The following is a 72,089-nucleotide window of genomic DNA, read 5'->3' as shown; positions in this document are numbered from 1 at the left end:
TCGCTCGCTCATTAGTAATAATTTAACATGGGATGTTGGGAATGGAGAGGAAGTCCTCTTCTAAGAAGACTCATTGGACGATCTTCCTTCTCGAGATAATTACAATATATCAGAAAACATCAAAAACACTTTAACCTAATTATGGGGAAAACAAATCTCTAATTATAGGCATATAACCATAAACAACAAAGATCCATTTTGGGAAGGAAGATCACTATAGGGTACTAAACTCTCTCATAATAAAGTAGAGGGCTTCACAATCTTCCTTAATCAATGACCAACTTCATACAAAAATAGACATGATCAATTTATATTGGGACCATCTAAAGATGGGAAATTCAATGTTAGAAAGGGGTATGAAATCTTAAACAAATCTCACAATATAGTTGAAAGATGCATACCTACTCACCTTTGCTGGGATCCAACATGTCTACTTGAGGAAGATATATTTTTATGGGCTTCCAATACTAATTGTAGATAGATTTACTAAACTAGGATTCGAAGGCCCATCATGATGTATTCTATGTAAAGATAACATAGAGAATGCAAAACACTTGTTATACCAATGTCCTTATTCTAGGCAGTGTTGGGAATGGCTTAAGTAGAAATCAAATTGGATTACTCCATTCCTAATAAACCTAGAGAAACTTTTAAAATGATGACCTAATAACAATAAGAAAAAAATATACTCCAAATTGTGAAACATTTCGCCATCCATTTTATTATGAGAAATTTGGAAGGAGAGAAATGGGAGAATTTTCCATAATATTGATATGGACATCCCTTCTCTTCTTAACAAAATAGAAATAAGCATTTTAGAAAATATGATTGATTTCCTCTGAAAAGTTATCCTAGAAGAAGGCACATTCTCATATTGGAACACAAAGATGAGAAAAATGGACTAATCTAATTAATCCATCCTTGTTATACTCCAAAAAGAATTCCCAAGCACAAAAAGAATGCATATGAGAACCTCCACCAATAGGCTGGACAAAGCTTAACTTTGATGGAGCCTCTAAGGGTAATCCAAGAAAAGAAAGAATAAGATGTATCATTTAGGAAGATGATGGTACATGGATGGTAAAACAATTGAAATACCTAGGCATCACAACAAATAACTTGGTATAATTAGAATGTTTAAAAGAAGGTTTGAAACTAAGCTCACAAAAGAGAATTAAAAAAAAATTTATTGAAGGAGACTCCTAGGTTATCTTAAATGTTTTGAGAAAATGGTCTACTCCAAACTAGAGCATCAACTCTAAACTAGAGACCATTCTACCCCTTCTAGACAAATTTAAAGATTATAGAATTCAACATGTATACCAAGAAGGCAACAAAGAAGTAGATCATCTCGTTTTATAAGATCATCTTGAAGGTGCTCACTTTGAGGCTACTTAAGCTTCTCCCCCTGATTATCTCTCAATAACAATATGGTTTTGTCTCGGGTAGACAAATTTTAGATTCGATTATCATGGTGCATGAAGTGATTCACTCTATGAAAGCTAGTAAGAGAGAAGGGATGTTACTCAAACTTGACATGTCTAAAGCTTACAATCAGGTGGATTGGTCCTTTTTGGAGTTGGTGTTGAAGGCTTTTGGCTTTGATGTCAAATCTTGCAAGCTAATTTCCTAGCTAGTCACCACCCCCTCGCTAGTTGTTTTAGTGAATGGACCCCCCTCTGATTTCTTCACACCTACTAGAGGCCTTCGTTAGGGGGATCCTCTATCACTAATTCTCTTCATCATCTTGGCAGAATGTATTGGCAGACTCATGGAGAAGAAAAAGAAAGAAGGGAGGATCAAAGGCTTTAAACCTTCTTCCAAATGTACCCCCTTCACGCATCAGCAATTTGTTGATGATACCATTATGGGAGGAGAGGCTTCGGTCAGGGAGGCCAAGGCTTTGAAAGACACTTTGGACACTTATTCCAGAGGGTCGAGGCAGCTCATCAATTGGGACAAAAGCTCTGTTTTCTTTATCAACACTCTGGAGGGAAGACAACAGAGAATCTCCAGAATCTTGGGATGTTAGGTGGGGAAGCTTCCTTCTACCTACCTTGGTCTCCCCTTGGGCACATTCCCCTCTGATTCCTTCTGGAACGACATCTTGGATAGGTTCAGTAAGAAGCTGGCTGGCTGGAAAGGAGCCTTTCTCAGCCAAGCTGGAAAATGTTAACTAGTTAAATCCATCCTTCAAAACTTGCCAATATATGCCCTGAGCCTTTTCACCATACCTGAAAAATATGCTGAGAGGATGGAGAAAATCCAAAGGGATTTTTTATGGATGGGAACTGAAAGGAATAAAAGGTACCCCCTTCTTGCTTGGGACAAAGTTTGTCTCCCTAAAAAGAATGGAGGTCTAGGAATCAAGAAGCTCACTCATATCAACAAGGCCCTCCTGGCAAAGTAAATCTGGCGCATCTTTAGTAGCACGGGGGAATGGAGAGACACTGTGGTGAACAAGTATTTTAAAAGGCCCTATTTTTAGTTCACTATTTTCAGTGAGGATATCCCTAGAGGCTCAGTTTTTTGGAATGGCTTCTTAAAAGCTAGGGATTTGGCTAACTCTAAGGTCTGCTAGAAGCTGGGAAATGGGGAGAACATTCTATTTTGGTTAGACAACTGGCTTTCTCAGGGCCCCCTCATTAATAACCCTAGCTATGGTGTTTGGGCTAATGATTGCATCAACCTTTTTGGGCACAAAGTCAGCAACTACAGGACTGAATAGGGATGGAAGGACCTTTCTATTATCTTAGAGGACCTTAAACCAATTATGATCATGCTTAATTCCTTATCCCTCAGCACCAACAAGGATGAACTGGTTTGGAGGGATAATGCTAATGGGCTCTATTCGGGTGCCTCTGGGTACTCTGCTTTATGGAGTACAAAAGTGTCCCCCCCTTGGTCGAGGGCCTGGCTCCCGAGCCTAATGCCAAAAGTCAACATGTTTTTTTGGTTGGCACTTCGGGACAAAAATCTCACCCAGGAAAATCTCATTAAAAGAGGTCACATCATGCCCAACAGATGTGTTTTATGCAAAGATGAGTCAGAGATAGGCAATCATTTGTTCATTCTTTGCTCTTACTCCAAGATAGTCTGGGACTTCCTCACCCAAGACCTTGACCATATCTGGTGCATTCCTTCCAACCTCCTGGACTTTTTCTACCAATGGCAAGGTATGTTCAACGGGTCTGCCTTGAAGGAAATCAACTCTTGGCTCATGCCCCATTTTTGTTGGAGCATATGGAAGGAGAGAAACAATCGAATTTTTAGAGACAGGGAGGAGCCGACTTTGGTTGTTGGAAGGAAGATCTTCAGCAACATAAAGGAAAAAAAAATCGTGAGGAAGGGGGGAGCTTTTGAGACAGGAGGCAGGAAAAAGAAGAAGGTAAAAGACAAAATGAGAAAAAAATAGGAAGCCAAGTGGATCCTCCCCCTTGAAGTCTAGCACAAAGCCAACTTCGATGGAGCCTCCAAGGGCAACCCTGGATCCTTGGGTAGTGGAGGTGTGGTTAGAAATGGAAATGGAGATAGTATTGTGACTTTTGCTCTCCTGTTGGGTTTCCAAACAAATCATTTTGCGGAAGCCAATGCCGTGTGCAATGTTGTTAAACTGGCTTTTGAAATTGGGGTCACCAATTTATGGCTGGAAGAGGACTTGAATAACATTATTAAGTGCATCAATGGCAATTCGTATCCATCTTGGACGATTGCAAATCTTATCAATGAGACTAGAGAGACCCTTGCCAAATTCAAAAAATTCCACGTCACCCATACTTTTCGAGAAGCAAACCCGATTGCTGATAGGTTGGCAAATATAGGGGTTGGCATAGACCAAAAAATGACTTGGCTTCTTGGAACTTCTTTGTCGGGGGACGTCAAGTGTCAGATTGACTTGGATAAAATCCAAGGAAGTACGGAGGATATCAAGTTGTAATTATGAATATGAAAGGGTTAAGATATATGGGTACTTTTCATAATAGAAGATTGGGAATTCGTAAATGCAAATATCCTTCATTAATTAATTGCCACACTTTGTGGGTTGTTTATTGCAATTGTTTCAGGGGCAACAACAGAGTTATTTTTCTCTGCTCTTTGCTTAATCTCGGTGGTCCATTCCAGTCTCACAGTGAAGAGCTTATGAGTAAAGTGGGTGTGCAGTGTGTGGAGATGGTGGGCGAGAGATGCAGAAAGGAGCCAGTGGGGGACTTTGAGAAATGGAGAAGCAGGCCGAAAGTTTGGGAAAAGCTGGATGAGGGTGGGGTAACCAAGTATCTCATCAAGCTGCATAGTTTTGATCAGAAGGTGACCAACAGTATGGTGGGGTCCTGGAAAGATGGTAGGGTTAAGGTGAATGGCATCAACTTTCGGATAACAGAGGAGGTGATCACGACTGTCACTGAGATCCCTATCGAGGGTTTCAAATTCTTCAGGGATAAGAAGCTCTCAGCCAATGCGGTTCGAGATTTTGTGGACAGTGAGAAGGAATTGAAGGCATTGAAAAAAATTGACACCTACTATGTCCCCAACTCCATGAAGAAGTGGTGGAGGTATGTTCTGAAAGTTGTTATTGAGTATATCACTTTGGACCCAAGGTTTGATAGAGCCCAAACCCACCACTTTGTTATTTTAAATCATTTTTGGAAGAAAGCTAGAATTTCTTTCCCTTTTTATCTGTTAACCTCTATGAGTAAGGCAATGGACAGCTTCAAAAAGAAGCCCATTGCAAACTCGGCTCTGCATGAGGGGCTGCTGCTACTTATTCATGAGCACTTTAAAGCTTAGACTATTAGCAATGCCCCCCCTTAGACAGAGATTGTGGAGTCTGGAAGCTCTAGTTACTCCTCTGACTCGGATGATATTTAGAGCCTCAGTTCTGAGAAAGGCGAGATCTCCTCTTCAGGGAAAGCAATGACTTACCATGTTAAAAAATCCCCCTCCCCCATAACCCCAAGCAGAAAAAGCCCTAGGGATCTTGGGCAGAAGCAGGCTGAGAAGGCTAAGGAGGGAAGTAGCGATGATGAGGAGGGTCCGGAGTCTGAGGAGGTGGTGAAGGAGATGTAGGAAGAAACAAAGGAGGACAGTGGAAGGAAGAAGCGCAAGAGGGAGAGTCTGGAGGATGTGCACTCTCAATATGAGGCATATGTGCTGCCCCTCTCTCCTATCCATCTCCACCCTGAGGAGCAGAAAGAGGAGAAAGTTGGGTATGCGGAAGGGGAAGTGCAAACCAATGACAGGAGGAAAGCATGGATCAACTTCAATGTCAAGACCGCCAAAATGGGAATCTTTAGGGAGGCCATGAATCCCCAAATCCTCGTGGATAATCAAGAAGAGCAGTGGCTGGAAGAATTAATTGATCCGACGATTGTGGCTATTTCGGACAAAGCCAGGGAGACAGGGATGAACTTTTTAAATAATGCTCGCAATAGCATGATTGATAATTTCAGATCAATCAAATGGCTTTTCCATGAGCTTGAGGAGGTTAAAGACCAAGTGAAACACATTGAGGCAACAAGGAAAGGAATGGATGCCAACAGGAGGACAGATTCGGCTAATAGGCTCACTCTCACAGAACAGAGGATACACAATTTGGAAAACTACAATCACAACCTTGCGAATCAAATGTTTTCCTTGTTAAGCTCCATCAACAACAACATCATCTCTCTCATGGGTTGGATCAAAGACAAAGAAATGCACGATGATGAGGATGGAAATGACAGGGACGAGGCCAGAACGGAGGACAACCCTGCAAAGGACAACTCCACTCCTGCTCAGGACCAGGGGAATCAAAGGGCGCAACAGATGGAAACGAAGGAGAATCAATAGGCCTTTGAGGTTGCTCAGGTGATGCATGATCTGGAGTGAAAGAACGAGGAATACCTCTTGCTTGTTCTTTTGTTTATCGCTGTCTTTAGGCTTTTTGTTATGGCTTTTGGTCGTGGTTTTTTTTTGTTTCCTTTTCTTGGTCTTTTCTCAGTACTCTTTCCTTTGGCTAGGCTTAATGCTTATTATCAGCCTTTGAACTTATACTTTTTTGGTTGGGCTGTCACGCTTATTTTCAGCCTTCTTATGTACTAACTTTCTAGTTTCAGGTTCCCTGTAAAACTTGTTTATCTAATCAAAAACAAAGAAGCAAATCAGTTAACCAATCAAGGATTCATGGGTGAAGACTCCATTATTGAACATTGATTCATTATTAAATATTAACTTAGTTAAACTTAAGACTTTGTAATATCTCATTATAATATAGTTCCTTAATTTGCATTGGTCTTTCCCCTCAAATTCATAACTTTTTCTATATTTACCTCTTTGTTCCTTATTAATGTACCCTCTAGCCATCATGTCCAACATTTATACTTAGTCTTATAGTATGGTATGGCGTAGTTAAATCTAGCCCTCCATTTATGAATCCACATCATTAGTAATATTCACAACATATCAACTACATCTTAATCATTATTATTCTGATAGATCTTATAGCTCATAATCATTACTTCTACAATTCACTTACAAATTTAGGCTCACACACCAATTGATGTAATTAATGCCATCTAGATGGTTTTGAGAAACTTGGATAATATATTCTTATAGCTGAGTCTCATTTCGCTACATTTGGCATATAGACAACAATGACAAGTGCTTCTAGGTGAATTCCTTAGGTTAGATGGAGAAAACTATCAACTTATTTCATGCTTCTGAAATCAAGACTATGGGGTTTAGAGGGAATGTAAAACCCAAACGTTGGAACATGATCCTCAACCTAGTAGATGACATGTCTAGGGTCACCAATGCTAGGGTCTTAGGTGAAAAAGTCTTTAATTATGATTTTAGTTGGCGTACCAACAATTTTGTTCTGGGTTTTTTGATAGGTTTCCTTGCTAAAGCCCACATTAGTCAATGAGAAATCCTTTGCCTATGCCACAATCTATTCAACCCTACTTGGCAGAAGGGCTAGAAAATGTAGTCCTTAGCATTGATTCTCATATGAAGATTCCCTATCCTAAAATCTACTTGGCTCACCCAATTAATAGCTTCACCCTTGCTATTGTTTTTAGGCATCCAATTTTACATATCAAGGATCATACACTTTTCAACAAAGAATGGCAAAAAATGTTAGCAAGCATCCATTTTCTGCTTGGCTGGAGAGGCTTTATGGAAAACTAGAATTGTGATTGACTTCTTAATTATCTCAGAATTTTTGATTCCTACATTGAATTGAGTATCAACTTCTCAGATTTGGATATGCTTGAGATCTCTCTTCCAAATTATAACAACTCCCGTAGGGAGAAAATGATCTTTGTATTGTCTCCTCAAGCTAGGACATTTGACATCGATGGGGTTGACGACCTCATTATGGTATTTTGAAAGCTAGATTGAAGAATAGTGTTAGTAATTTGGGCTAGTGTTAATTCCTAGTATGTCATTAAGTCAGTGTATGTTTTGTTTAGTTTACACAAACTCTATTATGTTATTGTTAATTTCTATATTTTTTTGTCCTGCTTCTATCGGTCTCTATATTCAAGTATTTTACTATTAATATTCGAAAGAATAATTGGTATCAATGGGTTCATATAGCTTATTTGGCAGGATGAATGTAGTTTATAAAACTTAATTTTATGGACTACGATTCCTTTGGCCTTTCCACATAGGATTCTTTAGATTACTAATAGGTTATTGTAGTTTAATTTTATGTATAAACATTGTTTATTGAATTAAATATTTGGGTTTTGCATTTTCTGGCCTTCTAGGTTAGGTTTTTTGTCTATGATTGAGTTGGTTCTTTCCCTTGTTTCTTACTCTCTACAGGTTTTTACCTCTTCACTCCTTCTCCCTATGGGGTCCTTTGCCTTTATTTTTGCTCTTTCGCCTCTTGTTTGGTCCATTACCTTCTTTGCTCGTTGTTCCACTGTCTGGCCATGCATCCATAGTTTTATCTTCTCTCATGTCACTCATCTCCTTGTTATGTCCCATCCTCTTCCCTTCCTTCCCCACTCATGCACTTGTTCATCATTCCTCTATATAATCACTTTGATATCTCTTTGAGCCATGATCCCCCACTATGAATTCTCTCATAAAACTGAAGGGACCAATGACCCATACCAATTTTGATGAACCCATCTTTGATCGACATCTTTTAGTTGTCCTTCTTCATTCCTATTTCTTGATTAAGAGGACAATATTCAGAATTTTAGGGAAAGAATTCATTAACGACACATATTGGTATCATGTCCTTAGCAACATTCTTGATATGTTTTTTACCTTGTCTTGTTTAATAGAAGCAAACAAATCCCATATCGTCACCATCTGTAAATGGATTTTCAAACTGAAATTTATTGGCAATATTAAGAAGGTTGTAGCAAATATCAAAAACCATATTTTAATATGCAGACCTTGTCACTATGACTCTCCCATTGACCAAAGGCAACTCATTCCTGTTTACCCATTAGTGTCTTCCCTAGACTCTAATAGGTTGATCAAATGGCTTCCTATTGTTAAAAGGAATCTTGCCTTTCTTTTTATTTTCTTTCATATCTGATCCGCTCACTACAACTGGATGGGCATTTGCTTGGCAGAAGAGGAAATTGAAGATTGGGATAGTAATTCAGTTTTGGATATCAATTCTCTCAAGTTACCTATCTTGCCAAGAGAGGTAGAAATGGATGAATATGAAACTCCCACTCCATAAGCTTTACTGTCTTTTTGTTTTAGATTTTCTCCCTACCCTTGGGCTTCTTTAGCATGCAACTATTTTCTATTTAATCTCTGAATTCTTTCAGTCAAAATTTGAATGTTGAGCTAAAAGTAATGAGCAATGATTAAGAATTTTGTCTCTATTCCTGCATATTTCTCAATTAAAATAGATTAACCTTATTCTTTTTTATATAGAATTGAAGAAAGATAGAATAGTATCTAATCTATGTTATGTCTTAATAGATCAAAAATACAGTCACAAGTAATTTTCTCCATGACAATTAAGTTGTCCTTTGGAAGTATATTCAAGCTATGAATATGACATAAGTAAATTGATCTAAGGTGCATAAATTACAAGATTTTCATCCTAACATCTTATTGCTAATGCTTTTCCAAAGTCTGTAAGTGATGACTACATTGCAGGTATTCAAGATATGGTCTAAAGCCTTATGACAACCAAAGAGCTATTTGACTTATATAAATATTTATCTACTCCTATAATTTTGTATATATCTATGTTGCATCCATGTAAATGAATGATCAAAGTGATTAAATAAAGAATTTGTATTAAATTAGGGAATTCCCCTTTTAATTATGTATTCATAAAGGACTACAGTCTCGAGCAAGACTAGAGATTTTCTTCTTCGTTCTTTCCTACCAATGCTTGTTTGAATGAAGGTATTTGTACTTTTATCTTTTAGTAATATAAAACAAAGGGTTCGACCATTTACTGATTAAAAAAAAGTAGTAGAATAATTAGTGCATTAAATGCAATTCACTAGTATGTCCATTTTTGGGTATCTACACATGGTCCCTTGGGAACACCATTGTGACTTTGGTTTGTCTTTTTGCTTGACTTTCCAAAATTTTCTTCACTTGGAATGAGTTTCTTCCTTTACCCACACCTTTTGTACAACCTAGTTTTGTTTTCTTTGTAATCTCTAAATTGATATCCAATTTTTCTATCTTCGCCTCCACATTTGTTCGATTCCAAGTCCACTAGGTCTTGAAAAAGCAATGCCTTCTCATCTTCCATTTTTTTTCATCTTTTAATAATGCTAATTGTAATTTTCCCCCCAATAATAGGTTTTGATTAGAATTAGGGAAGTCATCTCAAGAGGGTACCACCAAATCACTTAGATGCTGCAATATCACATTTTACTTCCACTGGTCGATCACTTTTAGTGTTAACAACAACATGGATCTCTACATGCTTCATTTTGTAATGAGGATCTTGATGTGGAATTCAAGTTTTAGTTGGAAGATTCACCACAACTTTAATTGATTCTTCCTTAGGGATGGACACTCTTTCTCCAAAGGGCATAGGGTTATCCACTAGCTTCAACAAACCTAAGAGATTATGCTCTTTTGGAAAACTTGTTGGCTCTTCTTTTATTATCTACGATTCTCTTTCTCATTTCTTTGTTCCACCTTCTCACCCTTTGTCATTTTCTTAGATCCACCTATTTGCTCAAGGTTAATTTGTTCCCTGAAGGTCCCACATCAACCTTCTATGCTTCTAAATTTTTTGTCTCCTAACATGATCTTTTACCTTTAGATCCCTACCTTGAGTAACTAGCTTTAAAGGTTTTTCTAAGGAGGCATTGACCAACTATATAGCCTTTTGCTTCAATCCTTTTCTAGAACCATCTCTTGCTTCCATAAATATTTTTTAATTCCTCTAAAATCACATCTTCTAAATCAATTCTACAAACAAATTCATCATAGATCCCACCTTATCATTAGGAAAACCCTCATCTATCCCCCAAATTGTGCTTAGGGCATTTCTCATTTTAATTAAGACATCAATATTTCATTATTATGTGACAAGTTTAAAAGGTTAATCTAGTTGAGTAATTTAATAATATCGTATAATCCAATCTATGTGGAAAAGCTAGAACTTGCAAAAAACAAGGACGGAGGGATTTAATACTCGCCCTACCTTCAAATATGCTTGTCTACTTATCCATGATTCTTTATTAGGGAATCCATCACCACAACATTCACCTTGATTGGAAAAGGTAGGGATGTCTAAGAAGACATTCTCCTATTTTCCAACATTTGCATAACTCCCTTGATTACTTGTTTGCTATGACTATACCTTTGCACCTCTACCATTTTTTACTAATATCAATTCTGAAATATAAGCATTATCATTAAAATATATATGTTATTATTTATTTGAAACTCTTGAATAAAATTTTATGTTCGATATAACACATTATAATTACACAACAACAAATTCTTATAACAATAAACATGAAACATAAAACATGCACATTCAATAATACATATAGGAATATAAATAATGTAAAAATAAACAAGTCTATTCATTCTTTTAATTTGTAATAAAATACACTATTCTAATATACCCTTTAAAAAAGTATCATTAATCTCTTTTATATTTAACATTTTTTGATATTATTTAAGTAAATAATCATTGATATTAATAATAATAACAAGGGCTCTGCAAGAGCTAGAGTCCTTGCCTTTTGACGAAAAAATAGATTGATTGTTTTAGTGATTGATTTGTCAAATTTTGTATATACATATATATATATATATATATATATATATATATATATATATATATATATATATATATATATATATAGAACATAATGTACAAATATATAGTGTGGATATAGTGTGGATAAGATCCAATGCATTTCTTGCAAACAATTTTATGGCATCAAAATTAATATTAGTTATTGTAAATAAATTTATTTTAAGATAGACAATAATAAAATAATTCTATATACTTATTTCAATATATATTCGTAGTTGATCTTTTAGAGAAAAGATATTTGAATACATCAATTTGTCTCTCAAAATATCACATGTAACAATCAGTCTAAAACTTTGAAGGCAAAAAAAAAAAAGATTAAGAAGATATCAGAAAGAAATTATGAAATTTACTACAAGATGGGTGAAACTTTCAAATATTCACTGTGAAAACAAAGTACTATCTTTAAAAGATATTTCCTTTAAAAAGAGATGTCAAAGAATATGTACCTGGCTAAGGAGGAGAATAGATACGTGGTCAAGGAGGAGCTTCACATTGAATGGTAGCATAAACTAAAAGTTAGTAACTTCAAATATAAAAAATGCCCTAAACATAGAAAATTACTGAAAGAAGAAGAATGAAGATGTTTAGAGTCTTCCATACAATGATAAAAACTATGTACTATTACTTTCATAAAGAGAGTAGACATCCTCTGCTAAAGTATAATGTTGAACACCATTTTTATCGAAAGAGTACATAAAAAACCACTCTGACTTGGGGTTTTCATTACTTGAAGAATATGAACTCTGTATAACTCTATTTTGATGTGTTCTTGAGAATGGAATCCCTGCAATAAATACAAACCCTTTATAAAAATATATAAGGTTGTTGCAATACAATACAAATCCAATGTTGATGTGATATGAACAAAAAAAACCCAAATAATATTTAAAAGACAAGAAAGCCATTAGGCATAATGAGCCATAGAATACAGTGGAGAAAATAAAGAAAGGCAACTACATTGGTTTTACTTATCTCCAACCGAACCCAAAAAAACATAAAAGCTTTGTGAGTGTTCCAGAAAGCAAGTATGAAATATAAAACAAGTGCCATATAATTGCTTTGTATTTGCCTTAGTTTTAATAGTTTTTAGTATAAATCTAATATTAAAATAATAAATTTATCATAGTATATAAAATATTTTAATCAACACAAATCTTATATAGTTAAATTCTATTAATATATATCATATATACTATTATAAACAAATTATAATATGAAAATAAAAATATTTTAATAATAATATATAATAGTGTTTCTTAAAATATTATATAATATAAGTATAGATAATATTTTTAAAAATATTTTAGTTGAATGAAAAAAAACAATTCTTAAAAATAGAATATTGAAAGTATGAACATCTAAACTAACTTACTCATGTATATAAGACTCAAAACGATTCACCAAATCAAATCATCAAAAAATATTTAATACAAATTATGTAGTTAAAAAACTTGCATCTAACTATGCATTTTATAATTAAATTTGAAAATGATAAATTTAAACTTGTAAAAATAATAAGTTTTAATCACCATTTAGGCATGAAATGCAATGCATAATAAAAATGTATATATGGAGAAGTTTAATGAATATAATGCAACCATTAAGGCTAAATTAAATGGCAGTCCTTTATTTGAGCCACTTTTCTTTCACATAACAATAAAATAATTTTAATGAATTTTTAAAAATGTTTAAACCGCTAGCAAAAATAGTAATAATCAATAAAAAAATAGCATTTAAGTGTGAATAGTAATAATCAATAAAAAATAGCATTTAAGTGTGAAAAATATGTACTTTAATAATAATATTGACATACTTTTACCATTTGATAATGTTTTTAGAGTTTTGAAAAATGTAGTAATAGTAGTGAAAAACTATAGTCTCGTGGCAGGGACTAATAATAACAAGGACGCATAGCATCTAGTTTCTGCCGGTGTATAATTTGTTATTGCATTAGTCATACAATTAGTTCGTAAAAAAATTTGAGTTAAAAAATAAATTGTATTATACTTGTATATGCAAATACAACATTGACTAATAAGCTAATACAAAATTTAAAAAATGAAATGTCATTGATACATAATGTATATTAATTTTGTTGTGGTAAAAGAAAAATATAGAAATACATTTAAATCATAAGTGACCAAGAGAATGTCTATTTTGTATTAAGCAATTAATGATGAGCAAGACAAATAATAGTTTTTGAAAAATAATGTAGAGGTAGATTTATTTTGCTTGGATAATTACATTGATCTATCTTGTGGTACAATTTTTGTCATTATGTGCCAATTTTGTTTTAAATTGAAATAAAAATACTTCAACAATATTGTAGAATGTAAAAAATAAAAAATAAAAAAATTTCAAGATTGTTATTGTTCTCAAATGAGTACAAAATATTTATGATACATTTAAAAATTCATTTATTATTGTCTTTAGAATAAGTACAAGATATTTATGATGCTTTTCAACTTTATTTATTACTCTCTTTTTTTTCACATTGGAGTGTATAAAGTTCTTAAGTGAGCCAAAGACACTACTGTAGCAAGTAGCAAAAAGCAGCCAATCATATTGAAAATAAATGTTTTTTCTATAATTCTAAAAACTTCAATATATATTAAAACTTTAGAAATCTAAAAAGTTGTCAAAAAATACTCAAATCTCATTGGACAATTAAATGGAACAGTTGCATTTCAATGGATGCTATAGTATCCTGCCTTGGGCAGGAACTAATAATAATAAAAAATATAAAAACCTTCAAAATTATATTTTGCTTTGTAAAATTCATAAAAACCTGAAAATCCCGTGTCTTAAATAGCTTCCACTACTTGAGAATCCTTTTGTTGTCTTGCGAAGGATTAGGAAAGCGTAGATTTCCGTGTTACAGCAGAGGGAAGAAGATAGGAGATCTTCTCAGATCAATCTGCTTGCAGTGCACACAAGAATTTTCTGCGCAACTTGTTTCCCTCATGGCTTTTTCCTCCTTCACCTTTACCTTCAACTTCAATGGCCTCAACTTTATAATGATATTGCTCTTATGCAGCGCTGGGCAAATTAAGGTGATTTAATTTTAATTTATTTAGGATTCGACGAGATAAATAGGAGAAGAGGCTAAGCAAAGGTGGGTGCGTGTTACAGGGATCGGGATCAGGGGATGGAGCAGGAGCAGGTTCAGGCCGGGTGCTGTTTCTTGACAACCCCGATCAGTCCTACTTCCGAACTCAATCTCTTTCTCAGGTGATTCACATGTTTTGGATCTATACCCCCTACAGCCTTTGTTTTCCAATATTTCCTAATTCACTGCGCAAGCATCCACATTAGAAATGGAATGAACATGCCCATAGGGCGCTCCTTCAAATTCAGTAGCGTGGGGCGCAATTATTTTAGTTTCGTTTCTTGAGATTTGGATTTCTAATACTTGATAATTCATACATAGTATAAAATATTATGTATTTCAAAATGACTGTAAGTACTTAAGTTTCAGGAACAACCAATAATTCTTCTGAGAGCCCTGTACAATGTTGACAACATCTGTAATTTGTAAACCTTTTAAAGCAGAGGCTTTTAACGAAGCATGGACTAACCTCTTCACACATATCTACTTTTGCTGGAGTAAACGGGAATCAAGATCTTTGTCCTTCAATTGCTTTATCTCATTAAGGTATAAACTAAACGAAAACCTTGCACTTAATCGTCAATAACAGTATATAAGATTTTCTCTGTTAAATCTGATTTTCACGAAACATCTTCTTTAGTGAAGGAGTAGGAGTTGGAGAGAAGGAATGGATATACAAGGGAAGGTTGTGATGGCAGTGAAAAGTGAGAATATGTTGGAGATGTAAATTGATAGATGTTGGACAAGTTAGAGGAACATGAGAGTGGACATACAAGGGTTCATATCTTGGGCTCTGATGCTAATTGCAATGCACTTCATATTTGAAAATCCTTGCTCTTCGGCATGCATGTTATTATAGTAGAAATATGTGTTCCCTTCAACAAATAATTGTAGAGATGAATTGTATGGTTACGTAACACAAAAAACCTTCTAAGATCTTCCCTTTCTGTTCAACCCTTATCTACATTGTCTCTACCTCAATTTACTGACTCTTCTTTAGCTGTAAATATGGCGTGCAATTTTCTTAGGCACAACTGACTTGATTTTTTCCTTCTTTGCTTTCTCTCAAATCCTTACCTGTTTTCCAAAATCATGTTGATTAATGAAGTTTTAAAAATACCTGTTTGTATCCATCTGATGCAAATGGTGCCACCTTTCAATATTCACCATTTCAAATCTAGTTCACGCATCATTGTTTATCAATGAAATGGAACCCAAGTTATCAAGTATTCATTATTGTCACCCATAGTACTCAATAAATGTCAGAACTTGTTATGACTTGCCTCATGGTCATTATTACAAGGTAATTGGTAAATACTTGCTTATTAATAACAGAGACCGAAAGGTCAATTTATACAAAAGGAAGAGACGATGTTTCCTTAGGAAACGATCGTAAAGAATAGAAACATTCTATTCCAGAGAAAGCAAAAAACTAAAGCAAACTAAAGCTAAAGATATTTACAAGATAACCATTAACTAATAATAGACGTCTTATCTATTATTGTAATACCCTCCCTTAATGGTTAATCTATCTAACACACCAAGCTGTCCTCTGAATTTGACAAACTTATCAGGACCAAGAGGCTTGGTGAGAATGTCTGCAGTCTGATCTGAGGTAGGAACATACTGCAGATCTATAGTCCCGTCTTCAACCAGCTGTCGTATGTAATGACAATGAACATCCACATGCTTGGTTCGTTCATGGAAGACTGGATTCCGTGCTAACTTGATAACGCCTTCGTTATCAACAAACAGAGTAGTCAGTCCTGCTGGTGACATCTGCATATCCCCAAGCATCCGACGAAGCCAGACAGCTTCACATCCTGCCTTAACAGTCCCTCTATATTCAGCCTCTGTAGAAGAGAGAGAAACTGCCTGCTGCTTCTTGCTGGTCCATGTGACTGCACCGGATCCCAAACTAAACACATATCCAGATGTTGACTTTTTATCATCAACAGAGCCTGCCCAATCTGAATCTGTGAACCCACTGAGTTTAGGATTAGAACTCCGAGAATACAGAAGTCCATAATCAGAACTGCCCTTCACATAACGAAGCACACGCTTTGCTGCCATCCAATGATCAGCCTTAGGAGCTGTCATAAAGCGTGAAATATAGCTGACTGCGAAGCTGATATCAGGCCTAGTAGCAGATAGGTAGATGAGGCTGCCTACTAGTTGCCTATACGTAGTATCATCAACGGAAGGAGAATTAGACTTGGCTGATAACTTGGGACCTTTTTCCATAGGTGTAGATGCAGGTTTGCAATCCTGCATTCGGAATTTGTCTAACAAGGCTCTAGCATATTTGGACTGAGAGATGAATATACCAGAAGACTGTTGCCAAACTTCAACACCTAAGCAATAATGAATGAGCCCAAGGTCAGTCATATCAAAAGACTGGCATAAGTGTTGTTTGATTCCCTGAATCAAAGATGCCGAACTGCCAGTGATGATCAGATCATCCACATAGATAACTAGAAGGATGATGTCACTGTCAGTAGTCTTGATGTACAGATTTGAGTCTAAAGAACTCCTCTTGAAGCCTTGATCACTGAGGTACGTATCAATCTTGATGTACCATGCCCGAGGGGCCTGCTTCAAACCATAGAGAGCTTTTACCAATCTGAGAACCTGATGGTCTTTACCAGCAACCTTGAAACCAGGAGGCTGCGTCATGTAGACCTCTTCATGGAGATCACCATTCAGGAAAGCACTCTTTACGTCCATCTGATGGACCTTCCAGCCAAACTGTGCTGCCATGGCTAGGACTAATCTGATGGTGCTCATCTTTGCAGTAGGAGCAAAGGTCTCCTCATAATCAATGCCCTGACGCTGAGAAAAGCCCTTTGCCACTAAACGAGCTTTGTACTTATCCAAAGTACCATCTGATTTGTATTTGATTTTGTAGACCCATTTGCAGCTAATGGGTTTCTTCCTTGGGGGAAGATCAGAAAGGACCCAAGTGTTGTTCTTCAGCAGGCTCTGGTGTTCAGATTGCATGGCCTGTTCCCACTCTGGAATTCCTTTATCCTCGGAATATGTTTGAGGTTCAAACACACTGTGAATGTTGGCCATAAGAGCAAAGTTAACAGAATCTATAGTTTTGCTCTTTTTCCGAGTAGTTCTCCCATCAATGAGCTCATCATCATAAAGATCAGCAAATTTCTTAGCCCACCACTTAGGCCGGAGAGGAGAATGACCAACAGTAGTACTAGGAGATGCTTGATCAGCAGGATCCTGATCAGAAGAATCTGGATCAAACTCAGGTGAAGCATCTTCAAAACGAGGTGATCCTGCAAGAGAAGCCGGAGGTGGCTGTACAGGTATCACTGGCAGGATTGGAGCTGTAGGAGCTACTGGAGCCCTCCCATCAGGTGGACCTAATGGAAGCCGAACTCCCAAATCATGAACCTGCATAGGCTGGTCTGCTGGATCAGGAACAGGAGAAACAGGCATGAATGGTCCTTGCTGCTCATCAAAGACTACATCGCGGCTGTATATGAGACGAGATGTCTCAACATCAATAAGGCGGTAGGCTTTGTGAAGACTGCTATATCCAGCAAGCATCAGTTTCTGACTCTTGGCATCCAACTTGGTGCGTGAAGCATCAGGGATCCAAACAAAAGCAAGAGAGCCAAAAACCTTCAGGTGACTGATTCTGGGCTTGCGACCTGACCAGGCCTCTTCCGAAGTTTTACCTTTGACCGCCACTGTGGGTGACCGGTTCAACAGATAAACTGCAGTGTTAACTGCTTCTGCCCAAAAACGCTTCGGAACATGTTTGTGTTCGAGCATGGAACGAGCCATCTCGGTGATTGTCCTGTTCCGACGTTCAACTACACTGTTCTGTTGTGGCGTGTGGGGTGTGGTGAATTGGCGTTGGATGCCATGTGTATCCAAGAAGCTGGAGAAAACATTAGAACAAAATTCCCCCCCATTGTCTGATCTAAGAGTAATAATAGATTTCCCAGACTCTTTTTCAACTAAGGGTTTAAACTTCTGAAATACAATAAATGCATCGGATTTCTTTTTAAGGAAATACACCCACATTTTTCTACTGAAATCATCTACAAACAACAGAAAATACTTGTACCCAAGAACAGAAGGAGTGGCCATAGGGCCGCAGATATCAGCATGAACAAGCTGAAGTACTTGAGAAGCTCGCCAAGAATCGCCACTGGGGAAAGGTGTGCGATGTTGCTTCCCAGCCTGACATGCATCACAAACTCCAAGGTGTTGGGTTTGAATCTCCGGCAAACCAAGAACAAGCTCATCCCGAGCAAGTTGTGAGAGATAATGCACATTTAAGTGCCCATATCGCTGATGCCAAAGTGCGCTGAGGGAAGATCGCCGAGCAGCCATAGCTAAGTCCTGAGAATCACCAGAATCAGTAAGTCTGAAAAGACCATGATCCTCGAGACCAACTGCAACAGTAGACTGAGTCGCCCGATCAGTGATGGTGCACTGATGTGAACTGAAGGTGACTGCCAAGTGTGGAGAATGTCGCAGCAACTGACTGACCGAGAGTAGATTTAGTTCCATCCCTGGAACGTAGTACACATCAAGGAATATGAGCTTCCTCCCAACAGACTGAATTTGAATGTTGCCTTTACCAACAACCGTGTACTCTTCTCCACCACCAAAGATAACAGAATTTGAATAAGGCTGGTAGTTAGTAAACCAGTCTCTGCGGTGAGTGAAATGTCGAGAGGCACCTGAATCAATGTACCAGGCAGATGACTGTACATGATCTGCAGGTCTTTTAGCCATGAAGGCATAAAAGGCAGATTCCACCTGCTCAGTGTGCTCTGCACTGTTCGCTTTGGGTTGCGAACCTGATTGCTTAGACTGGGCAGCTAAGCGTTTTCGACATGCAACCTTCATGTGACCATACTTGTGGCAATAGTTGCATTGAATGTTCTTCTTTTTGGTACCATCGGATGCTGGAGCAGAAGACTTCTGCTGAGATGGTTGCTGAAACTTGCCCTTATCCTTCTGAAAGGATTTCGCAGCAAAGGCTTGCTCAGTGGAGGTGGAACTGGAGCTGCTACCGAACTATTGTTTCCATCGATCTTGCTGAAGTAGCAGGGTGCAGAGATCAGTGAACTTTAGATCAACACCAGTAGATGTGATGTTGAGAGTCTCGATAAAATGGTCATAGGAATTTGGTAAACTCCGAAGAGTGATTACCACAATATCCTCTTCCTCCATCTTGCGACCGATGGCAAGTAACTGATCACGGATTTCCTGAATTCGATTCAGGTGTGCCTGGAGCGAGGTGCGCTCATCCATGACAATAGAAAACAGAGTATTTTTCAGAAAGAAGGCTCTGCTCTTGTCGGAAGTCTCATGAAGACCTTTTAGATGTGTCCAGATTTCGGCCTCTGTCTTGCCGAATGGAATCTGAGAAAGCTGGTCATCAGCTACGGAGAGTTTGAGAAGCATTATTGCCTCTCGATTGTTTAGATCCCATGTATCTTGATCAGGACCCGGAGAAGTCGGACGCTGCTTAACACCCAGAAAAAGTTGATCGGTGTTTCGATATTCGAAGATTGCGATGATGCGCTGCTTCCAGGTTCCATAATTGCGACCATTGAATTTGGAATTATGCTCAAGCAAAATATTTGTCAGAGATGCCATGGCACGCTTTTCAATGAAAAACTGTGAAAATCTGTGAAGGCATGTTCTTCGAGGCAAAAATACGGAAGACCTAGAAGAATCAGAGAATGACCCAAAAGAGAGCTCGAAAAACCCAGAAGGAATCTGTTGTCGTTTTTTGAATCCGCTGGCTCGAAAATCGAGGCACAAAAATCGAGGCACCCAGAAAAAATGGATGACAACCCAGTTGAGCTCTCGAAAAACCCACCAAAATTCTGCAAATAAAAAATTTTTTCGACCCCAAAAATTAGGGTTTCGAAAAAAAAGTCCCTATTTGAAAAAAGCTTGAAAAAACTTCAGATTTCTTGATGAAAAATGGTCGAATCTGCTTCCCAGAGCACGATGACAGACTGAGACGGCTAAGAGCATGAAGATTTGATACAGAAACATGCAGATTTTCACCCCAAAAATGCGAGTCTTCAAAAAATGGCCACGATTTCCACGCGATTTGCAGACCCGTAATTCGGGAATTTCTCCAAGCAGAAAAACCCTAGGTGGGTTTTGGAGAAATTAGCTGAAATAATTTTGGAAAAATTTAAACAAATAATTTCAAGAAGAAATTATAAATTTTTCCGAAAAAATTTAAGTATTTAGCTCTGATACCATATTACGAGGTAATTGGTAAATGCTTGCTTATTAATAACAGAGACCGAAAGGTCAATTTATACAAAAGGAAGAGACGATGTTTCCTTAGGAAATGATCGTAAAGAATAGAAACATTCTATTCTAGAGAAAGCAAAAAACGAAAGCAAACTAAAGCTAAAGATATTTACAAGATAACCATTAACTAATAATAGACGTCTTATCTATTATTGTAATAGTCATATGGTCAGATTCATGTTCCAAATGTCATAGATTACTAAGAATTGGTTTCGGGTGGAATTTCTGGCAGAGGAGTGAATATATCAGGTCTTTAATGAAGGTGAGACATACATCCTACATTGCATCGTTCTATTTATGTAGCATTAAACTAAGGCATGTGAATCCAACAAGGAATTTAGAGGGCAAATGCCAAATGACAATTTGTCATAACCCTGTGTAAGGAAGAATTGAACAAACTAACAAACAAAATCTTGCCTGACTATCCAAGTGTCAGCTGTTAAAACCAGTTATCAATCTGTCATATAAAGTTCAGAAATTGTAAGACTTCACATTTTTCTGAAATCTAAGTGTACCAAGGCAAATATAAAGAAAATGTTTAACCCTAATAATATATACAAAACAAAGGAACATACAATTATGATGGAGCAGTGATATATTACTGTAGACTGCGTTAGAGTGGTAAGATCTGAAGTTTGACAAACACAAACTAAAGGGATTAATTGAAGAGGCAATGATTACTTTATTGCACTTCAGAAGCCTTAACTATGCTGCAAAACACTACCTATTTGGTTAGAAACACACATGCCACTCAAGAGTTGCAATTGTCAACCGATGGTAATTACTAATTATGGTGGGACCAATGAGGAATCCTGACCCCTCATCAAAAGACAACATCCAAAAGTTGCACATTTTGTTGAAAGTGAGAGGATATTAAACCATGTTGGGAAGAAGGGAACTGGGGGGATGAACAGTGAGCATTCGATCTGATTCAGTTTTACCAAATCTCAGAAATTAATATAGAAAACAGCAGTTAATTTAGTTGTCTAATACTATGGTATGAAATCTATTGCATTTATTGATGAATTGGTCAATTTGTTATATGTTTTCTTTTGATATATGCAAATTTTCCATAGCCACTTATAAATGCATTGTGAGTAATGAAGTAGGCATGTATAGTGATGATGGGGATTCCTTTAAGACCTACAACCTTTATGCCAGCCCATTATGGAGGGGGGATATGGTTCATGCAAGAAGTGCAAGAAGCAGAAGGGTCATTCGTGTAGTGGTAGTAACCCCGATTGGGGCTGGGCAGCCAAACAATGGACAGGCTCGAGGTTCCCTGTGTGATCACCCATGGTACTGCATAATGCGGATAGGTTATTGGGGAAGATCTTAAGAGAATCATACCTGTATATTATATTAATTATAATGATGACTAGGATTCCTTCTTATGTATAGAATTACATATATTTATTCATCTTCCATAATAGTGAATAACCTGGTTGCAGCTTCAAATTCTAGATATAAATTGACAAGTCTGCCTTATTTAACACAATCTATACCTTATATGGAAAATCTAGGGAAACTTATTGTTAAGTCATAGTAGGGGCTATTACAAAGTTTGCACTCCAAATCTATTATCTGGCTAATTAGAGCATGTCGGTACAAAATTGGCTTACATTGAGCTTGGTTTGTTCAATATTGGGGGCATTGCTGCTGGTTGTATCTGTATTGACATAACATAGGGATTGCCGTAATCAGTACAAGGATTTGTTGAAAGAGAGAAATCAAAAGATTCATGGGTGTAGTTTCTAGCTCACCATGAGGCCAGGCCATTTAAATCCATTTCATTAAGTCCTAAATGCAAGCTAATAGGCTGCACTTCCAACACTTTTCAGTAACATGCGAATTACAGAATGGAAACCATAAACAGTTAAATCTTGTAGGTGTAACAAAATGGGGCATTGCATGTTCACTGGCGTGGCTGCACCTCTGCAGATATACCATGCCTCTTGGTCTCGTGTGGCCTTCTGCTATCTCACATGAGGTGGCGTGCCTAGTGAGGTATCTTATAGCCATTTCCCTTTCCTTGGACTTCCCTTCCTTACCTTGCCACAATTGATTGTTGCTATTATATATATATATATATATAATGTTATGTGCCAACTTTATATTATTCTATTTTAGTAAGCAAAGAATTGTATCGCTGCATATATCAGGTGGACATTTAAATATACCTATACTTGCATAGTACAATACATAGACATGTAATTGCTTGTTGATTATATATATATATATATATATATATATATATATATATATATATATATATATATATATATATATATATATATATATATATGTATGTATGTATGTATGTATGTATGTATGTATGTATATAATGTTATGTGCCAACTTTATATTACTCTATTTTAGTAAGCAAAGAATTGTATCGCTGCATATATCAGATGGAAATTTAAATATACCTATACTTGCATACTACAATACATAGACATGTAATTGCTTGTTGATTAAATTCAGATATGATCTTCATTGCTGTTCTGAAGTTGCTGATGTTCATGGTTGCTTGCTCTTGATTTTTCTTTTTGCAGATCAGAATTGTTAAATATTCCCTAGAAGTTCTTATCCTTCTTTCTTCTTGTTCCCAAGTCCCAAGTATTGATCTCTTCTTTATATCTTGTTATTTAAGAGGTCACAACCTTTCATAAACTCTGTTCCTTTGAAAGAGTTGCAACCATTCTTAATTTATGAGTATACACGTACCAATCTCATTTGCAAGTGGTACATCAGCAAATCCGGTATTTCTCTAGATGTTGAAATTAATGGGGTTTAATGTGTTTATGTGCACAAGTTTCATGCACAATTGTTGCACAAAATTCCTTAGATCCACTAATCCTTGTAATGGTCAAGTATATATTGAATCAGGAAATCAAAATGTTACAGGATATTTTAAATGGGCGATCTGGAGGTGGCTGAAGATGTTGGTGGTCACAGATAGTTATATCTCCCGATAAAAAATGATGTAGATTTGAATACATATGGAGTTTTCTCTGCCAAGAAAAAAGGGACAGTTGTAACTTGTGTTGCTATCTCCATGTACTTATAGCCTGTAGGTTTAGAATATCATAAATGGAAGTGAAATTGTCATTTGCATGTGTATTTTTAGGTCTTCTTTGGTCTGTTGATATATGCATTGTAAACGAAGATTACTTTTTAACTTCAAACCAATATTATTACTTTATTCATGATGAAGTTAGCTGGTCCGACGGTAGATTTATGTGAATAAATGTTCATGAGTCCAATTTAGGTTTAATGTTACATTCCTGCAGGTATGTTCTTGGAGATCTAGGTGATTCTAGGGGACTCAGGAGCGGACATGTGAATAATGTTTCAGGAATCCAAAATTGGTTTTATTTAGTGTTCCTCTGCTGTCCTGTCAATGTCTTGGAACCTGGCCGAGAAAGAAAAATAGAAAAACCACATGTCTGTTTGGTTTCTTCTACCTGCTACCAACCTTTATCAATCTCCTTTGGGCAGGAGTCAGTGAGTGCTTCAACAACAAATGAGGGTGCAGATAGTTTTGGTGACTTTACTAGGGAGTCATTGTTCCTTGAAAATTACTCACACAGCAAGAAACAGTGAAGACATCCAAACCTTCTCCGCTCGTCGAAGTGCATCTGGGTTTATATCACGCCGTCAATAATTTTATGCAAGATCATATGCAGCTGATAATGGACATCAATACTTGGTGGTAAGTATACTGCTACAAGTATAAAAGATCAGTGGATTGAGGACATGATTGTTTTAAAGGTTGGAAGGACCTTTATGATGAGAGACATGATCATGGGAATGGGCAAGCATCAGTGGGGAAGACTCAAGAGTATTAAGAAATCCAATTTTAGGGTAGTATGTTTGTTCAGAAAATAGAGGTGATCTCTATGCACTTGATAGAGTAATTCTGGGTGCATTAGAATGGGTAGAATTATTCATGCTGGAAGTAGGTGCCTACCAATAAGTGACAGCAATAGCTTGAGTGCAATGAAGCATTTGGACATGTAATATAGACATCGTTGGACTGATGTGACACCCTCTTGAAGTGTGTCCTATGTCATGCATAATGAATAGATAATTGGTGGACATAATATCTGTGAGGAGCAAAAATTGTCATCAGCTAAGAAATGTGCGCTTAACTACAAAAATGTTTGGTCAACAAAAAAGATTCATAAAGAGAAACAAGGTAGTGGGCAGGCCCCTAGGTCTTCAGTTTGGCTGCTTCAACAAAGACTAAATGCCTAAAGTTGTGCAAAAAAAGAAGGAAAGGCCCTTCAAACAATAGCACTTTGTTGTGTTGGAGATAATAATGTGGGCCAACTCATGGGTGGAAGAGAGATCAGATTTCTTGTCTCTTATCTTGTTCCCCATTAAGGAAATCTGTTTCACTCACAGAGGAATTAAACCATTGCACAAGGAGTGGTTTGAAAGAGTTGAACCTTCTTTATGATCTTTAGTTGAACCTTCTTTATGATCTTGGTATTCTATGATTTTCCCAAGCATTTAAAATAGGTTTAAGCAGTGGGAAGCACAGCACTTATTGAGGAAATGTTATGTTTAATCATGCTCTTATATTTTGCTTTCATTCAGACTTTGCTTAATAAGTTAAAATGACAAAAAAGACTCACCCCTTTGAAAGACACAGAATTCCTCAAGTTACTTGAAGAATTGTTCAAAACAGGTATAATTATCTAAAATATTTCTTTCAAGACTTTCTTGAAGCTTTATTGCTGGAATTTTGAATGAAAGAAAAGGAAAAATGTAGTATTTCCTCTGTAATACCTCTCTTAGATGAGCAACACTTCTTTGAATTCTTTGCAAAAGGGGTAGTCTATTAGAAGTTTAGAAGTCAACAATTTACTTGTTTCTACTTTTCTTTGTGCTGAAGGTCACACATTTGTGTAAGACAATTCAGTTCCTCTGGAAGTTCAAGGACTTTCATTTCCTGAATAAGACTAAGATGGGCCACGAGTCATCATTTCCACGAACTATAATGATATTGTGATATTGCTATCAGGAATTAATTGTGTAGTTTTTGAGTCAAAGTTATTGACCCATGTATCATGAGTAGTGATTCACACATGAATCCATCTCTCATGAGAATAAATGGAACACTAAGCACTCATTAGATCTAGGTGATGCTCACAAAGGTGAAGCACTGGGACTCCTCGAGAGGTCACCTGTCCCAATACTACTCCAACTTGAGCACGCTTAACTACAGAGTTCCCTCCATGGTTAAACCCACTTTGCTAAATAAAATACCGTAGAATGTCCTATAACCATTCCGATTCCACGATCCTAATCGTTGAGGCAAGGGCTAGAAGATCAAATCTCTAATTAGGCCAAATGGAGAAATGGGTGAAAACAAGATGATACACAAAACGAGACGATGCCAAAAACACACAAAATTAAATGTCAAACAAATCAATGAAATTAAAACCCATTGGTCTAAATCCACCCAACATCACACTTTACAAGTAAAATATTGGATCCAGACACTTCACGGAAATCCAATAGCATAAGAGTAGGAAAACTTACAAACCCTTATGCCGAAAACGTAAAATGCTCACAAACCTATCCAATTGGGTGATGGAATTGCAAAAAAATAGAGGGGAACACTAGTTCTCCACTTCCTAACATTTAGCAATAAAAAACTAGAGCTTAAACGGATCAAAACTATGAAAGTGAGAAAGCCCTACCTCACAACAAAAAGGGCAAAAACCAGAATTGCAACCAGAAAATAATGAGGCCACCAAATGCGATGAAACACTCGGCATAGTAAGATTTTCATGCTACAAATCCAACAAGACCAACCTCACAATGATCCGCTAAGCCAATTTCACCCAACAAACAAATCAAGAAAATGCCAAGAAGAGGGTTTGGCAATTTTCTCTTCAAGACATGAATTAACCAAATGAAAAGTGAACAATAAAGTTCTATTTTACCAATATAAGCTGTTTTCTAAAGTGACTTATAAATTAGGTTATAAAAATGACTTAATAACTAATTAACCCCTCTTCCCAAATTAAATGGAGCAATTCCAATTGCTTGAAATTCAACTATGGCAAATTAGCCGACAATAAAATAAATTAAACCAATTAAAATAAAATCCTTCTAACTCATCAACACAACATTTAATTATCATTTTGTGCGACTGCTACGGATTCCTAAATGCACAAACATGCTCATGGGTCTAGACATATGCGTAATGATTCTGGATTTAGCAATTACCATAGTGTTAAAACAATCAATAAAAAGATATATCACTCATACAGAGATGATATTGGTCCAACACGAAAGGTTTGATCACCAACTCCATGTGCCACTGTCGGGGATATAAGTCCTGCACAATAAATGAACACAATCAAGTGTACAATATATAATAGCTGAAGCAACAATTACGCGAAATCACATAATTAAGCCCATTTAAATAATCATTAAATAATCTATTTGCATAAATCTACTGAAAAAGACAAGATGAATATTCGTAGCACATAAATCAATGAATCCCATACGGATAACTCATTTTCTAATTATTTAAGCATTTATTAATGGAAATAATAACAATTACTCAACAACATAAATGACACTATGAACATATAAGTCAACATGGTCAGACACATGAGTAAACATTGCTGTAGGAACTTAGTCAAGTGCAACAGGACAAATAATACACAGTGAAGCCACTGTTCACGTCTCAAGATAATTAGGAAACAACATCGTGATACCAAGTCAATCCAGATAACCACTGGCAGAAACCTCAGTGAAACCATTTGGCACATTATGATTCATAAATTAGCCATAAGCATAATTAATCCCGCTACAACAATAACATAATCAAATCACCCAAGGGTGTGGACCACTCATGGGTCCTAATGAGATCACTTACAAAGTACGAGTATCAAAGTTGCGTCCTTCTGAATGACTTAGAGGAACCAAATGGGAGGCACTACATACTTTGAGTTGATCCAAGGAACAATGAGAAGGGGGAGCCTTCCCTTTAAGGCAAGAGAGACTCTATCTCATATACTATGGATGGTAATCCTATTTTGCAACAAAGTTTATATAGATTGTCATTTGCAAAATATCCACCCAACAATATTCGTTGCTATCTCTATTTTGCAATGATGATTATTGTGTCTATGTGGTTTTGAGACATTTTGGATAATTTATAACATCTTCATCTAGTTCACATGAAGTCCATGTTGGAAGGGATTCTTGCTGGAGGAAGTAGTCTTTCGTGGAACCTAGTTGCTAGCTCAGATATCTTTATAGTTCATCTCTTGGTCAATTATATAAGACTTTGTATGTGTTGAAGGTCTATGAGCTATTTTTCGAACTGTCACTACTTATGTATCAAAGATTGAAGCGTTCAATAGACTTGGCAACCATGTGGCTTCTTTACTTGAAGAAATACAAAGCGACAATCATGGTAACTGTCGTCTCCACCTTTTGGTGTAGCATGTGAGGTCTCTAATATTATTTTGGGGCATGGCATGTATCTCGACAGGCTGAGTATTTGCCTTTTTTTCTCATTTTGTATTGTTCTCGGCAAGTGCAAATAGTTTGAGTCATCTGGTGTCGTGATTTTCTCCATAGACTTTTGAGCGGATGAAGCTCTAATTTTTCGGTGCTCAAAGTACTAGTTTATCTTCTGTGATAGGTTTACATTCAATATATGATTTGTGAGCTTGAGTCTTGTGCAATCAAATCTGTCTTATAGATGAAAGTATCCAAGAGATGCTTGAAGCATTTCATAATCTATATATGAATAGCTCAAGTGTCCAATTTGTATATAAGGATTTGTTGTTGACATTTTAGTGTCATCAATCACAATCTGGAAAACATTGTATTTGGTTTGAGAACTCAATAAAGGAGTTCTTTGGTGTGGTTCAGTTTTTCCCTCAAGCAGGAGGGTTCTCGTAGGGTATCTATGGTGTCCTTATGGTTCTTGCTATTTTGGTTCTAAAACTTAACAGTTTTTGAATCAGAGGATTGAGATTAAGAGCACAAAGTCCATTTTCTATTAGCGACGATGCAGCTTATTGAATTAGACAAAAATGTTAAGAGAGAATTAATTAGCCTATTAATTGATTGGTTGGTTAGAGGAATTGGGAGCTAAGGCTAATTGCTTGAGTTGATTTAATTAATGACCGTAGAGGAATTAAATGGTGAATTGCTGGGATAATTAACTAAATAAAACTCCATTTAATTTATGGAAAAATAATACAAAAAAATGTTAATGAAATAAAGGAAACAATGTTGCTGGTTTTATTGAAAGAATCTGTGCTTCCATAAGTAGTGTTAGAATATCTTAAACAACTTGCAGATTTCCAAGGCCTTATCCAAGAGGCTTTTAAAATTGGAACATTGGGATATCTTAGACAAACCGCCACCACTTGGGAGTGTTAAGTTATTCTTTGAACTCACAAATTCATTTCATGTTTGTTATTAGGTCTAACAGTATCATTGCTTGCTTTGCAAGAACCAATCTAATTACCTTTTGCCTAAGTTCAGAGTCAGCCAGATTTTATTGAAATATGATTTGGAGTTTATATTGGATGGTGTTTTGTATTTCCTTTTGATCTACTTTGGAGTTGATTGACCTATGCAATCTAGTTAAGTTCTTGTGAGAACTAGAAAGCAATTGATTTGGTTTGTTGAAGTACTCTGGTTTGCAAACAACCCTGATTTAATTTAGATATTATTAGGCCTCAAGATCTAATGAGCCCGATGTTGATGTGAGATTTGTACAAGATGAAGCAGTCAGTATTCCAAGATGAAACACTGAATATCTAATCCTCTCTTGAACAAGGAAGCCTTACATGCTAAAAATGTAAAATATTGTGTGATCTAGTAAAACGACCCCAAGATCTACACTATGTACTTGCAACTTTCTTTTGGACACAACTTAATTTTATGATGTGATTTTCTTATAATCACTTGGGGACTTTTTTTAGCCTTTTGTGGAGGATTTATCAACCTTCTAAAATTCAAATGATATAGTAATTGGAGTGCATCAACTATTTCTAACAATGATTTGAAAAAAAATTGCAAATGGGATGAAGGTTTAGGAATTTGAGATACTTCTACTCCTAGCTCTATCAATGCAAGGCACTATTGACGTTGTGTGAAACTAAACCAATCCTTGCTTTGTCAAATCAACTACACCAAGGAGGTGCTATCTTTTAAGGGAAAATGTATGATTTTTAAATTACTTAGGCACATCAAAACCATAGATATGCAAATCAACTAACATTAAGCAATTGAAGTGAAATGCTTACAATGGGGTTCAGACCAACTTTACACTTGTATGTGCAATTGAATACCAGAAGGTATGAACACAAAACTCACCAAGATTCACCAACAACATCATCTTTTATTCAACTATCCAACTACTTAACAACTTCTACTTAAGAAAATTTGGACTAAGTGAGAAATGTAGAAACCATGGATCATTTCCAAGTAATACAAGTATTCACCATGGAACACCAATGAATTAAATATCATTTTGGCAACAATATCAAGCCTTCCTTACAAATATTAGAGAGAGCCTTATATAGAGGCAACAAGTACAATGAATGGCTTGAATTGATCCAAGATAAAAAAAACCCATGTTATTCCACCACAACCTCAAAGTAACTACCACCTACAAGTATTAAATGCTATACAATGAAAATGAAGCTCCAATCTTATAGACCAATGAGAAAATTCCTTGCCCTAATTGCTTTCTAGAAGAATGTTCCCCTAACCCTTTTTTTGATTGCAAATGTAATGAATTTGGACATGACGGTGTTTTGCTCCTCCATGGGTATACTTGGTGCAAATTTTGTCTTGTGTTCGAGGGACTTCGAGTCTTTGCATGTTCTCCCAATCTTGAGATTTGCACATGGCCATGAAGTTTGAAAATGTAAAAGCATCATCCAAGTGTTTTGATGTAATCAGATTTGCATCTTTGAAATAAATGAATTTCATCTTTTCTTTCAATTGTTCCACATTTATATCTTCATTATCCTCTAATTATTTTTTGAACATGGTTCTTACATAGGTGAGAATGCCAGTTTGAAGTTCTTGAAATTTTCCCTTCACACTTTGGCAATCATCTTCCACTTTCTCAAGAATTTTATATTTTAGTGACAATGCTTGACACCACTTGTGAAAATCAACTACTTGTCCTTCTTGCACCAGTTTCTCTTACACCAATGTTTGTCTTGGGATATTTGTTAATGCTTGCAAACAATAAATTCTCTTCTTATTGCTAGGATGGGACTACTCGCACATCCCAAACAACTCTTGTACTTTATTTTGGAAGGAAATCATCATTTCTTAAGTCTAAACAAATCCTTCAACAAACTTGCCCACTTCTTCAAATATTCATTCTATCCATATCTTTGTTTCTTGTTTGGTCATCATTATTCCTTCAAGTCATAGTTATACCGCCCTAGGGGACATGGGGATAGGCTTTTAGGCAGGGGGATTAGAGGGGCCTCAATTTGGGGATGACAAGGGGACGAGGAGGTGGGGGGGAAGGGTGTATATACTATATGGTATATACCACATTTGGAAACCTTGCCAAATCCAAAAACTAGCCAAGACTTGAAAAATAAATTTGGGGAAAAATTGGCTAGTTTTTGGCAAAAAATCGGGAACTCAAAAAATTGCTTAAATTTAATTAGAAATGCATTTTTTTGTAAAAATTTCAATGAGAAGATGCATCCAATGAGTCAATAAATGAAACATAAAAGAAACAAGCTCAGTCTAGATATATTTAAACACAAATGAGGTACAAAATCACATTTTCGTGAAGAATATGATGGCTGGAAGCAAAATAGTAAATAATTTATGTAAAACTAAAAGATTACATCTTCCTCTTCACAGCTCTAGTAAAAACTAAGAGAGGTAGAACTAGAGGGTCTAGTCCTAGAAGTCTGCACTGGGCGTGACTGTGCCTCCTTGCTTGGTATTGTTAACTCAATTTGTGGCTTGTCCTCCATCCTTGATGTAGCTCTGCCTCTAACTTCTCTTGGCACTAGCAATGATTACTCATTCAAGTGAATGTCATCCAATGTGAAACCAAATCGAATCCCCTCCTCCATAGCTTGCCTCTCCAAATCATTGATGTCATCCTCTTAAAAAACAACGATTCAAATCCGTCTCAATTCTACTTCAAATTGATAGAAATCAGTTTGCAAGTGTTTGGAATAGAAGTGTTTGAAAGACTATTTTCCCCCGCAAAATACAAGTGAAGAAATAAGAAATGAAATGAACTTAGGTTGTTATTTTGCCTTTAATTGCTGTTATAAAACTATGGCCGAGTTTTTGGCAAGAATTCAGCAAGTAATCGGTTAATTTTTGCCAAAAAACGACAATTTTTTGGCAGCACTAAAAGTCGTAAAAACTCGCCCAAACCAAAAAACTAGGCCATTTTTTGCAACTTGGAGAGTCCTTTGCTAGTAGTACACCTATAGCATAAACTATACATGTGGTATGTAAAATGCTAGTTATGACAAGATGTATAACAATATAAGACATGAAGATGTAAAATACTAATTTAGTAAAATTTAAATAGTTGAACGTTACATTGAACATTGAGCAATAAATATTAAAATTTTAAATACTCGAATCAGCAAATGGAAGAGTTCTAACTTCTATTATATAAACATAAAATAATAATAATCATATATATCAAAAGTATGAGTATCTCGTCATAAATATGATTACATTGAGCAGCATGATATGATATTCAATATGACTAATAGGATATTAAAAAACTGTTTTTTTAAACAAACTTTAATTTGTAATTTTGGATGGGGGTCACCGTCCCCATGTTACACTACTTCCAATTCATCAACTAATTCTCTTGAATAGGCTGCTGGTGGAACAATTGCTCAATCAACTTGCTGGATGGTATTTATCAAGTGTTGGATGTGGTCTTTTAGTTGCATGTTCTCTACCTTGTACAGATTCTTCTTTTCAACCTCATTATTAAATTTCTCCAAGAGGATGTGGACAAATCCATAGACATCTTCAACTTCTTGCTTCTTTGTTGTTTGTCACAAGTAGTGTCTATGATGTCATAGTCTTGAAGAAGTATATCTTTTCTCACCTTATCAACCCTTGTAATGGCAAGCTGCAATGTGCGAGAAGCTGAATTACCTCTTACAATCCTAGAAAACATTTTTGCTATCCTCTTTTCTTTCTCTTTTCCAATCTTTTCAAAAGGTTCTCCACATCATCAATTAGCTGTCTTACCATCACTTCCTTCTTCATCTTGATTCTCATTTTCTTTATCCACTTGGGATGCCACGATTATATCTTTAATGAAATTCTCATCTGGGATGCCCGTCTCACCATCTTTAGGAATGTCTTCAATATTAATCACATTTTGATGTTCATCTAGAAGGTCTTCTACTCTTTGAGGAGGTGATTTAACTTCTTGGCCTTGTTGATCAATGGGAGAACCACTGGGACTTTAGCAACCTCAGATTCTGTTACAACTTCATTAGGTGTCTCATTGGGTGTTGTAGATGTTGCATTCCTTTGCGTTGACGAAGTACTAACCTTCGAATGAGTGACTCTCGATTTTTGTCTCTTCTGTGGTGGTCCTTGATTTGGAGCTTCTTTCCTTTTCGCGCCCTTTGTTTGCGAAGCCTTGTCACTCCCTTTGCCTTTCTGGTTCATCAACGTCCTTGCCTATTGCTTTACTTTGAATGGTTCTTCCTTGGGCTCCTCCACATCTTTCATCAAATCATAAGTCAATGGAATTTCATAACCACACCTTATAAATTTTGTAACTGGCATCATCAATGTTTTCATGTCAATTTCATGACCTTGAAACCAATTGATGGGAGGAAGTTTTTCCTCCTTTGCTGTTTCATAGTCCTCTTCAACATGATTTCTATCATCTCCTAGTTGCTCTGGAACTTGAAGGCACTTGTATGTTCTAATCATCGCCACTGTCAATCTAGAGAACATCCTTCTCTTCATCTCAAAATCAGCTACATTCATCCAATAATCCTCTAAGTGTGCCTAATGCCTAGACTCGCTTCCACAAATTTTTCTTATTTGTCGATTCAAATCAAGATTTGTCATCGAACCATATGCTCTTAATAAGTAGTAATCCATTTCCTTTTGCTTTTCACTTTATGGCTTGAAGTGACGAGCAACTCTCAATTGAATTTTTAAGATGAATGGGAAAAGATATCCAAGGCTCATGTTTATGCTTTTGAATCTTATCTTAAGAGAGCAATTGTCTTGAAACTTCCATCACCACTAACTTGAACATTGGAAATATTGGAAACCTTTTTGGATAAGATTTATTTCCCAGCACCTTGATATAAGTGAATTTTGGAAATTGAATATGCCACGAACCATATTTCTCTATCAACTCTTCAACTTCATCTAATAATCTGTTTTGGGGTGTACCTTGCAACACTCTCGCAATGCGCATGGAAAATGCATCATTAAATATCTTGAATTGGCTGTAGTTATGGAGATGCAATTGTGGGTAGCATTCATGTATTAAAAATTTGTCTAGGTCCAGTCCCAGCTAGGCCTATACATCTCAATCCTTGATACCTGTACATTCTGGCTAATATGTATACCTTATAGGAGCTCATGTAAAATGTCTTTGTCTTTTCCAACATTCTCAATTGGATATCCAGGTTATCAATCAAACATCATCTCACCAGTAGATATCTTAACTACGGAATAGAACATCCAAAGCTCAAATACTGCACCTTGTGGGCTTCCCATAACTCGGCTCAATAGAATGGTGAGATCAACATATTTTTCTTGAAAATCTAACTTGGTCAACTTTGGCAACATGGAATGATCTTCCTTTGCCCTAACAACCAATCATTAGTGATTATGCTAATGTAAGCGTTAGGCTTGTTATTGTAGTACTTCAAGGTCTCTTCTTTTATCTTGTAAACGCTAACTTTGTGATCAGGATTATTGAATGCTTCTCTTATCTCTACTTTTGCAAGTGGTACTAACAATTTCTTCTTTGCGCCATGATAGACTGCTCTTGTTTGTGGGTCATAGTATTTGACGCACACCACCATTAGTTCAGTGCATTGCATTGCTGGGAGGACGGCCACTGCTTGTACAATCCTATTCCTCCCCATCTTCTTTGCAAATTTTGAGTCATTTCTCTTGTACAATTGCTCTTGATCTCCGGAATCATCTCCCTCAAGTCATACTAGATTTGTGCTTGCCTAACCTTCCTTGAATTTGATCCCGTCCTTGCTCCCTGACTGTTAACTTGCAAAAAAAATGCCACTATTACCAACAGTTACTATGGAAAAGACTCTACGTTTAGGAGTTACAAGTCAGTCCTAATAGATGAAATGAAATCCCTCATTTCCTTAGACTTCTAACTTGAATGATCTTCAAATGCTTATTCAATTCTACCCCTAGTAACTTAAGATGCAATATTTCAGATTCTATATGAAAAGATTTTAAGATTTTCTATCCTTTAGAATCTTAACAACATGCATTTGCTAAAAGTAAATTCTGATTTGAATCTCAATTCTGACCGGGAACTTTTATTGCTACTTGAATGCATGACGTGCATCCGCTAATCGATTTGGAACTTTATCATGGCCAAATTCACCTCGACTCATACTTGATCGCAAGTCTGGAAAAGTTTGGGGCTGTTCAAAGGTTCAGGTCTGTATCAATTCACACCCTTTTCAGTCTGTGATTGAGAGGGTTCTATGTCTTCAAGCTCTGGCTCTATCTTCCTGCAAGTTTGATCTCCTTGAGTGCTAACAGATGCTCTTATTTCTTCCTCTTTTCTAATTTTCATCCTTCTGTGTCTGCTCTGCTTCTGAATTAACTGCTTTGAATTGAATTACACTGTGATTGAAATGGTGCAGTCAACCTCTTTTATGTAATTGTCTAACTCAAATGTCATGACTATTGGGGAACGAATAAGGGCCGACCTTATCTTGGTGTAGTTAATTTGCAATTCACTTAACTCCTCTTTGGCGGAAAAGATTTGGAGATTTATCATTTTGATTTAATAACAATTGAATTTTTGAATGTTTTTATAATCGAGTCGAATAAATTGGGCAGAAAACAGGCACCATGAAGTTTGGAAATCCAATCTTGCTTGGGATCCATGCCAAGATTTGAGTGGAAATGTGCATGCTTTTGGGCTCTAACCCAAGATCAACTTCTAAAATTTGCCAAGCGTTGGGATTCGTCACTTGATTGAAACTTGCATGGTGTCTGTAATGCTTGATATTGGATCAGAGAATTTCCCAAATGTTTGAAATTCTGAGTTTATACTTGCTTGACAATAAACCCTTATCATGTTTTTTACCATGACAATGTCAAATATCGTCATACATCGTTCTGATTTCATCTGAAGGTTGGGTGGAATTTGATAGGTTTTTGGGCTTGGAGCCTAAAGCAGTTTGGAAATCAGGCCTTGTTTGGGACTTGTAGCCCCGACTTGGAGCCCCAAGGAGGTTGGAAGTCCAACCTTGCTTGGGCTCCTCCCAAGTTTGGCCTCTCAAAATATTGCAAGGTCATGAAAAATATTTTTACAGTATTTTTTCAGCCGTCCCCAGTATTTTTTCAGCTGTCCCCCTACCCATCCCCGCCCCGGGGACTTGGGGACGCTTGAGGGACTTTGACTTTGACTTCTAGAACAAATTCGACTTTGACTTTCAAAGTAACACAAATTTGGCATGTGAATTCTGCTAATTCTTATATCTTAAGGTTCTATTATGTATAAATGCGTGCTTTATCCATGTTTTCTTATGAATATTTTAAATTTCTCTATATATTTTAATTTCCCCTATTGTTATTTAGCTGTCCCCTAGCCATCCCCAAAATTGGCAAAAAAAATTGCCATTCCAAAAACTCGTCCCTCCATCCTTTGCCTTACCTGTCCTGGAAAATTGGGATAACACTAATGTTCTCTGTTAAAACTGCACTTTGTTTTCATGGTTGTTTTGGAATCTTGTCACGTTCACTGAGATTTTGCTTGTTGTCAAAAGTGGGGCAGTTAAATTAAGAGATTTAAGCACTTGACAATCTTTTCCAGCAGAAAGCAGATCATCACCCTTAAAGTGTTTTAGTCAAGCAATTGCCTTATTTTGCCATTTTGGAAACATCATGTCAAGGATTGGAAAGTTTGGAGACCCAACAAGAGGGTGGAAATCAGGGTGGCCTTGGCCTTTTGATGTTTTGAGCCCCTAGGAGCTTGGAAATTGGACTTTGCTTGGGCTCCAACATTGAGCTCGTCTCTAAAATTCTACTGAGTGGTCGGAGCTGAACATGTTCAAATCAGAAATTTTCATCACACCCAATCCAACTCCTCATGTTTGCCCAAGTTTTCCTTCTCCATTTGAGATCAAATTTCAACTGTGGAGAATGACTTCCAACGAAGACCCTGCCTTTCAAGTAAAACTGACTTGCTTCTCAAACTTGCCCAAAATTTTCACCTTATCAACCTTTCAGAGTTGGAAAATGTTGTGATGCCAGGACTAAAATAAACAATTACTGACTGCCAATTTGAAAAAAGGGTGTCTGCATTTGCATGGGGTGATAGTTTGAAAAGGTCACAACACCCCAAAGATAAGTTGGCTAACAACTTAGTTCAAATTTTTTCTGTTAATAATTTAATGTTAAGTTGGGTCTTGGACTACTAGTGGAAGTTCCAAGATTAATGATCTCCTTTTGATCTGATATACTCCTTAGAGCTCTTCTTTCTATGTATTTAGTTTGCATTGAATTAAAGTTTGATTATTCATGGATGTCATCGGTTGTTAGATTTTGCCAAATGCCCATTTAGGTACCAAGTGTTGCTTCCTTGCATCATCTATGCAGCATCAGTTTTCCCAACTCCAACATCACAAGTGTTTAGAAAGGAGCAAATATCAAGCTCCAGGTAACTCAAATAAGATAGAGAATCACATTTGCTAGTACATCTCACCTCTTTTTGCCAATTTTTGTTTCCAAGTGCTTTGATGGTGGAGTAGATTCAATAACAAATTTCAACATAGTTATACCTATGGTTAGGTTCAAAAGGCCCACAGCACTAGTTGAGTTGTTGAATTCCGTGAAGTCAAGTGTCCAACTTAGGTCAAGTTTGTCAGAGTCTTAAGCTGAAGTCAACTTGGATTTCAAACCTCAATTTTGGATTTAAACTATGGTGAAATCAATCGATATTGGCCCAAGTTTGGAACTTGATTTGCAATTTGGGTTCAATATGCAAGACAAAGTCAATCCCAGACTGCAAATTTTTTAATTCTCTGGTTGGGTCTAAACTTTATTTCTATCTAAATTGAGCTTGATGTACTTTTAAGCCCACCAAATATTTGATGAGCTATTCAGTCATTGGTACCAAGGATTTAATTATCTAGATTAGCTATTCAATCCACCTGGTAATGGATTGAAATATCGTAGAGATGTTTTTAAAAACTATTTAGCTAGAAATTCCTTTTTTTAAACCAGGTTAGCAACATGATACACGACCAAGGATGTAATCCTGTAGATGTGCAATTTAATCCACTTGGTAATGGAATAAAGAAAATGCAGATATGTTTATAAAAATAATTTAGCTAGAAATTTATTGTATTTCTTTAGTCAGGTTTGCAACATGATGACACACAACAGAAGCCCACAAAATTAATCAAAAAGCTAGACCCCAATATAGCCACCACCTCAGCAATTAAAATTTAATGTTGTTGGAATTTGGGTTGAAGTTTTTGGTACAAAGTACAAGGTATGGGCTTTAGATGGAAGAAAGAAAATTTGCAAGCTATACAAGTCCTTTACCATACAACTTTGTAGAATTATTATTTCTGTGTCTTATTTGAAGTCATCTTTAAATATCTTTCAAATCTACAGGACCAAGCTTCATGTTGGAGATTCCTTCTAGAATTTGATGGTGGTGGTTTCACTCCTTTGAATTGTAGTTTGTAGTGGATTTTGGGCAAGCAAGTGGGCAAGTGTGTTTGTTCAAGTTTGTAGTATGCATACAAGAAAAAGGTGGAAACTCTAGATGGTACAACACTTTGAATTGTATGTGGACTAAAAACAGTGAGGGGTAGCAGGGAATCAATTTGAGGAATTAGAGCAAGTAGGATGAGATGTAAATTTTAATATTTTTGATATGTTTGTCATCTAGAGTGCTCAATTTCTTTGCTGAATTGAAATGGATAGAAAAGGTTTATCAATTATATTAGGGATCTTTAGTTAAATTTACGGTTGGAAATAGTCTTTGCCTTAGGCTTGTGTTTCTCCACACATTTTGGTGTTCATCTCCGTAGAATATGTTTTTGGATTCATTTTTGCATTTCCTTGGCCTAAATTATGATTGATATGTTTTGTACTCCCAATCAAGCCTTGTTTAATCCCTTAAATGATCTCATAAGTTATAGATAAAATATCCAAAAAGACACGTGTAAAACAGTGCTGTCTTTGACACATGTTAAGATATGACCCTAAAGCCATTCTTAAAGCCCCCTGTAATGTCCCCCTTTTATGTTTCCTAGGATACTATGGGAATTAACAATTTCCTTCTACAAATGTGTACTAATGTAATGTGATGTGAATGCAAGAACAGTGAAAATATATGACTGGCAATTCCAAATGCTAAAATGAATAATAGGAACTTATGAAGTTGTATGCAAATGTGGCACGCTATTCAGTTAATGTTTAATGGTGTAGTAAGTGTATAATGAGTAATGCAATGATAATGAATGAAGATGGAAATATATAAAATGTAATTCCAATGCCACAATGGAATGCAAAAAATCTTACAAGGCTATGACTGCAATAGCTGTTTGAATCTCAATACGAATATATGTGTTACCACTTATATTTTTCCCATGCCTCAGCCATGGTTTAGTTTTGAGTCTTTTCTTAACTTTGAAGTTGAACTTGAAGTTTCGGTTTACTTCAACTTCAAGTTCTAGCTTGCGTCAGTCTTCCATGTGCCTTTTTTGTTCCCCGAGTCAGTCGTAGTGAAGACGAAGTTGAAGTTGAAGCTCAATCAAACAAAACTTCAACTTCAACTTCGATGTCGATTTTACATATTGACGCTTTTTTCATGTAGATTTTCAAATCTTCAAGCTAAAAGCAAGGTGGGTCCCAGTAAAACGTTTCCCAAGGCATGCAAGATTATAAACAAGGGATTTTAAGGTGGTATGTTTTCGGATACGGCGAGAGTTGGGGAAAGGCTAAATTTGTCATTTCATAATGACACGGAATGTCAGTAAGCATGCGGATTTGATGGGCATTTAAAGCAAATCACTCATGGGGGTCTTTTCCAATGCATGTCGCACGAATAAGTAACTATTGCATTAACTTGCCAAATCTATCCTGCGATTTCCTTGTAAATCATCCCTTAAATGCATTCATTTTACCTTTTTTCCCAATCATTTCGCCATTTGCAAAGAAGTTCCAGCGCTGTTGGTTAGGGAGAACGAATCGCAGGCTGTAGCTCTATCAAACTGTAAGTTTGTTGCCATAACCCTCTGCATTTTCATTTGTGTTTGCTTTGCTTTGGGATAATTCAGGGTGTATCTTTTAAAATCTGTCTTTCATAACAATCATGACGTTATTTCGTCCTAAAATGCCCAAGCTTGAAAAGCCATTTTTGCTCAGTTCTTTGCCTGAAATTTGTGATACATTTCTGGTAAATAAGAATTTGTCTGATGTTATCGAGAGAACCAAAAACACCCAGTCAGGCCCCATTTATCAAAAGTTAGCTAATAGTGGGTTATTGGAAGCTGTCGCCTTTCCCGCTGCAATCACATGCCCAGAACTTGTTATCGAATGCGCAAGCCATTACAACCCTATCACCAGGTGCATTAAGAAAGTTTCAGGGGAGGTAATAGTTAAAATCAGCAGAACCAGTGTCTATTCAGCCTTTAGGATTCCCCACAAAAAGCCCTATGAGCCATGGACGTTCGAAGAAGCAGAGTGCCTGTATGCTGAAGGAAAAAGCAGTTATGATAACAAGGTAGCTCAGTCCTGGCTTTTGAAAATTGCAGAAAGAGGTTCCAAATTGCCCAAGCCTTTAACTATTGAGCATTTTATAAAGGAAATTGCAGACATTGTACTACTGCTGAATAGGATTAAGGGTAATGAACATGCATTTCATTGGGAGTCTTGGATGTATTTCTTCATCCAAAAGATTGTTGAAGGAAGTAAGTTCATTGACTGGGCCGACTTGATTGCTGAAAATTTGCATAAAGGTTTGATAGCTATCAACAACTTTGGTCCATTTTTCTTGTCTTCCTATCTGATTTATATCCTAGCAGCTTCTAAGGAATGGGAAAACCTCCCACATACGCCTTGGGTCAATGAAATGCCCATTTATCAATATTACATTGATCTTCAGGAGATTGCTTTGTGTAAAAAGTTTAGAAAGGTAAATGATGTCTTTGTAGGAAGGCTGGTCTTCGAACTTCAAGGTCATGAGAATGATAGGTTGTCTGAAGAAGCCATGCAAGTTGTGCAAATCTACGGCTGCTTTTATATTCAATTTCCTAGATTCACATATATCAGGATAGGTGGCTTTTCTGGTGAGCCATTGAAATTACCTCGTTACTATTTAGACTCTATGGTTTTATCTGAAGTATGTAGGCAATTTGTCTTTGTAGTAGAGTCTTTTCAAGTTTCAAAGAGGTCTTCTTTAGTATTTTTCCCTATTGAAATTGGACATTATAGATGCCCCAATCTAAAGGAAGCTATGTTAGCACAGGAATCATTGGTTCGTTTGTGCCTTAAACCCTTCTCTTCTCGGGAAGATTTTGATTATACAGGTTTTGTCAGAAATAATGTTAAAAATGCAGCATCCTTTGTTCACACCCCACAATTAGAAGATTATTGGGCGAACTGCCTTAATGAATTTGAAGTCAGAAAGAGACTGTGGTCACGCCTAACCGTTAAACAAATCATTATGTTTAACGTGGAACTAGATACATGTGGGCTGAAAGAGGAGGATTCTGAAGAGGTGCTTGACCCATTCTACATGGATCAGATCGAGTGCATGCCCATTCCTGAAATTGACTGGGGAAGAAGGGAAGAAAATGATGTTTACTCCCGTACTAAAGATGTGCTAGCCAGAATTGCTAAATGGATAAAATCAAAAACTGTTGCCACTCCTAATCTTTTTGGGAAGTTTTCAAAAAGCAAAGGTAAAAAGACTCCCAAAAGGAAAAAAGAGATCACTAATCAAGATATTGATAATCTTGTTGCAGGTCCGGTTGAAGTTGAAGTTGAAGTAGTCCCAGAGCCACTTCAACTTCAAGTTCAAGAGGGTACTCTTAAGGCAAAGCAGGTGACTCGTTCAAGCACGAGAAAAGCATCAGCCTCCAAAAGCAAGGGTGCCATAACAGTTGATCTCGAGGTAGCAGAAGAAGTGTACCGGAACCTCAGAGCTTGCTAGTGAATACCAAGGGCCAAGATAGTAGTCTTGCCTTAGCCAAATTCTCCCCTGCTACAGATAAGGACTAGGTCACGCCTAAATGGTTAGAGACTTCAATAGAAAAGAAGAGGAGCATGGTTCCTCTGTCCATGCAGATCGATGATTTAGTCAGTAAGTGCCTGGGAAAGACGCCTAAAGTAAAGAAGGTGAGAACTGAAGCAAGGATTAATTTTGATAAAAATTTTGGACGTTGGTCAACAGAGATAGCTACACCACTAGATGGAAGCTCACGCGAGTCCCTGGCTCCTCAAGATTACTAGATAACTAAAGTTGATCTGGGAAAAGGGAACCGTGAGGTTGATATGGAATTCTTCGAAGTCTCCAATAAAAAGATTGCGTATAGAGTATGGAAAGATGGATAGGACAAACAGGGGATGAAGGAAACTATCAAAAACATGGCACAATATATCAATGCTATCCTTCATCCTGAAGCAAAACCGATCATCAAGATGTCAATGATTGTTGATGTGTCCTCTGCAACTAACCAACAATCACTGGAGAACCTGCACAAATGTAAAGCCGTGGTGAAAACAGCAGGGGAATGGGTACAATGCGTCCTGGATGACACTGTAAAACACATAGGTCACTTGGATAAAGCTTCGAAGGAGATATCAGCCATTACTAAGAAGGTGAAAACAAGCAATGAAGGCTATGAGAAGGAGAGAAATAACTGGGCAAAGGTGGTAATGTGGCTAGAAGACGTCCAAGAATTTGGATTGTAGAAATTCCAAGTTGAATGCCCTGTGGCTGGTTTGGATGAAAAGGCCTTGTATGTTATTAAAGACTGCATCAAATGGCGAAATGAAGCGTTGACACAAGGGGTGACTGAGATTAAGGAAACACTGCAAGCACTTAAGGTCATACATCAGATTATCCAAGGTGACCTTAAGTGGTTTGTCAAGAAATTCACAGGTAAGGAAGACGACTCCGTTTCCCAATCTGAAGAGGTAATCAAGGATATTCAAAGAAAGTTCCAAGAACTACAGGACAAGAAGGCACCAACTAAGCAAGATTTTTCTAATGTAGCACATACTGAAGCCATGTTAATCATCAATCTAAAGCACTTAGAAATGCATGAAGAAAAGGTAGCTGAATTGAAGAAAGAAAAGGAGATTTGGAAACAACGGTTTGCCTATATCGGCCTGTCACATCAGTCCGTCATTTCAGCCTTTTCAACTGCCTATGAAACGTGGAAAGCAGCAAGGAGCATGGCCAGTGGAGACGGCGCTACCTGATGGGAAGGAGCAGTTACACTTAGTCGCTTAGTTGGTCTTTCTTTTGTCATTTTGTTTTTCTTGCATTTTGGTTAACAATTATGTTAACCAAGAGACTATTTACTCCTGGCGGAGTAATTTTGGTAGTTGTGCAGCCCCATGCCTATAAATATGTAATAACTAGTATGGTATAAGGGTTAGAATTCTCCAGCAGATCGATAGACAAAACTAATTTTGTTTGTAGTTTAATTCCAAGTTTAGAAGTAGCATTTCAGAACTCTGCAAATACGAAGAAAACTCTGCAGTTTGATTTTTGGTTAATGGCTTTGTAAGTAGATACTATTGTCTGCCTATTTAAATCAGTATTTCTAAAGATACTATTTATGCAAAAGCTCTTAGCTGTGTTTGTTACTGGTTTTGAGATTTTCAATTCGGAACTTGGGATGCTTTGAGAAGTTACCTTTATTAAGTTTGCCTGCTCAATTGTTTAATTTTCAGTTATGTGGATAATCTTGATAATTAAAATCGAGTGGTTTTTCAGCATAAAAGTTTGTTTTGTATTGATGAGATAAAATAAGTTCATTCAACAGTTTCAGCAGATTGTATTCTGAAAAGGTCTTTTTGTTGAGCTTTTAGATCAAAAATTCTTTATTTGCAATAAAGGTAGCTGCGCCTGTTTTCATTGAGGAAACTTCAAGCAGAGAATTCCTTAGTCCTTTTAAAGGAATTCATTTGTTGGTATACACTTTTTCTCTGTTTTGCATATGAGCCCATATGAGAAAAACTGTTTACTAACAATATGTTTGTCACTTATATAACAATGTAGAATATGCACATATCCTGCAAGCCATCTATGATGGACAATACATTATATGCTGTTATGATAGGGAGATCAGTGGGCAGGATGCTGTCTCTTATATTCTTTATATGATTATGTGGTCTGCTGTTATGAGCTGTCTCTGATATGGAAATAAAATAATGCTCTGCTTAATGTGCCATCTCTGATCTGCTGTATAATACTTTTAATTCAAATATAAGAGGTTGCAGTAGCAACTGGTATGCTCAGCAAGCGAAGTCCACAGGGGAACAATTTATAAAATCAATTCTCATACACACTTGTCATACCCGATTGGCTTTGGTTATGTGCAATTGTTGAAGGGGCACGATGAATGGCTGCCACCTTTGTTAACTCTTACCACCATAATTAATGGTAAAAAATATGTGATTAGATTGGCTATCATGAACTGTCATGTTTATGCAATAACAATACGATTAGTGATTAATCACATGTAATGAATATAACAGCCAAGTACCAATCAAGGATAATTAAACATCGCTGAGAATATGGCTTCCTTCAGATTATCTTTTCCTCCATAATTACTCTTGTGAGTCATAAAATGAATTAGTTTGTAAAGACTTAGATCTTCAGAGACGGTATTAGATGTGCCACCTTATGCCATTGTCAACTACTGTGAGGACTCATCACTTCCTTCATCGAGTCATTGCTATCAAATCATATCACTCTTCATTAATCGTTATCTTCGAATCATTACCATATTGGCACATAATTTTGGATGGATTGTTGTTACTCTGTGAAGCTGGTGTTGATCGCCTCCAAATGGCAGCCTCATTCGAATAATGCTCCTATTTACGATATATGACATTCACTTAGAGAATGTCTGTTTCTGCCGATTGAATAATCGCATGGAGTAAGACAACAATCCCATAAGCTGGATTTGTTTGAACCTTTATTTGGTCATCTCCCATGTGTGATCCTTGTGATGTCTTCATAAATCTGTGTGTTTGATTTACTTGTGATTAAAGGCATACATGAAGATTCTACCACTTCCATAGAGGTGTCAAAAATGATTTCTTCAAGTATTTGACTCCTTGAAGTGTATAGTGATCATGTTCTAATTATCATCATTTTTTTGTGTTTGATGATTTGTCTTTTCCAAGTCCTTCACTCCTTCCTTCTTTGACGTGACAACCTTCAAAGTTTCTATTGGTTGTGAACTTCTTGATGCCAATTTGAATTTACAATCATGCTTTCCATTTTCCCTTCTTAATTTGAAGTGATGACTAATTTGCTTCTTAGATGAATACTTTATAAAGGAGATGTATTTATCATGAGGCCATATATAAAGGAAATTACATGCATTTTTGATCTGTCTAATTTGAAAAATTAGAACATTAATATGATCAAGTTATCAGGATTTAACACTCCCTCTTAACTTGATAATATAAATGAGAAACATATCTAGCAACATTGTTAAGCATAGATTTGTACTCTATATCTATCTGATTCTTCCAAGCATGTAGTATCATGGTATACATGATACTTTGTCATATCACTAAACCTGTAATATGAATTATCACTAATACTTTGATAACAGTATTACATGTGATGCAATACATAGGATAAAATCCAGAGAATGATTAAATTCCTCCTTTATCCAAATTGTGACTCATAGGCATTGACAAACCTATATCACAATATGATCTCGAATTAAGATCTGCCAGTAGTTTCCTATTGTTTTAGAACATTATCTCAGAGATCGTCATCTCATATACTATCTATTCATTATCATATAGATCATCACCTCTTTAGATAATAAGCACACGGTAAAGCCCATAACAGTCAATAGCCTAACAATGATAATTTAACTCAAAATTATTTTATTAATAATCAAAGAATACAAATGAGTTATAATTCAACCATACAAAGTCCTTTTCTGAAGTGATCTATCTTCACTCGAGAGAGAGGTTTGGTAAGAATATTTGCTGTCTCTGCAGTACAAATGTATCTTAACTTGACAGTATTCCTGTCTACCATATCTCTTACATAATGATAAGGAATTTCAATGTGCTTGGATCTATCATGAAAAATTGGATTCACAGAAAGCTTGATGCAACTTTGATTATCACAATGAATAATAGTGGGATTCATGGGTTGACCAAATAATCCCACAAGTAACTTTCATAGCCAAACTGCTTCCCGAGAAGTCATTGCAGCTGCAATGTATTTAGCTTCTGTGAAACTCTGTGCTGCTGATGCTTGCTTTCTTCATATCCATGATATCATCGCCGAGGATAAATTGAAATAGCATCCTGAAGTGCTTTTCCTATTAGTAACACTTCTAGCCCAATCTGAGTTTGTGAATCCATGCATGTCCAAGTCAATTTTCTCATACTTGAGTCCAAGGTTAAGAGTGCATTGTAAGTATTTGATAATGTGTTTTGACTGCAACTAGGTGAATCTCCTTTGGTTCACACATAAATTGACTTAAGGCATTAATTGCATGGCAAATATTAGGTCTTATATTTACCAAGTATAGGAGAGACCCAATCACCTATCTATAAAGAGTAGAATACATAGGTTTGCAGTTTCATATTCCAAATCTCTTCAAGATGTTTAAAGTATACTTTCCTTGATTAAGTATGACACTGTCAGAGTTTTGCCATACTTCCAATCCTAGGAAGTAATGAAGGCATTCTAAATCTTTCATATCAAATTCTCTGATTAGATCTTTCTTGCATTGATCTATAAGATGATCATCACTTGTTATTAGTAAAACATCAACATATAGTATTGAAATTATCGTATCATCTTTATCCTTTTTATAATAGAGATTTGGATCAACTTCATTCTTGGAGAATCATAAACTGGTGAGATACTTATTGATTCTTTCATAACATGCTCTTGGAGAGCTTTATTGAGCCTGCAAACAAAGACTTTAGGGTTATGAGTTTCAAATCCTTCAGGTTGTTCCAAATATACCTCTTTAGTAATCTTTCCATTCAGAAATGCTGTTTTCACATCCATCTGATGTACTTTCCATCCCTTCGATGTTGCAATAGCTAGGATTGTTCTTACAGAGGTGTATCTAGCAACTGGAGCAAAGGTTTCTTCATAATCAATTCCCTCATTTTGAGAGAATCCTCGAGCTACGAATTCCCTCATATTTTTCAATGCTACTGTCAACAACATGCTTGATTATAAATATCCACTTAGAAGAAACAACAGATTTTCCCTTAGGCCTTGGAACAATTTCCCAAACATCATTCTTAATAATGGATTGGTATTCTTTTGTTATAGCATCCTTCCAAGCTATATGTTTAATAGCATCTGAAACATTGGTTGGTTCTGATTTAGATAAATCACTCATGTTTGCAACATAGCTAGAGAATCTTTTGAGTTTTTTGCTTTCTCTGAAGGTTCCTTCTTGTGCAGAGAAGTCCTGTGCTTCCTCTACAGTGTTAATAGCCCAAAGTAGTCTTTTGTTAGGATTTTGAGTTTCCTCAAGATTAAGATTTTGAATTTCACCTTTAATTTCTTCAATGTTCTCCCTTTGAAACTTAGGTTCATGATTTTCTTCATAACTTAGGGCTCTTTTGAATGCTAAATCTTCCAACAAATATTACATCCCTACTAAGTTCAATGTTTTCTAGACCAATTATGTAAACTCTATATGCTTTAGATGTTTCACTGTATCCAACAAAAATACCTCCTTTGCCTGAAGGTTCAAGTTTAGTTCTTTTCTCTTTAGGAATATGAAAGTAAATAGGACACCCAAATATTCTAAGATGACTGATATTTGGTTTAGAATTAGAGAAGACTTCCTCGGGAGTTTTATCTCCAAGGTGGGAATTGAATATAGACAATAGTACATGTGGCTTCTGCCCAAAGATAGGATCCTAAATTTTAGTCAAGTAGCATAGCTCTTGTAGCTTCCACAATTGTCATATTCTTTCTTTTTGCTACCCCATTTTGCTGAGGAGTGTAAGGAACAATATACTTCCTCTCAATCCCTACTTCTTTACAAAAATCCTTAAACAAATCTGAAGTATATTCCCCTCCGTTATTAGTCCTAAGAGTTTTAAATTTGTGTCTTGATAGATTTTTAGTCAAGGATTTGAATTCTTTAAATCTTTTAAGGATTTCTTTTGATTCTTTACATTTGAAAAAGTAAATCCATGTCTTCCTAGAGAAGTCATCCATAAAGAGTACATAGTACAAAAATCTTCTGAGAGAAGGAATAGGCATAGGTCCACATAAATCTGAGTGGACTAATTCTAAAACATTGTTAGTTTTTCGAGTGCTATTTTGAAATGGACTTTTGGTGTTCTTACTTAGTGCACATCCTTTGCATATGCTTGAATGATCTTTGTTCAACTTATGTAAACCAATAACCATCTTCTCCATAGTTGATAAGGCTTTGAAGTTTAGGTGCCCTAATCTTTTATGCCATACTTCGTTTATATCTGCAGCTTCATGAACTAAGGCTTGAATAGGTTCCTAACATAGTTCATACAAGTATCCCTTCCTTTGACCAATCAATTTTGATTTCTTAATAGAAGAGTTTTTAGGCCAGGTCATTATCTTTCCATCCATAAATGCTATCTTATATCCATCATCCTCAAGTGCTGTGACAAAAATTAGGTTCCTCTTGATTCCAGGTACATATAGTACTCTTTTGAGGTGTACGGAGATGCCTAATTTTAGTTTTAAGGTGCTGCTTCCAACTCCTTTGATTGGATGTGTAGAACCGTCACCTATGGTAACTTCTTCATCAGTTTCCTCCGTCATTGAATCCAATACTTCTTTATACCCCATAATGCGTCTGGATGATCCACTATCAATTAGCCAAGAATTGAGTTTGCTAGATACATCATTTGATAATGTTGAATACAATACATAATTTTCAGGATCATAGTCTTCTTTTGTCTTAGTTACCTCTGTGAAATTTACTTGCTGTTTCGTATTCTCAGGGAAGTCCGACTTATAATGTCCAAGTTTCTCACATTTGAAGCATTTGACTTCGGATATGTCCCTTTTGAATTTGTTATTGCCTTGAGGGGCCTTCTTCTTAAAGTGTTTCTTCTTTCCTTTGTAGGAATTGTATTGAGAACATGAAGTTCTTCATCTCTAGTTTTTGATTTCAGTCATTTCTTAAGTTGCGTAGATTCTTCTTAAAGGAAGTCTCCCTTTAGTCTGTTGAAGTCTGGAAGTATGTCTCTAGCACTTACTCCTTGTGAGAATGTTTCCCATGAATCCGGTAACCCATCTATAGCCATAAGTGACAGCTCTTTGTCTTCAATTATGGTCCCTATACTTGCAAGTTCATCTCTTAGACTAGCCACCCTTAGGAAGTATGAATTCGTAGATTCTCCCTCCCTTATTTTTATATGATTTAGTTGCCTTTTTAGTGCAAGGGTTCTAGTTGCATTGTTAACCTCATATGCATTTAATAATGCACTCATCATATTAAATGCTGTCTGATGTTTCATTAACATAGGTATTATTTCATTTTAAACTACTAATTTGATTTTCATGGCTTTCTTGTTTCCTTTAATCCAGTTAGTTTTATGAAGATCAACATCAAGTTGCTTGGATTCCTTATCAATAAATTGTATGACATTATTGTCTTCAAGAGTGATCATAATTCTGAATTTCCATGCAACGAAGTGTTCTTTTCCATCAAACCAGCCTTCAGGTCTGATTGCATTGGCCATTGAAGGTAGAAGGATGTTGCTTAGATATTTTCAAATCTGATTGTCAATTTGCAGAGCCTAGGTTCGATAACTTGGCTCTGATACCAAGTTTTTTGCAAATTCTGAAGATATAATACTGATGGAGAATTAATACCTTGCTGCAAATCGATCTACTAGAATTCTGGACTGAATGTTATTGTTCTGGAAGTCTGCAATAAATTCTGGAAATTATATTTTATTTCTGTACTATATTGCCAAGGAGTAGATTGCTGGAAGAGCAGACTTAAGATTGTATTGTGTGTTCTCTATCCACAATCTTGCTCCTACTTATATATTAACCAAGGGTCTTGTCTTTTCATAAGACACAACTCCTTCTAGGTTGGCCCTCCATGAAACAACTTACTCCTCTACAAATCAGCATCCTTGTCCATTAACTAATAGTTAATTGTTAATTAACTACAATAGTCAAATACAAGGCATATAAGTATGCCTATCAAATTGCTGATCTGTTCTAGGGAGATGTATTTATCATGAGGCCATATATAAAGGAAATTACATACAATGAAAATGTATTTGACTTTTGATTCCAAATGCTAAAATGAATAATAGGAACTAATGAATTTGTATACAAATGCGGTAATATATGCAGTTAATTTAGTATGGTGTAGTAACTGTATAACGAGTAAATGGTAATGAATGGAGATGGAAATATATATATATATATGCCACAATGGAATACAAAGAATCTTACAAGGCTATGACCGCAATAGCAGTTCGAATCTCAATATGAATATATGGTTGTCTGATGTAACAATGTAGAATATGCACCTATCCTGCAAGCCATCTCTGATACAATGAATTGTATGGTATTATGACAGGGAGATAAATGGGCAGGATGCTATCTCTGATATTCTTTATGTGATTGTGTGGTCTGTTGTTATGAGCTGCTTCTGATCCGCTGTATAATACTTGCACTTCAAATATAAGAGGTTGTGATAGCAACCAGTATGCTCAGCGAGCAAAGTCCTCAAGGGAACAATTTATAAAATCAATTCTCATACACACTTCTCATGCCCCATCGGCTTTGGTTATTTGTAATTGCTCAAGGGGCATGATGAACCACTGCCAACTATGTAATTCTTACCACCATGATTAATGGTAAATAAGATGTGATTAGATCAGCTATCATGAACTGCCATGATTATGCAATAACAATATTAGTGATCAATCACATGTAATGAATATAATGGCCAAGTACTGATGGAGGATAAGTAACCATTGCTGAGGATATAGCTTCCTTCAGATTATCATTTCCTGCTTAGTTACTCTTGCGAGCCGTAATATGAATTATTTTGTAAAGACTTACATCTTCAAAGACGGTATTAGATGTGCCACCTCATGCCACTGTTGACTATTGTGATGACTGAGCACTTCCTTTGCTGAGTCATTGCTATAGAATTTTATAACCCTTCATTAATCGTTATCTTATTATCATTACTATATTGGCACATCATTTTTCGATGGATTGTTATTACTCAGTTCTGCTAGTTTTCGACCGCCTCCAAATGATAGCCTCATTTGAACAATGCTCCTAATTACGATATCTGACATTTACTCAGAGAATTTTGATCTCTGTCTGTTTCTGCTGATTTAACAATTGCATGGAGTAAGACCTCCGTGGCATGTGTATACACGCACATACACACAAGATTGGGTCTCCATGATTAATATTATTGTCCACTGAATACCTACTAGCATTTGCACCAAAAAAATGCAATAGTTAGGCCGATAGAGATATATACGATTCGCAATCAATAGAACTATTCAACCTTTCATAGTAGTGTGTAAATTTTTGGTTGCTTTGGTAATTTTTTTTCTTTTTAATATTAAATTTTGTGTAAATATCAACATATGTACATATTTTATTAATAACTATCGATAGTTAAAACAATATTCGAAGTAATAATAAAATTCTTAAATTTTTTAGTGATATAAAATTATCATGTAATAAAAATAATTTTGAGGTTTATGTTATTAGCTTATAGAAATACATAATAATTATTTTAGTGAATTCAAATTCAATTTTCAACTTAATGTATTTGCTATTAGTCCAATGTGTCCCTTGGAGTATATTTTTTATATAACTGTATCTTAGAAAACTACACAGGTTTTATGTGTGTGTGTCAATGCTTCAACCACAAGAATAATCCTCAACAAAGTTTGAGCAAAAACTTATAATTAGAGTTATTGCTTCCCCTTATGAACTAAGATTGTTATCTTTGACTGTCCATTTAAAATTATGTTGCATGTCTTAAGTTCATGAAGTTGCTTCTGATATATTTTTACCTTTTTATTGAAAAGTTTGTTTTTAGCTGTGGATTCTCGTAAATTGTTTATAATGTTTTTAATATTTAATTTGAATATTTTGAAATAAATTTATAGTTTAATATGAATTTATACTTAATAGTTATACGTAGTATTGTAATAGTAGAATGGTTTATTAAAAAATAGGTTTTAGCAAGTAAAATTTGCATTCGAACAAGAAAAATACAGAGCATTAGACTGAGGTTTAATTATAGCAAATAACTTGCTATCACGATATTTATTCTTTGTTCGAAGACCCAACTCCAAATTTATCAGGCAATTGTGTTGCTGCAGCTGCCATGGTTGCCCTCGCCATCTGCTGCATCTCTACACCACAATGGGTCTCTGCGCTTCTGGATAAGCAGCCAGCTGTTTTGTATAAGTTGGGTATAAAATCAAGCTATCAAAGACTGATAATCGGACTCTCCTGGGAACAAGTGTTCTCAAGTTTAAATTCCAAATAGAGAGAAGCAAATAGAATGTTTGCAGTGACGGCAAAGTCTGTAACTGTGCAGTAACCTTCACCGTAGACTGCATCGTCAGTAGTTGCTGCCCATTTGTGATTCTAAACTTAATTATTCTGGCCTTTGTAATAATCACATGTGGACAACATTTTACACCGCACCTGCAGAACATTAATAGTCATAAATGGAATAAAATGTAAAAATTGATGACTTCATAGTGTATGCGTAAATCATAAATTCTATAATCTTATCCAAAAGATCCGTTTCCCTGTACAACCATTACAGATTTTTAAATTTTAGAGCAAAAATCTAAACCAGCCCTAATACATCACTGCGCTACTTTAGCACTTTTGTTTTGCTTCCAGGAAACATAATCTTACAGAATGTTGTGGCTTGACTGGGCGCATTTATTTCACGTATTTAATGCACCATTAATTGCAGCTCGTGTATTTACGTTGTGGATTTTTTTATTAAAGCTGGCCACCTTCTAATCTTGTGCAAATTGTGCACTATACAACTCACGGAGGTCCAACCAATTCCAGAATATTTTGCTAATATATTAGGTGTCAATTGCTACCATACATTTATGTAGAAAGGTAGTGAAAGAGTTGCATTAAGCACCTTATTAAATAGCCCATCGCTAGACTGCCTTTCACACTCATCACAGAGAGTAATATTCCAGTCGACTTTCTTTAAAACTATATAACAAACCTGCTATATAATACGTATCAACGCCACATATATTTGCAAAACTATAATTCTGTCGCATGAACTCATGTTCTAGGTTGGCAATACCTTTTCTGATTTTCTGGTGCCACAAATTTGAACTTCCAATCTTGTGTAAAATTCCCTTCGTCGCACGTAATCGAAATATTTAATCTTTTTTCCACACATCAAATCACTGTTTCAGCTTTCTGAGATCATCAGGGTTACTATTTGCTTCTGCTCGACCAGACTTCAGTGTCAATTGATGTTGTCGAACTTCCCTCAACAGCTGTCTGATATGCCACAACTTTCCAGAAAACTTGTAATTGGCGGTATTCTTTTCTGGGTAAGACATCTTAAAACCGATCAAAGTGTACCGCATATAATAGCCTATCAGCTAATTATTGGGTATTAAATAAATTTCAATCTTTAATTAAAATTTATTCTAATCATATTTGTCTGAATTTGGGGATATGCCACCCTCCAATAGTAAATTAGCTCCAAAATGTCAATAGCCTATTGGGTCATCTAGAGGCTTATTCGTGCACATTTGATTCACCCTGCACACCATTACCATGCAAACTTTTTCTCCTTAGGAACTGTTGCTAGGTTTTGCCCTTTTCAATCATCAAACTACTTTCATTCATGAATGAAATATAAAGGTCCTTCATTTTGAAGCTTCCTTTGTTATCTACATCTATTCCTTCATCACTGGATCTCCTACTTAATTTTTTAATCCTTTCTAGAGCATTCCTTTCCCAAATCTATTTTGCCAAAGCCTCCATTCTTGTTATCTCCCCTCTAATCCTTCTTTTAGACCTGATCTCTCTTGCTTCTTTGTCCCAAACATAATTGTGGCAATTCAATCTCCCATTTTGTGCTGGACACACCACCAAGGAAATGGGCATTCTTCTAGGGCTTATGGTAGCAGCAAAACCTTGCACATACCACAAACATCCCAAATAAGATAACAGTAACTCACAGCCAATAGCAAATAGTGGATTGAGGCAGTCCCATAAATAGCCCGACTCCTTTTCCTCTGCCCTTCTAAACTGGCTGAAATTTGAAGATCAATAACATGAATTTGAAAGGGAAATGTGAGACTTTGAGACATTTAACAAAGTTCTGATTCCTCTGGCAAAAAGTACTTACACAAATTCAAGTGCAGGAAACTTTTCTACTAAAAGTTCAATCTTCCTGATATTCAAATCAGGATAAATTTCATGTACAGAAAGGCTCTTTCTTTTTATCTATCGTTATATAGTATATTGTATTCAGCTGGGTTGCCTTCCTAGAGTTCTGGATTCGTTGCTTCAATGATCCCATATTCTTCCTTAACCCCACTCAGTATCATCATGTGAAAAACCTTCTGATTTAGCTTTGCCATTTCCAATCTCTTCTTGCTTGGAGCTTTGTTCAATTTCTGAACTCTTGATAGTTGTGAATGTGATAAATTTTAATGTTAAGAATGATTATAACTTTATAAGTGAGTATAACTTGATGATGGAAAATTGTTATCATTATAATCTTGTATTAACATTTTCCAGTTATCTTCTCCACAAATGCTCTGTTTCTTGCCTATATAGATTTGCCTTAATGTTTTCCATTTGACATTTGGGTATTCATAACTGTTTATCTTGATGGACATTTTGCAGGAAGTTTATATGACTCGATCAGATATTGCAGACACTATGTCAGTGCTGCTTGGTTTTGCACCTTCTGCTTCACTCTCTCTGTCTTCTTTTAAGGTCATATCAAAACTTCCAAATTGTTTTTTGCACAGGTTTCTTGCCATTAGATTTACAGTCTTGTTTCCTTTTTCTTTTTCTGATGGATGGACCTGATATATCTTCAGCTAGATGCACTTCTTGCACCTAATCCATTCAAACACCCACGTGCTGTTCTTCTGTTGGAAGCTAGAGGAATCAGTCAAGGTTGCAAACTGACTGAATATTTTGAGTGCTGCTTGGCCAACAAAAGTTTTTGCAATCTTGAATATAACATTATTGTTTTGATGATGCAGAAACATTGAGCAGATTAGACTTTCCAAAATTTGGATTAGAATCATACAGCTACAGACACCTAATTTCTGAATCTAGTGACACTGCTTTTGACTTTCCTGGTTTGTAATTGACACATACTTGAAAGAGAGCCAAATTCAACATTTTTTTCCTTTGAAACATTTCTGGATTATGAAATTTGTGCTCACTGCCTGATCTTTTATCTCTGTTGATTGCTTATTGTAGAGGACGAGGTTATGCTTTTTTCTTTGAAGGGAGCTGCAGATGATGGAAATGATCTGCATTCTATTGAAAAAGAACTTTCGGATCTTGTAAGTTTTTTGAGCAAGGCTTCAGATATATCTGCTTTCAACTTAGCGCTTTTATGGTGCAAATGTACATCAGCTCTTGGTTCATATAATAATAATATGTTATCCAGGCACTTTGGCTTGGAGGATTCTACTCTGGAGGGCAGAAACCATTGCAGGGAAATCTGAGTATTCCTTTATCTAAGGAGTCTATTCTGACATTCAACCTTTTAAAGGTGTGGTAAAATTTCACCTCTAGTCTATTGTAGTGGTTAAGAGAATTGAAATTGCAAATCTAGAAAAAAAAACTCCACCCTAAGACAAAAAGATTTCCATTATCTGCTTTGCAATATTTCATGTGATCAATTTTATTTTTGAAATTTGTTTGGCAGGGAACAGATCAAGTATTTGCAAAAGAACTTGTTTCTCTATACCAGAACATCAGAAGGATAGCCACAATGCATGAGAATATTGTGGAGAGCTCTCCAGATACAGCAGAACTCTTACTGGGCTCTTTTGCAGGTGTTGAGGTATTGAATCATTTATCATTTGTATTGTCACTAGAACATGTCACCTAAAAAGCTACAGATAAATACACAATATCTCAGTTTGCAACTTTGGATAAGAGCCACATAGGTGACCACCTTTCCATTTTCATAATGCTAATCTTGAATATAGTGATAACAAATGAACGTCGAATGTCACCAAGGAATTTTAAATGTTGCCGAAACAGGTGATTTCTATTTAAGTAATAATCAATTCATAGGGATTGATGAAATATCTGAAAATTTCATTCTAATCGATTTTGAATAGACCTGGTTTAAATGAATTCCAATGCAGGCTTTGCAAGAACATTATAGTCACAGTAACATCCCTTGTGAAGGGCTGGAACTCTTCCTAAATGTTGCAGTGAAACTTTTCAATTCATTGCAATTATCATATGGTGGTCAGTATGTTTTGAACCTTGGCCTATGTGTACTGCTGGTCATTGGATGTTTTGCTACCTATGATCAATGCATTAGCATTCCATTTATTGTATAAAAGGTTAATTGTGAAATTTAAATAATATGGCAGGCCAAATTGTTGGTATCGTTGCAATCAACAATAATGTGGTTCCTTCTTTTCAAGAGATGCTTGATATCAAGTTGACTTCAAGGAATTCCCGCTCGTTGAATGAATTGGACTCTTCCAAATCCGGGGCACCAAATTTCGCAGTCATTCAAGCCTTACTTATAAGAAGAGCTGTTGCTTGGTCTATGGCATTTATTCTACTTGTAGCGGCACTTGTTGGGGTGAGTTCTTGTTCATCGCTATGGCAGGCTATATGTTTTCCTTATCACACATGTTGGCAACAACTTTTAATATATTTAATGTATTTACCATAGAACTACAAATTATTCCTTGAGAAGGCTGTAGATTTCAATTTCTGCTTTTAGGTGTGTTTCATAGAATACAACCAATCCGAAGAAATATACTGTTTTGTATAATGTTAAAGTTTTTGCTGTTTTGTGTAACAGGCTTACTATCTCTTCAATATGCCTCTTACTCGCGATACTCTTCTGTATTCGACTGTCAAACTGGATTAGTTTTGAAAAATTGGTCAGTCAACAGCAGACTGAATTGACTTGGATTATTGTTCTGAGTAATTTTCTGCTTTATGGAGTCATTTTGATAGATTTTAGATTCATTTTCTTTGGATCTAATCTTCAGTCTCTTTCAATATTTATATTCATGTGTAAAAAGGGAAACAAAATTAGACAGAATAAGAGGAAGGATGTTTCTGAATCGGATGATATCCAATCTTTAATTGTAGTGAATTTATTTCTTACAAGAACAGGAAAAATGATATTTATCTTTGATATGTTTATGTAAGTCTTTCCTTCTAAAGACATGTGGCAATCATTTTCTAAGAAAAGATGAGCGCCAAGGGACAGACATGGCTAATATTTAGTTTATTTGCTTACACATTTTGACATTTCAAGCAAGATTCTCACGTCAGTGGTTGAACATTGCAAATATCAAATTAGCAAATGTACCTATGCATTAGCAAATGTACTGTAAAATAAACCCTTTTTTTTGATCGGTGTAAAATAAACCCTTTTGATTATAGATGATTGGAAATTGGAATAATTATTTTATTTATTGATAATCTTAGGTAAACAATTGTATATAACTGCTTGTAGGTTTGCATGCGGATCGAATTTGTTAACGTATTATAATAGAAAACCCAAAAGAAAATTTAAAGAGGTACGGCAAAGGGTGAAGGAATTGTGGTTTTGAATAAGCTGAAAGTGAGGGCAATTGTGAGGAAGGTGAGGAAAATGTGGAGATCCATGCTAATTCTTCAAATGAGTGGAGATGAATGTTTGACGTGATAATGTCTGCTTAGTTGTCATTTGTTTGGATACCTTTCAGTCTGCAAGCTCTGGCCATGAGCCAGCCCTAGCAGAGTCCTTTGAAGGTGACTGGCATCTCTTACTTGGCCTTGCCCTCTGGTGGAATCATGTTAGTGGCATTCTGGGGAGAGGTTGTCTCAGATTTGCATTTGTTGCTTTCTGGTCATGCCACTGGTTTTGCACCTAGGGAGTGTGCCAATGCAGCTGGCATGAGGGCTTTGTTAGGGGTGGTTGGTTACCTTAAATTTGCTGAACAATGTGTTTGGTGGTTTGAGTGTAGAGCAGTTGATGATGTGAGGGAGTATAGTTGCAATGAGGTGGCTGTTAAGAGACTGTCCTCTAGGTTCTATTAGAAAAATGCTTTTCTTTTAAGGGCTTGACATGATTATTCTGTTCCCTGCTTTTCCTAGTTCCGTGGCCCTCTGTTTGGTTATTTCTTCAACTCTCCTGGTTTGAACACTGCCAGAGGTAACTCTTCTTGTGTTCTTCCTCCTCCCATGCATTTGGGGGTTGAGGGGCTTGGAATGGATACTTAAAACACATGATATTTTAATGGATAGATTGTCTGGGAGGCTGAAGAACATTCCTATTGGTAATCTAGGGTATGTATCTATTGTAGCTATTTTCAGAAAGTAAGCGAAGAGGAATCATAAACTTGCAATATGGAGATCTTGGTGGTTTGCAAGGGCTTGTCTATGATTTCCTTACAGGGAGAAGATATCAAACAAGGAATAAAGGATTTGGTTGGTGTAGGATATAGTTTGGGTTCAAGACGAATTTCTAAAATAGAAAGTTGGGACACATGTCCCCCACATACAAAGAATTTTCAGTTGTGTAATTCGAGAGGATTTATCAATTGGGACATAAAAACGCTGGGAAGAGGGAAAACATAAAATATTGATTTTTGAAAGCAAAACTTTTAAAATGGGGTATGTGAGTACATCTTTAACAATGTTTTTGATATTAATTAGTAGCCAAAATGAGGGGTTTGACCTTTACATGAATACATCGCTAAGGTTGTGGAGAGATCAATAACATATTATAAAGGGTCTTGGTTGTTACAAGTCAAGACCACAAGGGGCACACTATTAGAAGATTATCCACTTTCCATAAAATATTATTCGTCGAATAAAGGGCCATGACTGGCTGCGTACAATAGTGGCCAAAATATGCCATTAATAGGAGACAACCAACACCTAGATAAGTGGACAAGATAATCGAGGGATTATGAAAGGCTCCCCAAACCTTCATAAAGGGTAGCAAAATTATATCAGAAATCATCCTGTAGTAGAAAACAATTTTCCTCCAATCAAAACACCACCCCTATTTGCAAAATCGCCATCTGCAACAAAAGACAAGGTGCCCACCTTGCTAAGAGCAAAAAAGGAAGACATTATCAATCTAGAGAGCCAACCATAAATCCATCCCATGTCCAAGCAAGAAAGGAGAAGACTGCCCAAAGTTACAAGCCTTCTTTGCAAAGTAAGTCCACACCTCCATACGAGATTCTTCCAAGCCACGAAAGAGAAGCAAACACATTGTGTGTGCCTAGCCCTTACCATGGCCAACAAAAAATGCCCCACCACAATAGGTTCCAACATAGCCCCAAAGTTAGCTACAAACCTCCACCAAAAACAACTAAAGACTAGAATGAGCCCTTGGAAATTATTAGCATTTGATTGGCCAACATAAGAAACAAGACCATTGTCCATGTTGGCTAAGATGGATAGTCCAAAAAAAAGTGAACAAACAAAGGAAAATAAACTCAATATTAACATCATCCATCACACACCATGTTCAAGGAGTAAAGAAACTCAACCCAAGAAACTTAGGTAACCATCATCTTTAGGCTCAGGGCAAGGAGAGGCTTGTAAACATCCCCAAGACCTTGAATAAGTTGGAGCATCACCTTTTTATCAATTCAAAGTAGAGCCCAACACACCTTTGGTCACCGCACAAGCAATCTTTCTATAAACAAAAAAATCCAACAGACCTTGATAAAAGCCAAAGTAAATCCACAAAGAATCATATAATAGACACAAGAATCAACAAGCCCCTTTGGCAGCACATCAACGTGTCCAATTGCATAAGAAACACCAAACTTCATTTGGCAACACATCAACATCTCCAAGGATGCAAGAAACACCAAACCCACACCCTCAAAGAAGAGGTTGGAAAGTCTTTGGGACATAGCAACCACCACCCTCCAAGACATAGTAGGGTTAACTAAAAGCTAGCAACACAACCAAAGAAAATACACCTCCTTCAAAGCTTTTCATGAGAGGCCAATCATCAAGTAGACAACTTATATTGCGTGCCAACTAAGCACTACAAGACCATGTATCACAAAGGGCAGGATGACCTAAGCCACGAAGATATAATACCCCTTTCTGAATATTTTAATCTGTATGCTAGACAACATTATGTTCTTATCAATTTTGCATAATTAATAGATCAATGATCCTTGAGAAAATCCTTACATAATCATTTATTTAATTTTATTCTAAAGTTTGACCACCTTATCCTAAGTGTATTTAATTAGGACATGCTCCTTTTTAATTAAATCAAAGTCCCTTTTGTTCTATGTGCACATTGAAAAAGAAAAATAAAAAAAATAAAAAAAATCAAAATCCCCCTTTGAGAGTGCACATTCCCAATGAGCTGGAATCTTATGACTTTTTAAGAAGGCTTTTGTCTCTTTATCCTGACCACTCATTATTTTGCCTCTTAATCTAAACCACTAAAAAATGAGCACATGGATCAACCAAGACTTCATTTCCACTGTTGCTAATGCTTTTGCCTCTTAATCTTGATCGTTTGTTCATTTCCAGATTGCTTTAAAAGGAGGCTTCCAACTCTCTCTAAGAGATCTAGAGTTCATGTTATTGTTATGCTGCCACATTGTTTCTTGATTCTTGAGCTCTTGCATCCTTGCATTCTCATATAGTTTAGAATTTCCTTTTCTTGCAATTAGCTTAGCACATCTAGTCTAATTAGGAGGGGAATAGTAATCTTTCCTCTTGTTAGCTTAGATTTACTTTTCTTTTACTCTTGCATATCATCTTTTAGCTTAATCTTGCATATCTCATTTAGTTGCTTTGCATTCATCTTGAGAATCATGAATACTAGCATTCTTGTTGCTCATTATCTTTGGATTTTCCATTCTATAGTGCACTTTGCAAGGGTCTTTCTATCAGGTTCATTTGAGAGCCACCATCCATATCTATTTGATTCTTGCACATCATGGGTATGAAGCTATAAGCTGCCTTCGAAGACTCCAAATTCATTGAATCTCTTGGATATAAGGGTTTATAGAAGTGGTCACATTTTTGACATATTTTTGTTGCCAACCTGGGGCTAGAGACAAGTTTCTAGCTCCATATTGCATTTTCAATTTTTACTATTGCAGGTATGTTGTTTTTGCGCTTCGATCCAAAATATCATACGATAGAACTCTAGTCCATGTGCAACATTTTGCTAGTTAGCAGGGGATTGAGATTCATCCATAGTTTGTCACCCTACTTCTACAGTTTTATCACCTGACCTTCACAGGTTTATCATTTTGGTTCTGGACTTTTGTTGCCTATATGGGTTCTGTCGCATGGCTTTTGGAAGTTTATCCCATGATACCTTGGTGAAGTTTGTCTCATCGCATCGATCTTGTAGCTTAATCTTTCATCATTTTAGTTGCATTTTTGCATTTCCATTTTTTCACAATAGCTTATTGGATTGGGTAAAGTTGTTTTGCAGGTTTATTGTGCTTTCATTTGATATTATACATACTAACTTGTAGGTGCATTGGCTAAGAAATGAAAGCAAAAATACATTGTGCTTGTTATTAGCTTTCATTTTCATTAGGCACATTAAACAATCATCAGTAGGGGGTTCTTTCCATTGGTAGGGAAGTATGCTCTTGTTTTCCTAAGACAATCATAAACCTAGACCCTTTGGTTTGGATCATAAAAAGTCAGTTGGGAGAAGATTGCTCTTTAGTGGCCTTAATTAACTATTCTTGGTGTTTTTGGGAGAAGCTTGTGAAGTAGGAGAGTATGCTCTTTCCCTCTTTGAGAAAAATCAGAAATCTAGACCTTCATTTCTTATCCATTTGTGTTATAGATCCTTAGAAGGCTTGCAGTTGAAGGAAAAATCTCACAAGAACGACCCAAGTGAGAACAAGCAAAATTGACTTATCCAACCAGTAGGGTAGATATTTTGCAAGGAACAATTTATGCAATTTAGTTGTAAAATAGGGTTACCAACCATAGCATGTGAGACAAAGTCTCTCCTACCTTAAAGGGAAGGCTCCCCTGCTCACTGTTCCTCGGATCAACTCAAGATAAGAAAGAAGTTAAGAGATATTATAAGGGGGTGTTACCAATATTCTTTCCTTTTATTTCAAGAAATAATTCACTTAGTTGTAGAGCGAGTAATGGGCAAGGTTATCTCTATAACTACACTTCTATCGAACAAATGGAAACAATGATACCGATACCACACACCAACTCATAGGCTGATTCAACGTGTACGTGCTAAGATCTATGTCTAGTTTTTTTAATCTATAAGAAAAATCTCCACCATTGGGTGCACAAACTTCGAGAAGTAGATGATTTCTAAGCTATAATTCTAATAAATGGCATGGATACAAGGTAGTAGTATAAACCATCTTCACAACTTTGAATCTATATTACCACAATTGCTCCTAGTCACAACTTCAAATTCAATTGCTTCCCATACTCGATATGTTGTAAAACACATATAAGATTACCATGAATAAAAGTAAATAAACTCAAATTGCAGTCACAACTTCCAATTTGATTCTATTGCATTTTTTTTTCAGACACAAGTTCGAAACAAAATGCTCTCTTTGTATTCACTTCTGTTCTCAAAATTGCACTTCACAATTACAGTTATGCTTGCACAAGTTTGGTAGAGCCCTCTTGGATATTATAAAAAATGATACCACATACAAACTCACAGACTGATTGAAAGTGTACCGGCTTAGATCCATGTCTAATTTTTTAAATCTATAAGAAAAGTCTCTAACATTGGGTGTGTAGACTTCTAGAAGTCGATGATTTCTAAGCTATAAATCTAATAAATGACATGAATACAAGATAGTAGTCACAACTTCTAGTCTATATTACCACAGTTGCCCCTAGTGACAACTTTGAATTCAATTGCTTCCTATACTCACTATGTTCTAAAACACATAATATTATTATGAATAAAAGTAAATAAACTAAAATTGCAGTCAACTTCTATTTTGATTTTATCACATTTTTTTCCAAATGCAGCTTTGAAATAAAATGATCTCTTTGTATTCACTTCTATTCTCAAAATTGCACTTCACGATAACAAGTTTGGTAGATCTCTCTTGCATATAGTAAAAGATGATATTTACAATGAAGAATATTCCTTTATATAGGCAAAGGAGTGAGAGAAAGGAGGAGAAAAAAGTGGAAGAAACTCAACCACCTAGACTAAGTCAAACTATGAAAGAAGATTTATTGGATTTCATGACTGAAGGTTTGTGTAATCGGATTACATGCAATCTTTCTTCTCCTCTTGTGGCACTTAGCTTCATCATAGGGCTTCTGGTAGTCGCACAGATCAGTCACTGTTGGACTTTTTCCCTGTGAAGACGGATACCTAATCTTTTTCGTGTTGTTTCCTTCTTTCTTCTTCTTTTGTTGTGCTTGTTCTTTTTTTGGACACCGTTTGGTGCTCCATTTGTTTGCTTTTTCCTTGTTGTAAGCTTCCAGTCCCATAGACCCACGTTGTGGTCTTTTGTTGGACATTAATAAATTTATCTTATCTGAGACTAATAAACTGATAATGCTAAAAAATTTAAAGAAAAAGTTGAAGAATGTTGAATCAATCTCAAAGATTGTCAACAAAAGCCTTATATTTGGTGATACAATCATGGAACATCGGAAGATCCATAATTTTCACCTTCTATGGAATGACATCAACCTTGATTACATTGGCATGACGTGTTTTGAGAATTTGATAGTTCTCTACAATGCAATCAAGTAGGTGTTTCACTGCAAACTTGTATGTCACAAATTTATTCATTGTTTGTGCTCCAAAATCATCTGATTCAAATTCAATGTTGACCTTGTTAATGGATTCTAAAGTCACGCCCTCTTCTTCTAACAAATTTTCTTCCTGAGTGAACACTTTGCATCCCATCATCTTTAGATCACTCATGATCTTAATTTAGATAGTTTGGTAGCTTTCAAGGACTTCTTGTACCTCCATCACCAGTCTTCCCATTACTTGTGCCTTGTGACCCATGAGTCCTTGATATTTATAGAACATGTCCATAGGTGCAATGATGTTATATGTGATTAAAACATCCAAATCAACATTTGGCATTTTGTCCCATGTGCTCAGATCTTCATTTGGGGTGTTTGTTTGTTGAATGAAGGAAGCAAGCATGTGATGAAGCCTTTCTTCAATAAATCTGATACGTTTAAGGACCTCATGCGCATCTTCTATTAATTGGATTCCCTTAATGATGATATCTCAAATTGGGCCTGAGCCGCTTCAACTCTTTAATTCACCTGAACTAAATATGATGTGGTGATTACAGATTGTGAAGATTGTTGGCAAATGACCTCATGAAAGTGAGCATTCTCCAACTGCAGCTGGGTCTTCTTCTCCTAGACTTTATCATTCCTCTTAGACACAATAAAATCTACATCCTGGGCATCCTGTTGACACCCTAACCGTGTTTGTTTTCCAAGTTCAATTTTGTTGAAATTGTTATCAGAGCGATGAATCTCTTCATCTGGCTTATCCACTAGAGGTTCCACAATCTAACGATATTTAGTTTTCTCAAAATCATCAAGGATTCTTGAGACATATTTTGCCTTTTGCATTGGGAAGCTTAGACTTGTTCTTCTTTGAAGGAAGATACTCTAGGGATAGCTTCATCTTTCTCCTCTTCATAGTCATCTTTCGTAACCATGCGGGTAAGCTGAAACCTTCTTTTGCTGAAACTGGTATGGTGGCTATGACATACATTGACCTTGATTGTATCTTTGTCGTTATAGTGCATGCCTCTATTTGCAAAGGTGAAACTATGGGTGTTTGTTGGAGCCACTCTATTATGAACATCTCAAATCCTAGAGCCGAGGTATCAAGTTGGGAAACTTATCCCTCTGGTATGGCTGAAAAAGAAGAGAGATTCAAAAAAATTATCCAAGCTTTTGCATTACTTTGAGGTGAGAATAAGAGGAGCCGCAAAAGAGATGGGTAAAGATGACGTATTCACATATGAAATAGGAATAGTAGGTGTGAATACCGTGGAAAAAGAATCCACATCAGTGTCTATGGCAACCAAGAATGGTTCATTTTGGGAAGATGGCTCATGGTTGCTTGGCAGATGCGGTGGAGATATTATCATTACTTCTTCTTCATTTGATTCTTGCACTTGGAGAGTTGACATAGAAGAATGTGAGGATGAAATGACAACTTTTCCTCCTTTAAGCTCTGAGGTAGATGAACCATCTTTCTTCTTCACCTATACTTGATGTAATCACCCAAAAATGGTAAGCTAGACTATGAACCCCCTTTTTAACATTTTTGCATAGTTTATCTATGGCTTATTTTTGATCAAATCCTCATTTTATATTTTATTTGATTATAACCTATGGTTTGACCACTTTATCCTAAGTATTTTATTTAATTGCTCCCTTTTAATTAAATTAAAAATCCCCAAAATCCCTCTTATCTTAAGTGTGCACACATAAAGTATTATTCCTATTTTAAAAATAAAAGAAAAGATATTTTGTCTACACATGAATGCACAATTTTCTATGTGAGAGGAATCTTTTATTTTTAAAAAAACTTTATTTCACCTCCATATATTTCTTTCCCTCTCAAATGTCAACTATTGATTGTGATTGGTGGAGATGATTGTGCACATGGATCACTCAAGATGCATTGACTTTCTCCTCCCTTGATAATGCCTCTTTTTCCTCTTCTACAATCCATTTTTCTTTAAAAAGGAGGTTCTCTCCCCATTATTGCATAAGGTGAAGGAGTTGCAACTATCGTCACACTACTGGTTTGAAGCTTTGGTACCTTGGAGTACCATTTGCATTCTTGGCATCTTGGAATACTTGGAGCTTTCCCTCATCTTGCATCTTGGACCTTGTTCATCATGGCTAGGTTAGCATCTATCCATCTTGCATTTCAATTCCTAGATTAGCTTATTGTCTTCATTGCACTTTTACTTTCACCATGGCTAGGTCTTGATCTCATTTAGTTTAGATCTTGCACTTCATTTGAATCTTCCGTTCTATGGTGCACCTTGTAAGGTTTTCTTAATTGGGTTCATTTGAGAGCCATAATCATATTGTTATTTTTTACTTCAACCTTTCACATCATAGATAGGAAGCTATAGGTTGATTCTTGAGGAACTTATCATGGGTTTCCTCGAGTGTAATGTCCTATAGAAGTGTATCCACATTTTTCACACACATTTTTGGCATCCATCATGGGGCTTGAACCAAGTTTTTAGCTCCATTTTCTTGCTTGCAATTTAGTTGCATCCTCATTTTTTTTTTTTACAACAATTTATTGGATCCAATCAAGTGGTTTTGCAAAGTTTTAACTTTGGATTTAAGGCTAACCTTTGTGAAGATTGAGTTGAAGGCCAAAACTCCAGGGTTTGAAGATTTGATCATATCTCCCAAACAACTTGGTGTTTAGATTTGAAAATTGTTTTACCGGTTGGAGAGGGATCTGAGATGTCTCAGTTTGAAATTTAGAGTTCTTCAAGCTATTTTGTGAGTTACAAAATTTTCATTATTTTTCATGAGAAATCATTTTTCGAGCGCAAATCAACAAATATTTCAACAACATTTACATTTTTGGATTGATCTCTCAATTATACAGGGGGTTTGTTCTTTGTGTTTTGAATTTGGAAGTCATATTAGGGCTCAATAACATGATTTGAAAAAAACTTGTGTATTTTAGTGAAATGGGTCCATAGGGCACACATTTTGAGACATTGCTAAAATTCTTGCATTTTTTGAAACCTTACTCATTTTTACTATAGATCTCTTCTTTGCATTTTCATTTTTAGGGCCAGAATCATAGCATACAAACCTTATTGTGTGTATAGCTTAATTGGCTAGCATGATCAACTTTATGCATCATCAAACTATTTTATTATGTGATGATAAATAAAATAAATACTTTGACAAATCATGCCATTCCTAGTTGAATAGATAATGAGGTTTAATGAATATATTCTAGCTCTATTTAGCCCATGTTATGTGATGATGGTTTTGAAGTTGAATTATGCACATTGGTATTTCCCAATATTAGAAATAACAAATTGATTTATTAAAACATGAGATGGAGTCATGTTAGTGATGTGAGTTATTTACACTTTTAACACGTATGAATTTATCAATTACTAATGATCAAATTGAAATGTGCAGGAAAATCTATGTACTTCAGAAAGCCAAGAAAAGCATATGGATAACAACCTACAATACCTTGTTTTGACATAACTTATTAATGTAGGTTCCTCTTATACAATAAATAAAACCATAACTGTTCAAATCCAAATGATAATTATAACGAAAATGATCTTACATATATTTTATATTTTTACGAAAATTGCCACTAGAATAATTTGAAACCACAATGTGGTAGCCTAATAACAAGTGTTGAGATTGTGCATGATATTAGTCAAGCTAATTATGTTGGAATATTATAATGGTAACTAAAAGTAAATGATAGGCGAGATTACTTTCTTATATGATATAAGTGACTGATTAATTGATGATTGAAAAAGAACTAGAGTTAACTAGAATTAATAGACATGAAGTTAGTGAGATGTTGTAATACATGAATTGTAGTTGGGTAATTTAAAAAAGGAACATGACATTCAATAGACATCAAGATGTGGATCAATCTGACTAAGTGAGGAATACATGCGAAGTTATTTAGGAAAGGTTATCCATTTTGGTTTATGGTTATTGTCATGATGATATTAATTTGATGCATTCTTAGTGATAGATTGCTTGTCATACTATGATTTCCATGTGATGTTGATTAATCCAGTTTAACAATTATGTATTGATGTATGATTCATATGTCATAATTGTAAGGAAATGGAATTCTACATCTGCGTTTGGTGCTCCTATACTGATGTGTATAGATTTATGCTATAATTGAAATACATAGTGATGGTCATAATAAATGATGTTTTACAATATATATTGGAGAAATTCTTTGAATGCAAGTGTAAAATGATAGTTATGTTATTGTAAATGAAGAATACATAGTGACATCCCATCATGATGATTTACATTTCGTTATGATACCATGAACAATAGGATTTATGGATTTCATATTACATATCTTGTATCTCATTTTATATGCTTATACGTCATATTGGGCTACTGATATTTTCACGAGTGTGCAGGTAGTAAGCCCATGGACACATGGAGAACCTTGCTAGGTGCATTTTTAAGCCAATGTTAACCCTAAGGAGGGAATAACCTAAATTTTCATTGTATTTTATTTGTGAAAATAATTCAAATGTATTGTGTGAAGTGTTAAATGTAATTATGTATAATTACTTGGCATGCCAAATGTGTAATGTGATGTGTTTTAAAAGTGGTGTAAATTGACATGTGTTGTGATGTGGCATGCGAAGTAGGTGTTTGAGGGTCCTGAGGGTAATCTTTTCAAACCTTAAGTGGGGATTAGTGGTTTATGGAATCAGGAAGGATTGTCCCCCACTCAAATTCGAATGTGGACTTTAGGAGGGCTTTTTAGGAGTCATATTCACCCCTATGACTTGGCTAGGACCCCATTTGAAGGCCCACATGATATATACTTGGATTAGGTGCATTTTAAAACCTTTTACCCATCCCTAGACACCTAGGAAGGCACTTAAAAGTGGGATTTTCCATGATGGTCGAATTTGACATGGAGAAAATGGGATTTTAGTGGGATTGAGATGGGTAGAGTGGGGAATCAAAAAATGAAAGGTTAGAAATCTTTAGGGAGGAGTGGTTAAGGTTTTGGGAAGAAGATCATCCTGAAAATTTTGGCTAAGGAAGATGATCTTAGGAAGTAGGGGAAGGAATATTTTAGGAGGAAGAAAGATCAAACTAGCTTGTGCAAGTTTGAGGTAAGATTAGTTCCATCCCTTTGATATGCATTCTATGCTGATTACCTTCTCATGTTGTGTTGTTGTTATGTAAAAATTGTGGATTCTTGGTGTGTTCATATTGTAAGTGCTAAAATGGCTTCTTTGTAAAGTGTTGTATTATATGATGAAGTGTTTTATCTATGCTTTCATGAAGAATTTCTTGATTTTCTTTGTTCATTGTTAGTTTGGTTGGGTGTTCACAAGGTGAGCCTCACCCTTGGGAGGGAAGAGAACAGTGTGGGGTGAAGGGTGTATGGGGAATGCATTAGGTTGAGAGTCTCTCCTTGTGATGGAGAAGAATGCCATATGGATGTTATGGGCTCCATATGTCGCATTGCTTGGGGGTCATAAGGGTTTTTCTTACTTGGGGCCCATAAGGGTTGTATGAGGACTTATGATGGCATACATGATGTTATGGACAACCTTGTGAAAGTGTATGTGATATTATGGAGAAACTTGTGAAGGCTTGTGCCAAGTGTATGATATTTGCAATGTGGAAGTCTCACATTGTTCATTTCCACCTTCACCCCTTGAATGGATCTACAGTGATCCTAATTGATAAGCCTTGGATGGGAATATTGTGTAAAAGTGTATTTTGTAATGTGGGAAAATTTAATGAGAACTATGTTGCGTGAGCAATTGGTTGTGTATTATTCTTATGTGTCATCACCTAGCTCTGGTTCTTCTAGTGCAAGGTTGGTCTTGAAAAGACCTATGGCTGGGTGGAAAACATTCCCATGGGCATGTGTGTTTTATTGTAGGTCTCTTATGAAGTTCTAAAGCTTGGGAGGAAAGGATTATGGATGTTCTGCATATGTAAAAGTGATACCCATGTTGTTGTATGCTCAATGTAAAAGGAGAGTCTTCCTTTGTGTAACCACATCTAGTGTGTGTGTGGTTAGATTGTGTTTACAAACTTGTTGGGTTCTACTAGAAGTATAGTTGCAGAATAATGTTTAATAAAAGAAGGAAAAAAAAAATGTAATGATATATTATTGAAAACTAGATGGTTAATGATTCACCATTAATGTAGCATGTTGTTTAGTAATGAAAAGAAAAGAGTATACAATTCATAATGCAGTTGCATTGTTATATGGATCATATTTGTAAATATTCTTTACTTGGGAGAGATGATCTACTTTATTGTTGTTTTTGTTTTGAAAAGAAAATTAATTGTTTTACTCCTACTTAGTATCCTTTTATTAATAATCATTGCATTTTTGTGAGTTGGCTTTCACTAAGTATCTAAATCTAAATATATTTGACTATAGTGTAATCTATTTATTTAGTTGAAAGTAAATCAAATTATAAACAAAAAAATAATTTTATTAGGTGTTTTGGGTTGCTGTAGTTTGGGACATGACAGAGACATTGCTAAAATTCTTGCATTTTTTGAAACCTTACTCATTTTTACTATATATCTCTTCTTTGCATTTTCATTTTTAGGGCTAAAATCTTGTTGACTAGGTCAAAAAGCAAAAAACAAAAAGAGGCATTTTGGTGATTAGCTTCCACTTTATTTGCATAGAGTTCAATGCATTATATAAGTTGTCATTTTGTATGGAATAAAATATTTTAATGTATTTTCATTTAAATTTTCCTATTTCTTCATGATATCATGCACTTGATTGAAGTTTGTGAAGGCTACTTGGAGGTTAAAGGAGCAAAAAATGGGAAGCATGAAATCAAGATACACACATTCCAAACCTTCTCATTTGAATTGTAAAAAGTGATCATTGTCTTCTTTTTCATTTTAAAGTAATTTTATTCTTTTGTCAAATTGTTTGGTGTCTTCCCAACATTGAAAAAAGGGCTTAAAATCAATCATTCACATTTGGATTTGGGCTTAAGATAAACCCCTTTGTATTTTAATTCCCAAGGTTTACAAATTGATGTTTTCTTCTTGCATCCTTGTTAAGGAGTTTGAGGGGAACATAAATAAGGGATCTTGTTTTTTAATTTTTTAGGGGGTTTGCCGAGAGAAGTGATCACTCTAGGGGACGACCTCAACTCCCATGTTCTGGCAGAGTATAAATAGCATAGCTTGAATCTAAGACAAGCCTCTTGGAAGTAGCAATATTGTCAATCTTGGCTAATACCCAAATAACTTTATACCTTTGGGAAGTGAAGGTGGAGATTGGGTTACCATTTCCTCCCGATTGTTTGACAATATTCTCTTTCATCTATGGATTTGGGCCTCATGTACCTTGTGTATATTGAGGACATCCCCTAGTTGAGCTTGTGCATCCTTGTAGAAACATTAATAGGTTGTTGGTGTGTTTTATGTGCTTGAATGTTTAAAACATTCCCTACTTGGAAAAAAAGGAGACACATCCATCAAGTTGAGCCTTATGATGCTTTCCTTTTTGCATGATTTCATTTTGTGTTTTTATTCAAAAACCCAATTTTTTTTTTAAACTTCAAAAGATACAAAAAAAAAAACTACTTTTTTTTCTCCATGTCAAAACTTCAAATCTAAATATTTTTCTTGCGTTCCTTGCCAGGGGGAGTTTCGTTATTTGACTTCGCTTTGCTATGTCTCTAGTGCTTGAACTTGTGTAAAATGGCTCTTAGTCTTACCACTCTTGGTGTTTTCTACCTTCTTGGTCTATGTTAGCTTGCTAGGACCCTCTTTTGCTAAAAGGTTGATTTTATTTCTTGACTACACCCTTTGATTGGGAAAGTTGTTCACTTTTCATCTTGCTTTCTCTATCTACTTGGATATTTGTCTATTGGGCCTTCTTGCCTAGCCAAGTCATTCTTTCATTGCTACCTCTCTTTGACAAGTGAATACTCTAC

General features: G+C 35.9%; 1 protein-coding gene across 1 annotated transcript; it reads left to right on the top strand.

Moving 5' to 3' along the window:
* Positions 1 to 14,096: 14,096 nt before the first annotated feature.
* On the top strand, positions 14,097 to 57,690 carry PMP (putative type 1 membrane protein). The gene is made up of 11 exons (XM_089797939.1): positions 14,097 to 14,313; positions 14,393 to 14,491; positions 55,057 to 55,149; positions 55,257 to 55,335; positions 55,425 to 55,523; positions 55,648 to 55,733; positions 55,841 to 55,945; positions 56,102 to 56,239; positions 56,550 to 56,655; positions 56,784 to 57,001; positions 57,227 to 57,690. The coding sequence occupies exons 1-11, from the start codon at positions 14,224 to 14,226 to the stop codon at positions 57,293 to 57,295; spliced, it is 1,182 nt and encodes a 393-aa protein (XP_089654065.1). The 5' UTR covers positions 14,097 to 14,223; the 3' UTR covers positions 57,296 to 57,690.
* Positions 57,691 to 72,089: the final 14,399 nt, after the last annotated feature.

Source organism: Cupressus sempervirens, chromosome 8 (genome assembly GCF_028749045.1).
Source record: "Cupressus sempervirens isolate cs-2001-9-10 chromosome 8, ASM2874904v1, whole genome shotgun sequence".
Lineage (NCBI taxonomy): Eukaryota > Viridiplantae > Streptophyta > Pinopsida > Cupressales > Cupressaceae > Cupressus > Cupressus sempervirens.
This window is presented reverse-complemented; position numbering and strand designations above follow the sequence as displayed.

Excerpts from the sequence above, each read along its gene's own strand:
- PMP (XM_089797939.1), top strand. The coding sequence starts at position 14,224 with ATGGCTTTTTCCTCCTTCACCTTTACCTTCAACTTCAATGGCCTCAAC. Across the intron at positions 14,492-55,056 it reads GAACTCAATCTCTTTCTCAG|GAAGTTTATATGACTCGATC; the intron begins GTGATTCACATG and ends GACATTTTGCAG. Across the intron at positions 55,946-56,101 it reads TGACATTCAACCTTTTAAAG|GGAACAGATCAAGTATTTGC; the intron begins GTGTGGTAAAAT and ends TTTGTTTGGCAG.